This window comes from Procambarus clarkii, chromosome 35 (genome assembly GCF_040958095.1).
Source record: "Procambarus clarkii isolate CNS0578487 chromosome 35, FALCON_Pclarkii_2.0, whole genome shotgun sequence".
NCBI lineage: Eukaryota > Metazoa > Arthropoda > Malacostraca > Decapoda > Cambaridae > Procambarus > Procambarus clarkii.
The window spans coordinates 3,129,316-3,201,404 of NC_091184.1; positions in this window are offsets into that span (position 1 = coordinate 3,129,316).

Genomic DNA, 72,089 nt, shown 5'->3' on the forward strand with positions numbered 1-72,089 from the left:
CTGTTTCATTTTCCTCCGTGGTCTGACATTGTCACATTCTTAATCACGTGTTCATTTTCGTGATATACACACACACACATATATATATATATATATATATATATATATATATATATATATATATATATATATATATATATATATATATATATATATATATAGTATATATATAGTATATATATATATATAGTATAGTATGACGAGTATGACCTCCTACTGAAGACCATGCTGGAAAAAGTTGTTAACCTCTCTCTCAACGAATGCCAGTGGAAACAAGCCACTCTTCCTGTCAGGCTCGGTGGCTTGGGTGTCCGCACCGCCACCCAAATTGCAGTCCCAGCCTTCCTGTCTTCCTCCTCAGCATCAGATGACCTGGTTAAGGAAATTCTACCTGACACCCTGAGTGATGTAGCGGGGATACAGGACCCCCACTACACGGAATGTGACACGAAATGGGGTGCCATGACAGACCCAGCACTCAGACCAGCCATGCCGAAAGCCAAGAAACAATCCAGTTGGGACAGCCCCATTGTAGACAAAGAAGCCACAGCTTTGCTGGAGGCAGCAACAACCCCCAGTGATCGTGCACGCCTCACAGCTGTGCAGGCTCCCCATGCAGGGGACTTCCTTCTGGCAGTCCCTATGTCTGCAACAGGCACACGTCTTGATCCGCAGGAGCTCCGTATTGCAGTCGCTCTCCGCCTTGCTGCCCCTATCCACACTGTTCACAGGTGTATTTGCGGCGAGGCAGATGCTGACGAATATGGATTGCATGGCCTGCACTGTGGAAAATCGGGTGGTTGGCACACTAGACACGACGAAGTCAACGACATCATTAAAAGAAGCCTTGCCTCTGCTCAGTGTCCAGCGGAGAGAGAGCCCCGCAACCTACTGAACCGTGACTCTGTTAGCTTTGCCGGCCGACCAGACGGAATCACACTGCGTCCGTGGAAGGGTGGCAGGCAGTTAGCATGGGACTATACTTGCGTATCCACCCTGGCACCGACATACATCACCCTCTCTGCCGGCACGGCAGGAGCCGCAGCGACACACAGAGAAAAACAAAAGTCAGTCAAGTACAGGCAATTAGATCAAAGGTACAATTTCGTTCCAATAGGGTCTGAGACCCTAGGCCCATGGGGTGAGAGTGCAAGAAGGTTTCTTAAGGATCTTGGTTCCAAGCTCATTGACACCACAAGAGACCCTAGAGCAGCAAGTTTTCTCTTTCAGCGCCTCAGTGTCGCGATCCAGAGGGGAAATGCCCGCTGCATCCTCGGTTCCTGCCCGGCGTCGGAGGAGTTCGAGGAAATCTACAGCCTCTAGGAAGCGAACTTTTTCTTGTGTCCTCTTAATGTTCATTTTTTGTATAAAATCAGATATGTAACTGTATAACCTTGCATAATAAAGTGTACATCGTAATAAAAAAAAAAAGGGGGTGGTAGGAGAAGTGAACACTCTTTCGTATTCAGTGTTAAATGTCAAGTTTTTCCCTGAGTGCTCTGTGTTCCCTTCTCTGAGGCTGTGGGTCCCTATAATTACACCAGTGGTGGTACCCCCCTATATATATATATATATATATATATATATATATATATATATATATATATATATATATATATATATATATATATATATGCCTATACTTGCATAAACCACAAGTGAAGATAAACAATCTTTGGACAACACCCATCAGTGGGACTCGAACCCAGAAAGCACAACTACCTTCCAGTAGCTGGCATAACTAGTATGCTTTAACCCACTACGCCATCAGACCTTACAAAAGAAGTAGATAGTTCGAGATATATATATCTCAAACATCTCTACCTCCCGAAGGCACCAGATGAGTGAGGGGTCAGTCTGCAATTTTCGTCAAGCCACTGTCAATGTGAGAGAACTCGTGTCCAGCTTATAAGCCTATACTTGCATAAACCACAAGTGAAGATAAACAATCTTTGGACAACACCCACCAGTGGGACTCGAACCCAGAAAGCACAACTACCTTCCAGTAGCTGGCATAACTAGTATGCTTTAACCCACTACGCCATCAGACCTTACAAAAGAAGTAGAACACGGGTTAAGCTGGACACGAGTTCTCTCACATTGACAGTGGCTTGACGAAAATTGCAGACTGACCCCTCACTCATCTGGTGCCTTCGGGAGGTAGAGATGTTTGAGATATATATATCTCGAACTATCTACTTCTTTTGTAAGGTCTGATGGCGTAGTGGGTTAAAGCATACTAGTTATGCCAGCTACTGGAAGGTAGTTGTGCTTTCTGGGTTCGAGTCCCACTGGTGGGTGTTGTCCAAAGATTGTATATATATATATATATATATATATATATATATATATATATATATTTTATTTTATTTATTTATTTTTTAAAAATATGTTATATTTATAAATATGTATGTATATTTAAATATTGATATATACCTGTGGGTCCAGGAGGCCATCTGTGTCCCCTCAGATGGTCTCCCTTATCACAGTTTGTGTCTATGGATGTGTGTCTGTGTGTGTGTTTATCCCTGTGAGTGTCCGTGTGAGTGTGTGAGAGTCCGGTTGCGTGTGTGTCCGGTTATGCCTGTGGGTCCACGAGGCCATCTGTGTCCCCTCAGATGGTCTCCCTTATCACAGTCTATGGGTGTGTGTGAGTGTGAGTGCCCCTGTGAGTGTTCGGGTGAGGGTGTGTGTGTGTGTGAGTGTACGGGTTTATGTGAGGTTTGGTTCCAGGAAACATCCTTCCCCTTCCCCTCCCCATATCTCCTTCCTTATTCCCACCGTGGGTTCGAATCCCAGGTGATTAGACCTGCCCTAAGTCCATGGATCCAAGGTATCCATCCGTGGGCCCAACGGATTTCACCCTTTCCCCACTTTCCAAGGGCCAGGTCAATTCTAGCTATCCAGGAAACCTGTCGAAACAGAGGCAGCTACAGGAGGGGACACACAAATATTTGTGCCCTGCAGTTACACACCCGTTCCGACAGGCTCGATCGCAATCTATCCAGATGAGAACACGTTCTCTTCCGACTAGACCACGCTGGAGTCGCTGTATGTCTCAAATTTGGTTCCTTTATTTATAGTTAGTATTTTTGGTGTATTAATTGATTTGTTTTAATTTTTTAATGACTTAGGTAGAGTGATTTAGGGAGTTGGGGGGGAGGCTGGGTTGTGTGTGTAGTGGATTGTACGAGATCGTGGTTTGTTAGTATTTATCTAGTTGTGTTCACCTAGTTGTGCTTGCGGGGGTTGAGCTCTGCTCTTTCGGCCCGCCTCTCAACTGCCAATCAATCAATTATTAATAACTAATAAAAAAAAATTCCACACACACACAGACACACACACACACCCAGGAAGCAGCCCGCAACAGCTGTCTAACGCTCATTTACATATTTACTGCTAAGTAACAGAGGGCATCAGAATGATAGAAACTCTGCTGATTTCCGTTTGTGCCATCACCGGGGGATCGAATGAGCTAGGATTACGAGTCGGGAGCGACGTCCACTCAGCAATAAAGCCCCCTAGTTTGTGTATTGGTGCAAAAGATAATTTGAGAGAGGTTAAGGGAAAGGAATGATGTTTGGTGGCCTTGAAAGCTCTGGAGGGGAGGGGGATTGCCAGTTATGAATTAAAATTGTTATTTTTTTAAGATAGGATATATATGCAAAAGACGTTGCGAGATAAAGTAAGAAAAGTGTTTCTGACTGAAGTTAGGTACTGTGTGATTGACTTGTATGTTAGGAAAAAGAATATTTATTAGAAACTTATATAATCTTTAGAAATGTTTCTTCTTAAATAGTTGCAAATTATTGTGTGAAAAGCTTATGGTTACCGTACCTTAAACAAACACTCGTGAGCACAATTAGTCAACGGGATTCAGAGAGAGTGAGAATGAACAGCGAAATAGTAACAAAAAATGTGACAATGAGGGGAAACTATGTCATTCAAACGTTAACCATATAAATTACAGTAACACTAACTGAGCGTCCACATACATATTCCAATCAATTTATGTTAACCATTTTAGGGTTGGTTAGGTTCGGTTATATATCTACATTAGTTTTAACTCAAATGAAAAGAACTTAACTCATACATAATGAAATGAACAGTTTTATCATTTAATAAGAAAAAAATTAGAGAAAATATATTAATTCAGGAAAACTTGGCTTATTAGGCAAATCGGGCCTTGCATAGTAGGCTGAGAAGTGCGTTCTGGCTACTAGGTACGACATATATATATATATATATATATATATATTTATATATATATATATATATATATATATATATATATATATATATATATATATATATATATATATATATATATATATATATATATATATATATGTCGTACCTAGTAGCCAGAACTCACTTCTCAGCCTACTATGCAAGGCCCGATTTGCCTAATAAGCCAAGTTTTCATGAATTAATGTTTTTTCGTCGACCTAACCTACCTAACCTAACCTAACCTAGCTTTTTTTGGCTACCTAACCTAACCTTACCTATATATATAGGTTAGGTTAGGTTAGGTAGGGTTGGTTAGGTTCGGTCATATATCTACGTTAATTTTAACTCCAATAAAAAAAAATTGACCTCATACATAGTGAAAAGGGTAGCTTTATCATTTCATAAGAAAAAAATTATAGTAAATATATTAATTCAGGAAAACTTGGCTTATTAGGCAAATCGGGCCTTGAATAGTAGGCTGAGAAGTGAGTTCTGGCTACTAGGTACGACATATATATATATATGACAATGTCAGACCACGGAGGAAAATGAAACAGGAATTTCCTTAAGTACTTTCGTATATTAAATACATCTTCAGAAAGAAGATTCCTTCTGAAGATGTATTTAATATACGAAAGTACTCAAGGAAATTCCTGTTTCATTTTCCTCCGTGGTCTGACATTGTCACATTCTTAATCACGTGTTCATTTTCGTGATATACACACACACACATATATATATATATATATATATATATATATATATATATATATATATATATATATATATATATATATATATATATATATATATATATATGCCTATACTTGCATAAACCACAAGTGAAGATAAACAATCTTTGGACAACACCCACCAGTGGGACTCGAACCCAGAAAGCACAACTACCTTCCAGTAGCTGGCATAACTAGTATGCTTTAACCCACTACGCCATCAGACCTTACAAAAGAAGTAGATAGTTCGAGATATATATATCTCAAACATCTCTACCTCCCGAAGGCACCAGATGAGTGAGGGGTCAGTCTGCAATTTTCGTCAAGCCACTGTCAATGTGAGAGAACTCGTGTCCAGCTTATAAGCCTATACTTGCATAAACCACAAGTGAAGATAAACAATCTTTGGACAACACCCACCAGTGGGACTCGAACCCAGAAAGCACAACTACCTTCCAGTAGCTGGCATAACTAGTATGCTTTAACCCACTACGCCATCAGACCTTACAAAAGAAGTAGAACACGGGTTAAGCTGGACACGAGTTCTCTCACATTGACAGTGGCTTGACGAAAATTGCAGACTGACCCCTCACTCATCTGGTGCCTTTGGGAGGTAGAGATGTTTGAGATATATATATCTCGAACTATCTACTTCTTTTGTAAGGTCTGATGGCGTAGTGGGTTAAAGCATACTAGTTATGCCAGCTACTGGAAGGTAGTTGTGCTTTCTGGGTTCGAGTCCCACTGGTGGGTGTTGTCCAAAGATTGTATATATATATATATATATATATATATATATATATATATATATATATATATATTTTATTTTATTTATTTATTTTTTAAAAATATGTTATATTTATAAATATGTATGTATATTTAAATATTGATATATACCTGTGGGTCCAGGAGGCCATCTGTGTCCCCTCAGATGGTCTCCCTTATCACAGTTTGTGTCTATGGATGTGTGTCTGTGTGTGTGTTTATCCCTGTGAGTGTCCGTGTGAGTGTGTGAGAGTCCGGTTGCGTGTGTGTCCGGTTATGCCTGTGGGTCCACGAGGCCATCTGTGTCCCCTCAGATGGTCTCCCTTATCACAGTCTATGGGTGTGTGTGAGTGTGAGTGCCCCTGTGAGTGTTCGGGTGAGGGTGTGTGTGTGTGTGAGTGTACGGGTTTATGTGAGGTTTGGTTCCAGGAAACATCCTTCCCCTTCCCCTCCCCATATCTCCTTCCTTATTCCCACCGTGGGTTCGAATCCCAGGTGATTAGACCTGCCCTAAGTCCATGGATCCAAGGTATCCATCCGTGGGCCCAACGGATTTCACCCTTTCCCCACTTTCCAAGGGCCAGGTCAATTCTAGCTATCCAGGAAACCTGTCGAAACAGAGGCAGCTACAGGAGGGGACACACAAATATTTGTGCCCTGCAGTTACACACCCGTTCCGACAGGCTCGATCGCAATCTATCCAGATGAGAACACGTTCTCTTCCGACTAGACCACGCTGGAGTCGCTGTATGTCTCAAATTTGGTTCCTTTATTTATAGTTAGTATTTTTGGTGTATTAATTGATTTGTTTTAATTTTTTAATGACTTAGGTAGAGTGATTTAGGGAGTTGGGGGGGAGGCTGGGTTGTGTGTGTAGTGGATTGTACGAGATCGTGGTTTGTTAGTATTTATCTAGTTGTGTTCACCTAGTTGTGCTTGCGGGGGTTGAGCTCTGCTCTTTCGGCCCGCCTCTCAACTGCCAATCAATCAATTATTAATAACTAATAAAAAAAAATTCCACACACACACAGACACACACACACACCCAGGAAGCAGCCCGCAACAGCTGTCTAACGCTCATTTACATATTTACTGCTAAGTAACAGAGGGCATCAGAATGATAGAAACTCTGCTGATTTCCGTTTGTGCCATCACCGGGGGATCGAATGAGCTAGGATTACGAGTCGGGAGCGACGTCCACTCAGCAATAAAGCCCCCTAGTTTGTGTATTGGTGCAAAAGATAATTTGAGAGAGGTTAAGGGAAAGGAATGATGTTTGGTGGCCTTGAAAGCTCTGGAGGGGAGGGGGATTGCCAGTTATGAATTAAAATTGTTATTTTTTTAAGATAGGATATATATGCAAAAGACGTTGCGAGATAAAGTAAGAAAAGTGTTTCTGACTGAAGTTAGGTACTGTGTGATTGACTTGTATGTTAGGAAAAAGAATATTTATTAGAAACTTATATAATCTTTAGAAATGTTTCTTCTTAAATAGTTGCAAATTATTGTGTGAAAAGCTTATGGTTACCGTACCTTAAACAAACACTCGTGAGCACAATTAGTCAACGGGATTCAGAGAGAGTGAGAATGAACAGCGAAATAGTAACAAAAAATGTGACAATGAGGGGAAACTATGTCATTCAAACGTTAACCATATAAATTACAGTAACACTAACTGAGCGTCCACATACATATTCCAATCAATTTATGTTAACCATTTTAGGGTTGGTTAGGTTCGGTTATATATCTACATTAGTTTTAACTCAAATGAAAAGAACTTAACTCATACATAATGAAATGAACAGTTTTATCATTTAATAAGAAAAAAATTAGAGAAAATATATTAATTCAGGAAAACTTGGCTTATTAGGCAAATCGGGCCTTGCATAGTAGGCTGAGAAGTGCGTTCTGGCTACTAGGTACGACATATATATATATATATATATATATATATATATATATATATATATATATATATATATATATATATATATATATATATATATATATATATATATATATATATATATATATATATATATATATATGTCGTACCTAGTAGCCAGAACTCACTTCTCAGCCTACTATGCAAGGCCCGATTTGCCTAATAAGCCAAGTTTTCATGAATTAATGTTTTTTCGTCGACCTAACCTACCTAACCTAACCTAACCTAGCTTTTTTTGGCTACCTAACCTAACCTTACCTATATATATAGGTTAGGTTAGGTTAGGTAGGGTTGGTTAGGTTCGGTCATATATCTACGTTAATTTTAACTCCAATAAAAAAAAATTGACCTCATACATAGTGAAAAGGGTAGCTTTATCATTTCATAAGAAAAAAATTATAGTAAATATATTAATTCAGGAAAACTTGGCTTATTAGGCAAATCGGGCCTTGAATAGTAGGCTGAGAAGTGAGTTCTGGCTACTAGGTACGACATATATATATATATGACAATGTCAGACCACGGAGGAAAATGAAACAGGAATTTCCTTAAGTACTTTCGTATATTAAATACATCTTCAGAAAGAAGATTCCTTCTGAAGATGTATTTAATATACGAAAGTACTCAAGGAAATTCCTGTTTCATTTTCCTCCGTGGTCTGACATTGTCACATTCTTAATCACGTGTTCATTTTCGTGATATACACACACACACATATATATATATATATATATATATATATATATATATATATATATATATATATATATATATATATATATATGCCTATACTTGCATAAACCACAAGTGAAGATAAACAATCTTTGGACAACACCCACCAGTGGGACTCGAACCCAGAAAGCACAACTACCTTCCAGTAGCTGGCATAACTAGTATGCTTTAACCCACTACGCCATCAGACCTTACAAAAGAAGTAGATAGTTCGAGATATATATATCTCAAACATCTCTACCTCCCGAAGGCACCAGATGAGTGAGGGGTCAGTCTGCAATTTTCGTCAAGCCACTGTCAATGTGAGAGAACTCGTGTCCAGCTTATAAGCCTATACTTGCATAAACCACAAGTGAAGATAAACAATCTTTGGACAACACCCACCAGTGGGACTCGAACCCAGAAAGCACAACTACCTTCCAGTAGCTGGCATAACTAGTATGCTTTAACCCACTACGCCATCAGACCTTACAAAAGAAGTAGAACACGGGTTAAGCTGGACACGAGTTCTCTCACATTGACAGTGGCTTGACGAAAATTGCAGACTGACCCCTCACTCATCTGGTGCCTTCGGGAGGTAGAGATGTTTGAGATATATATATCTCGAACTATCTACTTCTTTTGTAAGGTCTGATGGCGTAGTGGGTTAAAGCATACTAGTTATGCCAGCTACTGGAAGGTAGTTGTGCTTTCTGGGTTCGAGTCCCACTGGTGGGTGTTGTCCAAAGATTGTATATATATATATATATATATATATATATATATATATATATATATATATTTTATTTTATTTATTTATTTTTTAAAAATATGTTATATTTATAAATATGTATGTATATTTAAATATTGATATATACCTGTGGGTCCAGGAGGCCATCTGTGTCCCCTCAGATGGTCTCCCTTATCACAGTTTGTGTCTATGGATGTGTGTCTGTGTGTGTGTTTATCCCTGTGAGTGTCCGTGTGAGTGTGTGAGAGTCCGGTTGCGTGTGTGTCCGGTTATGCCTGTGGGTCCACGAGGCCATCTGTGTCCCCTCAGATGGTCTCCCTTATCACAGTCTATGGGTGTGTGTGAGTGTGAGTGCCCCTGTGAGTGTTCGGGTGAGGGTGTGTGTGTGTGTGAGTGTACGGGTTTATGTGAGGTTTGGTTCCAGGAAACATCCTTCCCCTTCCCCTCCCCATATCTCCTTCCTTATTCCCACCGTGGGTTCGAATCCCAGGTGATTAGACCTGCCCTAAGTCCATGGATCCAAGGTATCCATCCGTGGGCCCAACGGATTTCACCCTTTCCCCACTTTCCAAGGGCCAGGTCAATTCTAGCTATCCAGGAAACCTGTCGAAACAGAGGCAGCTACAGGAGGGGACACACAAATATTTGTGCCCTGCAGTTACACACCCGTTCCGACAGGCTCGATCGCAATCTATCCAGATGAGAACACGTTCTCTTCCGACTAGACCACGCTGGAGTCGCTGTATGTCTCAAATTTGGTTCCTTTATTTATAGTTAGTATTTTTGGTGTATTAATTGATTTGTTTTAATTTTTTAATGACTTAGGTAGAGTGATTTAGGGAGTTGGGGGGGAGGCTGGGTTGTGTGTGTAGTGGATTGTACGAGATCGTGGTTTGTTAGTATTTATCTAGTTGTGTTCACCTAGTTGTGCTTGCGGGGGTTGAGCTCTGCTCTTTCGGCCCGCCTCTCAACTGCCAATCAATCAATTATTAATAACTAATAAAAAAAAATTCCACACACACACAGACACACACACACACCCAGGAAGCAGCCCGCAACAGCTGTCTAACGCTCATTTACATATTTACTGCTAAGTAACAGAGGGCATCAGAATGATAGAAACTCTGCTGATTTCCGTTTGTGCCATCACCGGGGGATCGAATGAGCTAGGATTACGAGTCGGGAGCGACGTCCACTCAGCAATAAAGCCCCCTAGTTTGTGTATTGGTGCAAAAGATAATTTGAGAGAGGTTAAGGGAAAGGAATGATGTTTGGTGGCCTTGAAAGCTCTGGAGGGGAGGGGGATTGCCAGTTATGAATTAAAATTGTTATTTTTTTAAGATAGGATATATATGCAAAAGACGTTGCGAGATAAAGTAAGAAAAGTGTTTCTGACTGAAGTTAGGTACTGTGTGATTGACTTGTATGTTAGGAAAAAGAATATTTATTAGAAACTTATATAATCTTTAGAAATGTTTCTTCTTAAATAGTTGCAAATTATTGTGTGAAAAGCTTATGGTTACCGTACCTTAAACAAACACTCGTGAGCACAATTAGTCAACGGGATTCAGAGAGAGTGAGAATGAACAGCGAAATAGTAACAAAAAATGTGACAATGAGGGGAAACTATGTCATTCAAACGTTAACCATATAAATTACAGTAACACTAACTGAGCGTCCACATACATATTCCAATCAATTTATGTTAACCATTTTAGGGTTGGTTAGGTTCGGTTATATATCTACATTAGTTTTAACTCAAATGAAAAGAACTTAACTCATACATAATGAAATGAACAGTTTTATCATTTAATAAGAAAAAAATTAGAGAAAATATATTAATTCAGGAAAACTTGGCTTATTAGGCAAATCGGGCCTTGCATAGTAGGCTGAGAAGTGCGTTCTGGCTACTAGGTACGACATATATATATATATATATATATATATATATATATATATATATATATATATATATATATATATATATATATATATATATATATATATATATATATATATGTCGTACCTAGTAGCCAGAACTCACTTCTCAGCCTACTATGCAAGGCCCGATTTGCCTAATAAGCCAAGTTTTCATGAATTAATGTTTTTTCGTCGACCTAACCTACCTAACCTAACCTAACCTAGCTTTTTTTGGCTACCTAACCTAACCTTACCTATATATATAGGTTAGGTTAGGTTAGGTAGGGTTGGTTAGGTTCGGTCATATATCTACGTTAATTTTAACTCCAATAAAAAAAAATTGACCTCATACATAGTGAAAAGGGTAGCTTTATCATTTCATAAGAAAAAAATTATAGTAAATATATTAATTCAGGAAAACTTGGCTTATTAGGCAAATCGGGCCTTGAATAGTAGGCTGAGAAGTGAGTTCTGGCTACTAGGTACGACATATATATATATATGACAATGTCAGACCACGGAGGAAAATGAAACAGGAATTTCCTTAAGTACTTTCGTATATTAAATACATCTTCAGAAAGAAGATTCCTTCTGAAGATGTATTTAATATACGAAAGTACTCAAGGAAATTCCTGTTTCATTTTCCTCCGTGGTCTGACATTGTCACATTCTTAATCACGTGTTCATTTTCGTGATATACACACACACACATATATATATATATATATATATATATATATATATATATATATATATATATATATATATATATATATATATATATGCCTATACTTGCATAAACCACAAGTGAAGATAAACAATCTTTGGACAACACCCACCAGTGGGACTCGAACCCAGAAAGCACAACTACCTTCCAGTAGCTGGCATAACTAGTATGCTTTAACCCACTACGCCATCAGACCTTACAAAAGAAGTAGATAGTTCGAGATATATATATCTCAAACATCTCTACCTCCCGAAGGCACCAGATGAGTGAGGGGTCAGTCTGCAATTTTCGTCAAGCCACTGTCAATGTGAGAGAACTCGTGTCCAGCTTATAAGCCTATACTTGCATAAACCACAAGTGAAGATAAACAATCTTTGGACAACACCCACCAGTGGGACTCGAACCCAGAAAGCACAACTACCTTCCAGTAGCTGGCATAACTAGTATGCTTTAACCCACTACGCCATCAGACCTTACAAAAGAAGTAGAACACGGGTTAAGCTGGACACGAGTTCTCTCACATTGACAGTGGCTTGACGAAAATTGCAGACTGACCCCTCACTCATCTGGTGCCTTCGGGAGGTAGAGATGTTTGAGATATATATATCTCGAACTATCTACTTCTTTTGTAAGGTCTGATGGCGTAGTGGGTTAAAGCATACTAGTTATGCCAGCTACTGGAAGGTAGTTGTGCTTTCTGGGTTCGAGTCCCACTGGTGGGTGTTGTCCAAAGATTGTATATATATATATATATATATATATATATATATATATATATATATATATTTTATTTTATTTATTTATTTTTTAAAAATATGTTATATTTATAAATATGTATGTATATTTAAATATTGATATATACCTGTGGGTCCAGGAGGCCATCTGTGTCCCCTCAGATGGTCTCCCTTATCACAGTTTGTGTCTATGGATGTGTGTCTGTGTGTGTGTTTATCCCTGTGAGTGTCCGTGTGAGTGTGTGAGAGTCCGGTTGCGTGTGTGTCCGGTTATGCCTGTGGGTCCACGAGGCCATCTGTGTCCCCTCAGATGGTCTCCCTTATCACAGTCTATGGGTGTGTGTGAGTGTGAGTGCCCCTGTGAGTGTTCGGGTGAGGGTGTGTGTGTGTGTGAGTGTACGGGTTTATGTGAGGTTTGGTTCCAGGAAACATCCTTCCCCTTCCCCTCCCCATATCTCCTTCCTTATTCCCACCGTGGGTTCGAATCCCAGGTGATTAGACCTGCCCTAAGTCCATGGATCCAAGGTATCCATCCGTGGGCCCAACGGATTTCACCCTTTCCCCACTTTCCAAGGGCCAGGTCAATTCTAGCTATCCAGGAAACCTGTCGAAACAGAGGCAGCTACAGGAGGGGACACACAAATATTTGTGCCCTGCAGTTACACACCCGTTCCGACAGGCTCGATCGCAATCTATCCAGATGAGAACACGTTCTCTTCCGACTAGACCACGCTGGAGTCGCTGTATGTCTCAAATTTGGTTCCTTTATTTATAGTTAGTATTTTTGGTGTATTAATTGATTTGTTTTAATTTTTTAATGACTTAGGTAGAGTGATTTAGGGAGTTGGGGGGGAGGCTGGGTTGTGTGTGTAGTGGATTGTACGAGATCGTGGTTTGTTAGTATTTATCTAGTTGTGTTCACCTAGTTGTGCTTGCGGGGGTTGAGCTCTGCTCTTTCGGCCCGCCTCTCAACTGCCAATCAATCAATTATTAATAACTAATAAAAAAAAATTCCACACACACACAGACACACACACACACCCAGGAAGCAGCCCGCAACAGCTGTCTAACGCTCATTTACATATTTACTGCTAAGTAACAGAGGGCATCAGAATGATAGAAACTCTGCTGATTTCCGTTTGTGCCATCACCGGGGGATCGAATGAGCTAGGATTACGAGTCGGGAGCGACGTCCACTCAGCAATAAAGCCCCCTAGTTTGTGTATTGGTGCAAAAGATAATTTGAGAGAGGTTAAGGGAAAGGAATGATGTTTGGTGGCCTTGAAAGCTCTGGAGGGGAGGGGGATTGCCAGTTATGAATTAAAATTGTTATTTTTTTAAGATAGGATATATATGCAAAAGACGTTGCGAGATAAAGTAAGAAAAGTGTTTCTGACTGAAGTTAGGTACTGTGTGATTGACTTGTATGTTAGGAAAAAGAATATTTATTAGAAACTTATATAATCTTTAGAAATGTTTCTTCTTAAATAGTTGCAAATTATTGTGTGAAAAGCTTATGGTTACCGTACCTTAAACAAACACTCGTGAGCACAATTAGTCAACGGGATTCAGAGAGAGTGAGAATGAACAGCGAAATAGTAACAAAAAATGTGACAATGAGGGGAAACTATGTCATTCAAACGTTAACCATATAAATTACAGTAACACTAACTGAGCGTCCACATACATATTCCAATCAATTTATGTTAACCATTTTAGGGTTGGTTAGGTTCGGTTATATATCTACATTAGTTTTAACTCAAATGAAAAGAACTTAACTCATACATAATGAAATGAACAGTTTTATCATTTAATAAGAAAAAAATTAGAGAAAATATATTAATTCAGGAAAACTTGGCTTATTAGGCAAATCGGGCCTTGCATAGTAGGCTGAGAAGTGCGTTCTGGCTACTAGGTACGACATATATATATATATATATATATATATATATATATATATATATATATATATATATATATATATATATATATATATATATATATATATATATATATATATATATATATATATATATATATATATATATATATATATATATGTCGTACCTAGTAGCCAGAACTCACTTCTCAGCCTACTATGCAAGGCCCGATTTGCCTAATAAGCCAAGTTTTCATGAATTAATGTTTTTTCGTCGACCTAACCTACCTAACCTAACCTAACCTAGCTTTTTTTGGCTACCTAACCTAACCTTACCTATATATATAGGTTAGGTTAGGTTAGGTAGGGTTGGTTAGGTTCGGTCATATATCTACGTTAATTTTAACTCCAATAAAAAAAAATTGACCTCATACATAGTGAAAAGGGTAGCTTTATCATTTCATAAGAAAAAAATTATAGTAAATATATTAATTCAGGAAAACTTGGCTTATTAGGCAAATCGGGCCTTGAATAGTAGGCTGAGAAGTGAGTTCTGGCTACTAGGTACGACATATATATATATATGACAATGTCAGACCACGGAGGAAAATGAAACAGGAATTTCCTTAAGTACTTTCGTATATTAAATACATCTTCAGAAAGAAGATTCCTTCTGAAGATGTATTTAATATACGAAAGTACTCAAGGAAATTCCTGTTTCATTTTCCTCCGTGGTCTGACATTGTCACATTCTTAATCACGTGTTCATTTTCGTGATATACACACACACACATATATATATATATATATATATATATATATATATATATATATATATATATATATATATATATATATATATATATATATATATATATATATATATATGCCTATACTTGCATAAACCACAAGTGAAGATAAACAATCTTTGGACAACACCCACCAGTGGGACTCGAACCCAGAAAGCACAACTACCTTCCAGTAGCTGGCATAACTAGTATGCTTTAACCCACTACGCCATCAGACCTTACAAAAGAAGTAGATAGTTCGAGATATATATATCTCAAACATCTCTACCTCCCGAAGGCACCAGATGAGTGAGGGGTCAGTCTGCAATTTTCGTCAAGCCACTGTCAATGTGAGAGAACTCGTGTCCAGCTTATAAGCCTATACTTGCATAAACCACAAGTGAAGATAAACAATCTTTGGACAACACCCACCAGTGGGACTCGAACCCAGAAAGCACAACTACCTTCCAGTAGCTGGCATAACTAGTATGCTTTAACCCACTACGCCATCAGACCTTACAAAAGAAGTAGAACACGGGTTAAGCTGGACACGAGTTCTCTCACATTGACAGTGGCTTGACGAAAATTGCAGACTGACCCCTCACTCATCTGGTGCCTTCGGGAGGTAGAGATGTTTGAGATATATATATCTCGAACTATCTACTTCTTTTGTAAGGTCTGATGGCGTAGTGGGTTAAAGCATACTAGTTATGCCAGCTACTGGAAGGTAGTTGTGCTTTCTGGGTTCGAGTCCCACTGGTGGGTGTTGTCCAAAGATTGTATATATATATATATATATATATATATATATATATATATATATATATATATATATATATATATATTTTATTTTATTTATTTATTTTTTAAAAATATGTTATATTTATAAATATGTATGTATATTTAAATATTGATATATACCTGTGGGTCCAGGAGGCCATCTGTGTCCCCTCAGATGGTCTCCCTTATCACAGTTTGTGTCTATGGATGTGTGTCTGTGTGTGTGTTTATCCCTGTGAGTGTCCGTGTGAGTGTGTGAGAGTCCGGTTGCGTGTGTGTCCGGTTATGCCTGTGGGTCCACGAGGCCATCTGTGTCCCCTCAGATGGTCTCCCTTATCACAGTCTATGGGTGTGTGTGAGTGTGAGTGCCCCTGTGAGTGTTCGGGTGAGGGTGTGTGTGTGTGTGAGTGTACGGGTTTATGTGAGGTTTGGTTCCAGGAAACATCCTTCCCCTTCCCCTCCCCATATCTCCTTCCTTATTCCCACCGTGGGTTCGAATCCCAGGTGATTAGACCTGCCCTAAGTCCATGGATCCAAGGTATCCATCCGTGGGCCCAACGGATTTCACCCTTTCCCCACTTTCCAAGGGCCAGGTCAATTCTAGCTATCCAGGAAACCTGTCGAAACAGAGGCAGCTACAGGAGGGGACACACAAATATTTGTGCCCTGCAGTTACACACCCGTTCCGACAGGCTCGATCGCAATCTATCCAGATGAGAACACGTTCTCTTCCGACTAGACCACGCTGGAGTCGCTGTATGTCTCAAATTTGGTTCCTTTATTTATAGTTAGTATTTTTGGTGTATTAATTGATTTGTTTTAATTTTTTAATGACTTAGGTAGAGTGATTTAGGGAGTTGGGGGGGAGGCTGGGTTGTGTGTGTAGTGGATTGTACGAGATCGTGGTTTGTTAGTATTTATCTAGTTGTGTTCACCTAGTTGTGCTTGCGGGGGTTGAGCTCTGCTCTTTCGGCCCGCCTCTCAACTGCCAATCAATCAATTATTAATAACTAATAAAAAAAAATTCCACACACACACAGACACACACACACACCCAGGAAGCAGCCCGCAACAGCTGTCTAACGCTCATTTACATATTTACTGCTAAGTAACAGAGGGCATCAGAATGATAGAAACTCTGCTGATTTCCGTTTGTGCCATCACCGGGGGATCGAATGAGCTAGGATTACGAGTCGTGAGCGACGTCCACTCAGCAATAAAGCCCCCTAGTTTGTGTATTGGTGCAAAAGATAATTTGAGAGAGGTTAAGGGAAAGGAATGATGTTTGGTGGCCTTGAAAGCTCTGGAGGGGAGGGGGATTGCCAGTTATGAATTAAAATTGTTATTTTTTTAAGATAGGATATATATGCAAAAGACGTTGCGAGATAAAGTAAGAAAAGTGTTTCTGACTGAAGTTAGGTACTGTGTGATTGACTTGTATGTTAGGAAAAAGAATATTTATTAGAAACTTATATAATCTTTAGAAATGTTTCTTCTTAAATAGTTGCAAATTATTGTGTGAAAAGCTTATGGTTACCGTACCTTAAACAAACACTCGTGAGCACAATTAGTCAACGGGATTCAGAGAGAGTGAGAATGAACAGCGAAATAGTAACAAAAAATGTGACAATGAGGGGAAACTATGTCATTCAAACGTTAACCATATAAATTACAGTAACACTAACTGAGCGTCCACATACATATTCCAATCAATTTATGTTAACCATTTTAGGGTTGGTTAGGTTCGGTTATATATCTACATTAGTTTTAACTCAAATGAAAAGAACTTAACTCATACATAATGAAATGAACAGTTTTATCATTTAATAAGAAAAAAATTAGAGAAAATATATTAATTCAGGAAAACTTGGCTTATTAGGCAAATCGGGCCTTGCATAGTAGGCTGAGAAGTGAGTTCTGGCTACTAGGTACGACATATATATATATATATATATATATATATATATATATATATATATATATATATATATATATATATATATATATATATAAATCAAGGCCCGATTTGCCTAATAAGCCAAGTTTTCATGAATTAATGTTTTTTCGTCGACCTAACCTACCTAACCTAACCTAACCTAGCTTTTTTTGGCTACCTAACCTAACCTTACCTATATATATAGGTTAGGTTAGGTTAGGTAGGGTTGGTTAGGTTCGGTCATATATCTACGTTAATTTTAACTCCAATAAAAAAAAATTGACCTCATACATAGTGAAAAGGGTAGCTTTATCATTTCATAAGAAAAAAATTATAGTAAATATATTAATTCAGGAAAACTTGGCTTATTAGGCAAATCGGGCCTTGAATAGTAGGCTGAGAAGTGAGTTCTGGCTACTAGGTACGACATATATATATATATGACAATGTCAGACCACGGAGGAAAATGAAACAGGAATTTCCTTAAGTACTTTCGTATATTAAATACATCTTCAGAAAGAAGATTCCTTCTGAAGATGTATTTAATATACGAAAGTACTCAAGGAAATTCCTGTTTCATTTTCCTCCGTGGTCTGACATTGTCACATTCTTAATCACGTGTTCATTTTCGTGATATACACACACACACATATATATATATATATATATATATATATATATATATATATATATATATATATATATATATATATATATGCCTATACTTGCATAAACCACAAGTGAAGATAAACAATCTTTGGACAACACCCACCAGTGGGACTCGAACCCAGAAAGCACAACTACCTTCCAGTAGCTGGCATAACTAGTATGCTTTAACCCACTACGCCATCAGACCTTACAAAAGAAGTAGATAGTTCGAGATATATATATCTCAAACATCTCTACCTCCCGAAGGCACCAGATGAGTGAGGGGTCAGTCTGCAATTTTCGTCAAGCCACTGTCAATGTGAGAGAACTCGTGTCCAGCTTATAAGCCTATACTTGCATAAACCACAAGTGAAGATAAACAATCTTTGGACAACACCCACCAGTGGGACTCGAACCCAGAAAGCACAACTACCTTCCAGTAGCTGGCATAACTAGTATGCTTTAACCCACTACGCCATCAGACCTTACAAAAGAAGTAGAACACGGGTTAAGCTGGACACGAGTTCTCTCACATTGACAGTGGCTTGACGAAAATTGCAGACTGACCCCTCACTCATCTGGTGCCTTCGGGAGGTAGAGATGTTTGAGATATATATATCTCGAACTATCTACTTCTTTTGTAAGGTCTGATGGCGTAGTGGGTTAAAGCATACTAGTTATGCCAGCTACTGGAAGGTAGTTGTGCTTTCTGGGTTCGAGTCCCACTGGTGGGTGTTGTCCAAAGATTGTATATATATATATATATATATATATATATATATATATATATATATATATATTTTATTTTATTTATTTATTTTTTAAAAATATGTTATATTTATAAATATGTATGTATATTTAAATATTGATATATACCTGTGGGTCCAGGAGGCCATCTGTGTCCCCTCAGATGGTCTCCCTTATCACAGTTTGTGTCTATGGATGTGTGTCTGTGTGTGTGTTTATCCCTGTGAGTGTCCGTGTGAGTGTGTGAGAGTCCGGTTGCGTGTGTGTCCGGTTATGCCTGTGGGTCCACGAGGCCATCTGTGTCCCCTCAGATGGTCTCCCTTATCACAGTCTATGGGTGTGTGTGAGTGTGAGTGCCCCTGTGAGTGTTCGGGTGAGGGTGTGTGTGTGTGTGAGTGTACGGGTTTATGTGAGGTTTGGTTCCAGGAAACATCCTTCCCCTTCCCCTCCCCATATCTCCTTCCTTATTCCCACCGTGGGTTCGAATCCCAGGTGATTAGACCTGCCCTAAGTCCATGGATCCAAGGTATCCATCCGTGGGCCCAACGGATTTCACCCTTTCCCCACTTTCCAAGGGCCAGGTCAATTCTAGCTATCCAGGAAACCTGTCGAAACAGAGGCAGCTACAGGAGGGGACACACAAATATTTGTGCCCTGCAGTTACACACCCGTTCCGACAGGCTCGATCGCAATCTATCCAGATGAGAACACGTTCTCTTCCGACTAGACCACGCTGGAGTCGCTGTATGTCTCAAATTTGGTTCCTTTATTTATAGTTAGTATTTTTGGTGTATTAATTGATTTGTTTTAATTTTTTAATGACTTAGGTAGAGTGATTTAGGGAGTTGGGGGGGAGGCTGGGTTGTGTGTGTAGTGGATTGTACGAGATCGTGGTTTGTTAGTATTTATCTAGTTGTGTTCACCTAGTTGTGCTTGCGGGGGTTGAGCTCTGCTCTTTCGGCCCGCCTCTCAACTGCCAATCAATCAATTATTAATAACTAATAAAAAAAAATTCCACACACACACAGACACACACACACACCCAGGAAGCAGCCCGCAACAGCTGTCTAACGCTCATTTACATATTTACTGCTAAGTAACAGAGGGCATCAGAATGATAGAAACTCTGCTGATTTCCGTTTGTGCCATCACCGGGGGATCGAATGAGCTAGGATTACGAGTCGTGAGCGACGTCCACTCAGCAATAAAGCCCCCTAGTTTGTGTATTGGTGCAAAAGATAATTTGAGAGAGGTTAAGGGAAAGGAATGATGTTTGGTGGCCTTGAAAGCTCTGGAGGGGAGGGGGATTGCCAGTTATGAATTAAAATTGTTATTTTTTTAAGATAGGATATATATGCAAAAGACGTTGCGAGATAAAGTAAGAAAAGTGTTTCTGACTGAAGTTAGGTACTGTGTGATTGACTTGTATGTTAGGAAAAAGAATATTTATTAGAAACTTATATAATCTTTAGAAATGTTTCTTCTTAAATAGTTGCAAATTATTGTGTGAAAAGCTTATGGTTACCGTACCTTAAACAAACACTCGTGAGCACAATTAGTCAACGGGATTCAGAGAGAGTGAGAATGAACAGCGAAATAGTAACAAAAAATGTGACAATGAGGGGAAACTATGTCATTCAAACGTTAACCATATAAATTACAGTAACACTAACTGAGCGTCCACATACATATTCCAATCAATTTATGTTAACCATTTTAGGGTTGGTTAGGTTCGGTTATATATCTACATTAGTTTTAACTCAAATGAAAAGAACTTAACTCATACATAATGAAATGAACAGTTTTATCATTTAATAAGAAAAAAATTAGAGAAAATATATTAATTCAGGAAAACTTGGCTTATTAGGCAAATCGGGCCTTGCATAGTAGGCTGAGAAGTGAGTTCTGGCTACTAGGTACGACATATATATATATATATATATATATATATATATATATATATATATATATATATATATATATATATATATAAATCAAGGCCCGATTTGCCTAATAAGCCAAGTTTTCATGAATTAATGTTTTTTCGTCGACCTAACCTACCTAACCTAACCTAACCTAGCTTTTTTTGGCTACCTAACCTAACCTTACCTATATATATAGGTTAGGTTAGGTTAGGTAGGGTTGGTTAGGTTCGGTCATATATCTACGTTAATTTTAACTCCAATAAAAAAAAATTGACCTCATACATAGTGAAAAGGGTAGCTTTATCATTTCATAAGAAAAAAATTATAGTAAATATATTAATTCAGGAAAACTTGGCTTATTAGGCAAATCGGGCCTTGAATAGTAGGCTGAGAAGTGAGTTCTGGCTACTAGGTACGACATATATATATATATGACAATGTCAGACCACGGAGGAAAATGAAACAGGAATTTCCTTAAGTACTTTCGTATATTAAATACATCTTCAGAAAGAAGATTCCTTCTGAAGATGTATTTAATATACGAAAGTACTCAAGGAAATTCCTGTTTCATTTTCCTCCGTGGTCTGACATTGTCACATTCTTAATCACGTGTTCATTTTCGTGATATACACACACACACATATATATATATATATATATATATATATATATATATATATATATATATATATATATATATATATATATATATATATATATATATATATATATGCCTATACTTGCATAAACCACAAGTGAAGATAAACAATCTTTGGACAACACCCACCAGTGGGACTCGAACCCAGAAAGCACAACTACCTTCCAGTAGCTGGCATAACTAGTATGCTTTAACCCACTACGCCATCAGACCTTACAAAAGAAGTAGATAGTTCGAGATATATATATCTCAAACATCTCTACCTCCCGAAGGCACCAGATGAGTGAGGGGTCAGTCTGCAATTTTCGTCAAGCCACTGTCAATGTGAGAGAACTCGTGTCCAGCTTATAAGCCTATACTTGCATAAACCACAAGTGAAGATAAACAATCTTTGGACAACACCCACCAGTGGGACTCGAACCCAGAAAGCACAACTACCTTCCAGTAGCTGGCATAACTAGTATGCTTTAACCCACTACGCCATCAGACCTTACAAAAGAAGTAGAACACGGGTTAAGCTGGACACGAGTTCTCTCACATTGACAGTGGCTTGACGAAAATTGCAGACTGACCCCTCACTCATCTGGTGCCTTCGGGAGGTAGAGATGTTTGAGATATATATATCTCGAACTATCTACTTCTTTTGTAAGGTCTGATGGCGTAGTGGGTTAAAGCATACTAGTTATGCCAGCTACTGGAAGGTAGTTGTGCTTTCTGGGTTCGAGTCCCACTGGTGGGTGTTGTCCAAAGATTGTATATATATATATATATATATATATATATATATATATATATATATTTTATTTTATTTATTTATTTTTTAAAAATATGTTATATTTATAAATATGTATGTATATTTAAATATTGATATATACCTGTGGGTCCAGGAGGCCATCTGTGTCCCCTCAGATGGTCTCCCTTATCACAGTTTGTGTCTATGGATGTGTGTCTGTGTGTGTGTTTATCCCTGTGAGTGTCCGTGTGAGTGTGTGAGAGTCCGGTTGCGTGTGTGTCCGGTTATGCCTGTGGGTCCACGAGGCCATCTGTGTCCCCTCAGATGGTCTCCCTTATCACAGTCTATGGGTGTGTGTGAGTGTGAGTGCCCCTGTGAGTGTTCGGGTGAGGGTGTGTGTGTGTGTGAGTGTACGGGTTTATGTGAGGTTTGGTTCCAGGAAACATCCTTCCCCTTCCCCTCCCCATATCTCCTTCCTTATTCCCACCGTGGGTTCGAATCCCAGGTGATTAGACCTGCCCTAAGTCCATGGATCCAAGGTATCCATCCGTGGGCCCAACGGATTTCACCCTTTCCCCACTTTCCAAGGGCCAGGTCAATTCTAGCTATCCAGGAAACCTGTCGAAACAGAGGCAGCTACAGGAGGGGACACACAAATATTTGTGCCCTGCAGTTACACACCCGTTCCGACAGGCTCGATCGCAATCTATCCAGATGAGAACACGTTCTCTTCCGACTAGACCACGCTGGAGTCGCTGTATGTCTCAAATTTGGTTCCTTTATTTATAGTTAGTATTTTTGGTGTATTAATTGATTTGTTTTAATTTTTTAATGACTTAGGTAGAGTGATTTAGGGAGTTGGGGGGGAGGCTGGGTTGTGTGTGTAGTGGATTGTACGAGATCGTGGTTTGTTAGTATTTATCTAGTTGTGTTCACCTAGTTGTGCTTGCGGGGGTTGAGCTCTGCTCTTTCGGCCCGCCTCTCAACTGCCAATCAATCAATTATTAATAACTAATAAAAAAAAATTCCACACACACACAGACACACACACACACCCAGGAAGCAGCCCGCAACAGCTGTCTAACGCTCATTTACATATTTACTGCTAAGTAACAGAGGGCATCAGAATGATAGAAACTCTGCTGATTTCCGTTTGTGCCATCACCGGGGGATCGAATGAGCTAGGATTACGAGTCGGGAGCGACGTCCACTCAGCAATAAAGCCCCCTAGTTTGTGTATTGGTGCAAAAGATAATTTGAGAGAGGTTAAGGGAAAGGAATGATGTTTGGTGGCCTTGAAAGCTCTGGAGGGGAGGGGGATTGCCAGTTATGAATTAAAATTGTTATTTTTTTAAGATAGGATATATATGCAAAAGACGTTGCGAGATAAAGTAAGAAAAGTGTTTCTGACTGAAGTTAGGTACTGTGTGATTGACTTGTATGTTAGGAAAAAGAATATTTATTAGAAACTTATATAATCTTTAGAAATGTTTCTTCTTAAATAGTTGCAAATTATTGTGTGAAAAGCTTATGGTTACCGTACCTTAAACAAACACTCGTGAGCACAATTAGTCAACGGGATTCAGAGAGAGTGAGAATGAACAGCGAAATAGTAACAAAAAATGTGACAATGAGGGGAAACTATGTCATTCAAACGTTAACCATATAAATTACAGTAACACTAACTGAGCGTCCACATACATATTCCAATCAATTTATGTTAACCATTTTAGGGTTGGTTAGGTTCGGTTATATATCTACATTAGTTTTAACTCAAATGAAAAGAACTTAACTCATACATAATGAAATGAACAGTTTTATCATTTAATAAGAAAAAAATTAGAGAAAATATATTAATTCAGGAAAACTTGGCTTATTAGGCAAATCGGGCCTTGCATAGTAGGCTGAGAAGTGAGTTCTGGCTACTAGGTACGACATATATATATATATATATATATATATATATATATATATATATATATATATATATATATATAAATCAAGGCCCGATTTGCCTAATAAGCCAAGTTTTCATGAATTAATGTTTTTTCGTCGACCTAACCTACCTAACCTAACCTAACCTAGCTTTTTTTGGCTACCTAACCTAACCTTACCTATATATATAGGTTAGGTTAGGTTAGGTAGGGTTGGTTAGGTTCGGTCATATATCTACGTTAATTTTAACTCCAATAAAAAAAAATTGACCTCATACATAGTGAAAAGGGTAGCTTTATCATTTCATAAGAAAAAAATTATAGTAAATATATTAATTCAGGAAAACTTGGCTTATTAGGCAAATCGGGCCTTGAATAGTAGGCTGAGAAGTGAGTTCTGGCTACTAGGTACGACATATATATATATATGACAATGTCAGACCACGGAGGAAAATGAAACAGGAATTTCCTTAAGTACTTTCGTATATTAAATACATCTTCAGAAAGAAGATTCCTTCTGAAGATGTATTTAATATACGAAAGTACTCAAGGAAATTCCTGTTTCATTTTCCTCCGTGGTCTGACATTGTCACATTCTTAATCACGTGTTCATTTTCGTGATATACACACACACACACATATATATATATATATATATATATATATATATATATATATATATATATATATATATATATATATATATGCCTATACTTGCATAAACCACAAGTGAAGATAAACAATCTTTGGACAACACCCACCAGTGGGACTCGAACCCAGAAAGCACAACTACCTTCCAGTAGCTGGCATAACTAGTATGCTTTAACCCACTACGCCATCAGACCTTACAAAAGAAGTAGATAGTTCGAGATATATATATCTCAAACATCTCTACCTCCCGAAGGCACCAGATGAGTGAGGGGTCAGTCTGCAATTTTCGTCAAGCCACTGTCAATGTGAGAGAACTCGTGTCCAGCTTATAAGCCTATACTTGCATAAACCACAAGTGAAGATAAACAATCTTTGGACAACACCCACCAGTGGGACTCGAACCCAGAAAGCACAACTACCTTCCAGTAGCTGGCATAACTAGTATGCTTTAACCCACTACGCCATCAGACCTTACAAAAGAAGTAGAACACGGGTTAAGCTGGACACGAGTTCTCTCACATTGACAGTGGCTTGACGAAAATTGCAGACTGACCCCTCACTCATCTGGTGCCTTCGGGAGGTAGAGATGTTTGAGATATATATATCTCGAACTATCTACTTCTTTTGTAAGGTCTGATGGCGTAGTGGGTTAAAGCATACTAGTTATGCCAGCTACTGGAAGGTAGTTGTGCTTTCTGGGTTCGAGTCCCACTGGTGGGTGTTGTCCAAAGATTGTATATATATATATATATATATATATATATATATATATATATATATATTTTATTTTATTTATTTATTTTTTAAAAATATGTTATATTTATAAATATGTATGTATATTTAAATATTGATATATACCTGTGGGTCCAGGAGGCCATCTGTGTCCCCTCAGATGGTCTCCCTTATCACAGTTTGTGTCTATGGATGTGTGTCTGTGTGTGTGTTTATCCCTGTGAGTGTCCGTGTGAGTGTGTGAGAGTCCGGTTGCGTGTGTGTCCGGTTATGCCTGTGGGTCCACGAGGCCATCTGTGTCCCCTCAGATGGTCTCCCTTATCACAGTCTATGGGTGTGTGTGAGTGTGAGTGCCCCTGTGAGTGTTCGGGTGAGGGTGTGTGTGTGTGTGAGTGTACGGGTTTATGTGAGGTTTGGTTCCAGGAAACATCCTTCCCCTTCCCCTCCCCATATCTCCTTCCTTATTCCCACCGTGGGTTCGAATCCCAGGTGATTAGACCTGCCCTAAGTCCATGGATCCAAGGTATCCATCCGTGGGCCCAACGGATTTCACCCTTTCCCCACTTTCCAAGGGCCAGGTCAATTCTAGCTATCCAGGAAACCTGTCGAAACAGAGGCAGCTACAGGAGGGGACACACAAATATTTGTGCCCTGCAGTTACACACCCGTTCCGACAGGCTCGATCGCAATCTATCCAGATGAGAACACGTTCTCTTCCGACTAGACCACGCTGGAGTCGCTGTATGTCTCAAATTTGGTTCCTTTATTTATAGTTAGTATTTTTGGTGTATTAATTGATTTGTTTTAATTTTTTAATGACTTAGGTAGAGTGATTTAGGGAGTTGGGGGGGAGGCTGGGTTGTGTGTGTAGTGGATTGTACGAGATCGTGGTTTGTTAGTATTTATCTAGTTGTGTTCACCTAGTTGTGCTTGCGGGGGTTGAGCTCTGCTCTTTCGGCCCGCCTCTCAACTGCCAATCAATCAATTATTAATAACTAATAAAAAAAAATTCCACACACACACAGACACACACACACACCCAGGAAGCAGCCCGCAACAGCTGTCTAACGCTCATTTACATATTTACTGCTAAGTAACAGAGGGCATCAGAATGATAGAAACTCTGCTGATTTCCGTTTGTGCCATCACCGGGGGATCGAATGAGCTAGGATTACGAGTCGGGAGCGACGTCCACTCAGCAATAAAGCCCCCTAGTTTGTGTATTGGTGCAAAAGATAATTTGAGAGAGGTTAAGGGAAAGGAATGATGTTTGGTGGCCTTGAAAGCTCTGGAGGGGAGGGGGATTGCCAGTTATGAATTAAAATTGTTATTTTTTTAAGATAGGATATATATGCAAAAGACGTTGCGAGATAAAGTAAGAAAAGTGTTTCTGACTGAAGTTAGGTACTGTGTGATTGACTTGTATGTTAGGAAAAAGAATATTTATTAGAAACTTATATAATCTTTAGAAATGTTTCTTCTTAAATAGTTGCAAATTATTGTGTGAAAAGCTTATGGTTACCGTACCTTAAACAAACACTCGTGAGCACAATTAGTCAACGGGATTCAGAGAGAGTGAGAATGAACAGCGAAATAGTAACAAAAAATGTGACAATGAGGGGAAACTATGTCATTCAAACGTTAACCATATAAATTACAGTAACACTAACTGAGCGTCCACATACATATTCCAATCAATTTATGTTAACCATTTTAGGGTTGGTTAGGTTCGGTTATATATCTACATTAGTTTTAACTCAAATGAAAAGAACTTAACTCATACATAATGAAATGAACAGTTTTATCATTTAATAAGAAAAAAATTAGAGAAAATATATTAATTCAGGAAAACTTGGCTTATTAGGCAAATCGGGCCTTGCATAGTAGGCTGAGAAGTGCGTTCTGGCTACTAGGTACGACATATATATATATATATATATATATATATATATATATATATATATATATATATATATATATATATATATATATATATATATATATATATATATGTCGTACCTAGTAGCCAGAACTCACTTCTCAGCCTACTATGCAAGGCCCGATTTGCCTAATAAGCCAAGTTTTCATGAATTAATGTTTTTTCGTCGACCTAACCTACCTAACCTAACCTAACCTAGCTTTTTTTGGCTACCTAACCTAACCTTACCTATATATATAGGTTAGGTTAGGTTAGGTAGGGTTGGTTAGGTTCGGTCATATATCTACGTTAATTTTAACTGCAATAAAAAAAAATTGACCTCATACATAGTGAAAAGGGTAGCTTTATCATTTCATAAGAAAAAAATTATAGTAAATATATTAATTCAGGAAAACTTGGCTTATTAGGCAAATCGGGCCTTGAATAGTAGGCTGAGAAGTGAGTTCTGGCTACTAGGTACGACATATATATATATATGACAATGTCAGACCACGGAGGAAAATGAAACAGGAATTTCCTTAAGTACTTTCGTATATTAAATACATCTTCAGAAAGAAGATTCCTTCTGAAGATGTATTTAATATACGAAAGTACTCAAGGAAATTCCTGTTTCATTTTCCTCCGTGGTCTGACATTGTCACATTCTTAATCACGTGTTCATTTTCGTGATATACACACACACACATATATATATATATATATATATATATATATATATATATATATATATATATATATATATATATATATATATATATATATATATATATATATATTTTATTTTATTTATTTATTTTTTAAAAATATGTTATATTTATAAATATGTATGTATATTTAAATATTGATATATACCTGTGGGTCCAGGAGGCCATCTGTGTCCCCTCAGATGGTCTCCCTTATCACAGTTTGTGTCTATGGATGTGTGTCTGTGTGTGTGTTTATCCCTGTGAGTGTCCGTGTGAGTGTGTGAGAGTCCGGTTGCGTGTGTGTCCGGTTATGCCTGTGGGTCCACGAGGCCATCTGTGTCCCCTCAGATGGTCTCCCTTATCACAGTCTATGGGTGTGTGTGAGTGTGAGTGCCCCTGTGAGTGTTCGGGTGAGGGTGTGTGTGTGTGTGAGTGTACGGGTTTATGTGAGGTTTGGTTCCAGGAAACATCCTTCCCCTTCCCTCCCCATATCTCCTTCCTTATTCCCACCGTGGGTTCGAATCCCAGGTGATTAGACCTGCCCTAAGTCCATGGATCCAAGGTATCCATCCGTGGGCCCAACGGATTTCACCCTTTCCCCACTTTCCAAGGGCCAGGTCAATTCTAGCTATCCAGGAAACCTGTCGAAACAGAGGCAGCTACAGGAGGGGACACACAAATATTTGTGCCCTGCAGTTACACACCCGTTCCGACAGGCTCGATCGCAATCTATCCAGATGAGAACACGTTCTCTTCCGACTAGACCACGCTGGAGTCGCTGTATGTCTCAAATTTGGTTCCTTTATTTATAGTTAGTATTTTTGGTGTATTAATTGATTTGTTTTAATTTTTTAATGACTTAGGTAGAGTGATTTAGGGAGTTGGGGGGGAGGCTGGGTTGTGTGTGTAGTGGATTGTACGAGATCGTGGTTTGTTAGTATTTATCTAGTTGTGTTCACCTAGTTGTGCTTGCGGGGGTTGAGCTCTGCTCTTTCGGCCCGCCTCTCAACTGCCAATCAATCAATTATTAATAACTAATAAAAAAAAATTCCACACACACACAGACACACACACACACCCAGGAAGCAGCCCGCAACAGCTGTCTAACGCTCATTTACATATTTACTGCTAAGTAACAGAGGGCATCAGAATGATAGAAACTCTGCTGATTTCCGTTTGTGCCATCACCGGGGGATCGAATGAGCTAGGATTACGAGTCGGGAGCGACGTCCACTCAGCAATAAAGCCCCCTAGTTTGTGTATTGGTGCAAAAGATAATTTGAGAGAGGTTAAGGGAAAGGAATGATGTTTGGTGGCCTTGAAAGCTCTGGAGGGGAGGGGGATTGCCAGTTATGAATTAAAATTGTTATTTTTTTAAGATAGGATATATATGCAAAAGACGTTGCGAGATAAAGTAAGAAAAGTGTTTCTGACTGAAGTTAGGTACTGTGTGATTGACTTGTATGTTAGGAAAAAGAATATTTATTAGAAACTTATATAATCTTTAGAAATGTTTCTTCTTAAATAGTTGCAAATTATTGTGTGAAAAGCTTATGGTTACCGTACCTTAAACAAACACTCGTGAGCACAATTAGTCAACGGGATTCAGAGAGAGTGAGAATGAACAGCGAAATAGTAACAAAAAATGTGACAATGAGGGGAAACTATGTCATTCAAACGTTAACCATATAAATTACAGTAACACTAACTGAGCGTCCACATACATATTCCAATCAATTTATGTTAACCATTTTAGGGTTGGTTAGGTTCGGTTATATATCTACATTAGTTTTAACTCAAATGAAAAGAACTTAACTCATACATAATGAAATGAACAGTTTTATCATTTAATAAGAAAAAAATTAGAGAAAATATATTAATTCAGGAAAACTTGGCTTATTAGGCAAATCGGGCCTTGCATAGTAGGCTGAGAAGTGCGTTCTGGCTACTAGGTACGACATATATATATATATATATATATATATATATATATATATATATATATATATATATATATATATATATATATATATATATATATATATATATATATATATATATGTCGTACCTAGTAGCCAGAACTCACTTCTCAGCCTACTATGCAAGGCCCGATTTGCCTAATAAGCCAAGTTTTCATGAATTAATGTTTTTTCGTCGACCTAACCTACCTAACCTAACCTAACCTAGCTTTTTTTGGCTACCTAACCTAACCTTACCTATATATATAGGTTAGGTTAGGTTAGGTAGGGTTGGTTAGGTTCGGTCATATATCTACGTTAATTTTAACTCCAATAAAAAAAAATTGACCTCATACATAGTGAAAAGGGTAGCTTTATCATTTCATAAGAAAAAAATTATAGTAAATATATTAATTCAGGAAAACTTGGCTTATTAGGCAAATCGGGCCTTGAATAGTAGGCTGAGAAGTGAGTTCTGGCTACTAGGTACGACATATATATATATATGACAATGTCAGACCACGGAGGAAAATGAAACAGGAATTTCCTTAAGTACTTTCGTATATTAAATACATCTTCAGAAAGAAGATTCCTTCTGAAGATGTATTTAATATACGAAAGTACTCAAGGAAATTCCTGTTTCATTTTCCTCCGTGGTCTGACATTGTCACATTCTTAATCACGTGTTCATTTTCGTGATATACACACACACACATATATATATATATATATATATATATATATATATATATATATATATATATATATATATATATATATATATATATATTTTATTTTATTTATTTATTTTTTAAAAATATGTTATATTTATAAATATGTATGTATATTTAAATATTGATATATACCTGTGGGTCCAGGAGGCCATCTGTGTCCCCTCAGATGGTCTCCCTTATCACAGTTTGTGTCTATGGATGTGTGTCTGTGTGTGTGTTTATCCCTGTGAGTGTCCGTGTGAGTGTGTGAGAGTCCGGTTGCGTGTGTGTCCGGTTATGCCTGTGGGTCCACGAGGCCATCTGTGTCCCCTCAGATGGTCTCCCTTATCACAGTCTATGGGTGTGTGTGAGTGTGAGTGCCCCTGTGAGTGTTCGGGTGAGGGTGTGTGTGTGTGTGAGTGTACGGGTTTATGTGAGGTTTGGTTCCAGGAAACATCCTTCCCCTTCCCCTCCCCATATCTCCTTCCTTATTCCCACCGTGGGTTCGAATCCCAGGTGATTAGACCTGCCCTAAGTCCATGGATCCAAGGTATCCATCCGTGGGCCCAACGGATTTCACCCTTTCCCCACTTTCCAAGGGCCAGGTCAATTCTAGCTATCCAGGAAACCTGTCGAAACAGAGGCAGCTACAGGAGGGGACACACAAATATTTGTGCCCTGCAGTTACACACCCGTTCCGACAGGCTCGATCGCAATCTATCCAGATGAGAACACGTTCTCTTCCGACTAGACCACGCTGGAGTCGCTGTATGTCTCAAATTTGGTTCCTTTATTTATAGTTAGTATTTTTGGTGTATTAATTGATTTGTTTTAATTTTTTAATGACTTAGGTAGAGTGATTTAGGGAGTTGGGGGGGAGGCTGGGTTGTGTGTGTAGTGGATTGTACGAGATCGTGGTTTGTTAGTATTTATCTAGTTGTGTTCACCTAGTTGTGCTTGCGGGGGTTGAGCTCTGCTCTTTCGGCCCGCCTCTCAACTGCCAATCAATCAATTATTAATAACTAATAAAAAAAAATTCCACACACACACAGACACACACACACACCCAGGAAGCAGCCCGCAACAGCTGTCTAACGCTCATTTACATATTTACTGCTAAGTAACAGAGGGCATCAGAATGATAGAAACTCTGCTGATTTCCGTTTGTGCCATCACCGGGGATCGAATGAGCTAGGATTACGAGTCGGGAGCGACGTCCACTCAGCAATAAAGCCCCCTAGTTTGTGTATTGGTGCAAAAGATAATTTGAGAGAGGTTAAGGGAAAGGAATGATGTTTGGTGGCCTTGAAAGCTCTGGAGGGGAGGGGGATTGCCAGTTATGAATTAAAATTGTTATTTTTTTAAGATAGGATATATATGCAAAAGACGTTGCGAGATAAAGTAAGAAAAGTGTTTCTGACTGAAGTTAGGTACTGTGTGATTGACTTGTATGTTAGGAAAAAGAATATTTATTAGAAACTTATATAATCTTTAGAAATGTTTCTTCTTAAATAGTTGCAAATTATTGTGTGAAAAGCTTATGGTTACCGTACCTTAAACAAACACTCGTGAGCACAATTAGTCAACGGGATTCAGAGAGAGTGAGAATGAACAGCGAAATAGTAACAAAAAATGTGACAATGAGGGGAAACTATGTCATTCAAACGTTAACCATATAAATTACAGTAACACTAACTGAGCGTCCACATACATATTCCAATCAATTTATGTTAACCATTTTAGGGTTGGTTAGGTTCGGTTATATATCTACATTAGTTTTAACTCAAATGAAAAGAACTTAACTCATACATAATGAAATGAACAGTTTTATCATTTAATAAGAAAAAAATTAGAGAAAATATATTAATTCAGGAAAACTTGGCTTATTAGGCAAATCGGGCCTTGCATAGTAGGCTGAGAAGTGCGTTCTGGCTACTAGGTACGACATATATATATATATATATATATATATATATATATATATATATATATATATATATATATATATATATATATATATATATATATATATATATATATATATATATATATATATATATATGTCGTACCTAGTAGCCAGAACTCACTTCTCAGCCTACTATGCAAGGCCCGATTTGCCTAATAAGCCAAGTTTTCATGAATTAATGTTTTTTCGTCGACCTAACCTACCTAACCTAACCTAACCTAGCTTTTTTTGGCTACCTAACCTAACCTTACCTATATATATAGGTTAGGTTAGGTTAGGTAGGGTTGGTTAGGTTCGGTCATATATCTACGTTAATTTTAACTCCAATAAAAAAAAATTGACCTCATACATAGTGAAAAGGGTAGCTTTATCATTTCATAAGAAAAAAATTATAGTAAATATATTAATTCAGGAAAACTTGGCTTATTAGGCAAATCGGGCCTTGAATAGTAGGCTGAGAAGTGAGTTCTGGCTACTAGGTACGACATATATATATATATATGACAATGTCAGACCACGGAGGAAAATGAAACAGGAATTTCCTTAAGTACTTTCGTATATTAAATACATCTTCAGAAAGAAGATTCCTTCTGAAGATGTATTTAATATACGAAAGTACTCAAGGAAATTCCTGTTTCATTTTCCTCCGTGGTCTGACATTGTCACATTCTTAATCACGTGTTCATTTTCGTGATATACACACACACACATATATATATATATATATATATAATATATATATATATATATATATATATATATATATATATATATATATATATATATATATATATATATATGCCTATACTTGCATAAACCACAAGTGAAGATAAACAATCTTTGGACAACACCCACCAGTGGGACTCGAACCCAGAAAGCACAACTACCTTCCAGTAGCTGGCATAACTAGTATGCTTTAACCCACTACGCCATCAGACCTTACAAAAGAAGTAGATAGTTCGAGATATATATATCTCAAACATCTCTACCTCCCGAAGGCACCAGATGAGTGAGGGGTCAGTCTGCAATTTTCGTCAAGCCACTGTCAATGTGAGAGAACTCGTGTCCAGCTTATAAGCCTATACTTGCATAAACCACAAGTGAAGATAAACAATCTTTGGACAACACCCACCAGTGGGACTCGAACCCAGAAAGCACAACTACCTTCCAGTAGCTGGCATAACTAGTATGCTTTAACCCACTACGCCATCAGACCTTACAAAAGAAGTAGAACACGGGTTAAGCTGGACACGAGTTCTCTCACATTGACAGTGGCTTGACGAAAATTGCAGACTGACCCCTCACTCATCTGGTGCCTTCGGGAGGTAGAGATGTTTGAGATATATATATCTCGAACTATCTACTTCTTTTGTAAGGTCTGATGGCGTAGTGGTTAAAGCATACTAGTTATGCCAGCTACTGGAAGGTAGTTGTGCTTTCTGGGTTCGAGTCCCACTGGTGGGTGTTGTCCAAAGATTGTATATATATATATATATATATATATATATATATATATATATATATTTTATTTTATTTATTTATTTTTAAAAATATGTTATATTTATAAATATGTATGTATATTTAAATATTGATATATACCTGTGGGTCCAGGAGGCCATCTGTGTCCCCTCAGATGGTCTCCCTTATCACAGTTTGTGTCTATGGATGTGTGTCTGTGTGTGTGTTTATCCCTGTGAGTGTCCGTGTGAGTGTGTGAGAGTCCGGTTGCGTGTGTGTCCGGTTATGCCTGTGGGTCCACGAGGCCATCTGTGTCCCCTCAGATGGTCTCCCTTATCACAGTCTATGGGTGTGTGTGAGTGTGAGTGCCCCTGTGAGTGTTCGGGTGAGGGTGTGTGTGTGTGTGAGTGTACGGGTTTATGTGAGGTTTGGTTCCAGGAAACATCCTTCCCCTTCCCCTCCCCATATCTCCTTCCTTATTCCCACCGTGGGTTCGAATCCCAGGTGATTAGACCTGCCCTAAGTCCATGGATCCAAGGTATCCATCCGTGGGCCCAACGGATTTCACCCTTTCCCCACTTTCCAAGGGCCAGGTCAATTCTAGCTATCCAGGAAACCTGTCGAAACAGAGGCAGCTACAGGAGGGGACACACAAATATTTGTGCCCTGCAGTTACACACCCGTTCCGACAGGCTCGATCGCAATCTATCCAGATGAGAACACGTTCTCTTCCGACTAGACCACGCTGGAGTCGCTGTATGTCTCAAATTTGGTTCCTTTATTTATAGTTAGTATTTTTGGTGTATTAATTGATTTGTTTTAATTTTTTAATGACTTAGGTAGAGTGATTTAGGGAGTTGGGGGGGAGGCTGGGTTGTGTGTGTAGTGATTGTACGAGATCGTGGTTTGTTAGTATTTATCTAGTTGTGTTCACCTAGTTGTGCTTGCGGGGGTTGAGCTCTGCTCTTTCGGCCCGCCTCTCAACTGCCAATCAATCAATTATTAATAACTAATAAAAAAAAATTCCCACACACACACAGACACACACACACACCCAGGAAGCAGCCCGCAACAGCTGTCTAACGCTCATTTACATATTTACTGCTAAGTAACAGAGGGCATCAGAATGATAGAAACTCTGCTGATTTCCGTTTGTGCCATCACCGGGGGATCGAATGAGCTAGGATTACGAGTCGTGAGCGACGTCCACTCAGCAATAAAGCCCCCTAGTTTGTGTATTGGTGCAAAAGATAATTTGAGAGAGGTTAAGGGAAAGGAATGATGTTTGGTGGCCTTGAAAGCTCTGGAGGGGAGGGGGATTGCCAGTTATGAATTAAAATTGTTATTTTTTTAAGATAGGATATATATGCAAAAGACGTTGCGAGATAAAGTAAGAAAAGTGTTTCTGACTGAAGTTAGGTACTGTGTGATTGACTTGTATGTTAGGAAAAAGAATATTTATTAGAAACTTATATAATCTTTAGAATGTTTCTTCTTAAATAGTTGCAAATTATTGTGTGAAAAGCTTATGGTTACCGTACCTTAAACAAACACTCGTGAGCACAATTAGTCAACGGGATTCAGAGAGAGTGAGAATGAACAGCGAAATAGTAACAAAAATGTGACAATGAGGGGAAACTATTTCATTCAAACGTTAACCATATAAATTACAGTAACACTAACTGAGCGTCCACATACATATTCCAATCAATTTATGTTAACCATTTTAGGGTTGGTTAGGTTCGGTTATATATCTACATTAGTTTTAACTCAAATGAAAAGAACTTAACTCATACATAATGAAATGAACAGTTTTATCATTTAATAAGAAAAAAATTAGAGAAAATATATTAATTTCAGGAAAACTTGGCTTATTAGGCAAATCGGGCCTTGCATAGTAGGCTGAGAAGTGCGTTCTGGCTACTAGGTACGACATATATATATATATATATATATATATATATATATATATATATATATGTCGTACCTAATAGCCAGAACGCACTTCTCAGCCTACTATTCAAGGCCCGATTTGCCTAATATGCCAAGTTTTCATGAATTAATGTTTTTTCGTCTACCTAACCTACCTAACCTAACCTAACCTAGCTTTTTTTGGCTACCTAACCTAACCTTACCTATAAATAATAGGTTAGGTTAGGTTAGGTAGGGTTGGTTAGGTTCGGTCATATATCTACGTTAATTTTAACTCCAATAAAAAAAAATTGACCTCATACATAGAGAAAAGGGTTGCTTTATCATTTCATAAGAAATAAATTATAGTAAATATAATAATTCAGGAAAACTTGGCTTATTAGGCAAATCGGGCCTTGCATAGTAGGCTGAGAAGTGCGTTTCTGGCTACTAGGTACGACATATATATATATATATATATATATATATATATATATATATATATATATATATATATATGTCGTACCTAGTAGCCAGAACTCACTTCTCAGCCTACTATGCAAGGCCCGATTTGCCTAATAAGCCAAGTTTTCATGAATTAATGTTTTTTCGTCGACCTAACCTACCTAACCTAACCTAACCTAGCTTTTTTTGGCTACCTAACCTAACCTTACCTATATATATAGGTTAGGTTAGGTTAGGTAGGGTTGGTTAGGTTCGGTCATATATCTACGTTAATTTTAACTCCAATAAAAAAAAATTGACCTCATACATAGTGAAAAGGGTAGCTTTATCATTTCATAAGAAAAAAATTATAGTAAATATATTAATTCAGGAAAAACTTGGCTTATTAGGCAAATCGGGCCTTGAATAGTAGGCTGAGAAGTGAGTTCTGGCTACTAGGTACGACATATATATATATATATGACAATGTCAGACCACGGAGGAAAATGAAACAGGAATTTCCTTAAGTACTTTCGTATATTAAATACATCTTCAGAAAGAAGATTCCTTCTGAAGATGTATTTAATATACGAAAGTACTCAAGGAAATTCCTGTTCATTTTCCTCCGTGGTCTGACATTGTCACATTCTTAATCACGTGTTCATTTTCGTGATATACACACACACACATATATATATATATAATATATATATATATATATATATATATATATATATATATATATATATATATATATAATATATATATATATATATGCCTATACTTGCATAAACCACAAGTGAAGATAAACAATCTTTGGACAACACCCACCAGTGGGACTCGAACCCAGAAAGCACAACTACCTTCCAGTAGCTGGCATAACTAGTATGCTTTAACCCACTACGCCATCAGACCTTACAAAAGAAGTAGATAGTTCGAGATATATATATCTCAAACATCTCTACCTCCCGAAGGCACCAGATGAGTGAGGGGTCAGTCTGCAATTTTCGTCAAGCCACTGTCAATGTGAGAGAACTCGTGTCCAGCTTATAAGCCTATACTTGCATAAACCACAAGTGAAGATAAACAATCTTTGGACAACACCCACCAGTGGGACTCGAACCCAGAAAGCACAACTACCTTCCAGTAGCTGGCATAACTAGTATGCTTTTAACCCACTACGCCATCAGACCTTACAAAAGAAGTAGAACACGGGTTAAGCTGGACACGAGTTCTCTCACATTGACAGTGGCTTGACGAAAATTGCAGACTGACCCCTCACTCATCTGGTGCCTTCGGGAGGTAGAGATGTTGAGATATATATATCTCGAACTATCTACTTCTTTTGTAAGGTCTGATGGCGTAGTGGGTTAAAGCATACTAGTTATGCCAGCTACTGGAAGGTAGTTGTGCTTTCTGGGTTCGAGTCCCACTGGTGGGTGTTGTCCAAGATTGTATATATATATATATATATATATATATATATATATATATTTTATTTTATTTATTTATTTTTTAAAAATATGTTATATTTATAAATATGTATGTATATTTAATATTGATATATACCTGTGGGTCCAGGAGGCCATCTGTGTCCCCTCAGATGGTCTCCCTTATCACAGTTTGTGTCTATGGATGTGTGTCTGTGTGTGTGTTTATCCCTGTGAGTGTCCGTGTGAGTGTGTGAGAGTCCGGTTGCGTGTGTGTCCGGTATGCCTGTGGGTCCACGAGGCCATCTGTGTCCCCTCAGATGGTCTCCCTTATCACAGTCTATGGGTGTGTGTGAGTGTGAGTGCCCCTGTGAGTGTTCGGGTGAGGGTGTGTGTGTGTGTGAGTGTACGGGTTTATGTGAGGTTTGGTTCCAGGAAACATCCTTCCCCTTCCCCTCCCCATATCTCCTTCCTTATTCCCACCGTGGGTTCGAAGCCCAGGTGATTAGACCTGCCCTAAGTCCATGGATCCAAGGTATCCATCCGTGGGCCCAACGGATTTCACCCTTTCCCCACTTTCCAAGGGCCAGGTCAATTCTAGCTATCCAGGAAACCTGTCGAAACAGAGGCAGCTACAGGAGGGGACACACAAATATTTGTGCCCTGCAGTTACACACCCGTTCCGACAGGCTCGATCGCAATCTATCCAGATGAGAACACGTTCTCTTCCGACTAGACCACGCTGGAGTCGCTGTATGTCTCAAATTTGGTTCCTTTATTTATAGTTAGTATTTTTGGTGTATTAATTGATTTGTTTTAATTTTTAATGACTTAGGTAGAGTGATTTAGGGAGTTGGGGGGGAGGCTGGGTTGTGTGTGTAGTGGATTGTACGAGATCGTGGTTTGTTAGTATTATCTAGTTGTGTTCACCTAGTTGTGCTTGCGGGGTTGAGCTCTGCTCTTTCGGCCCGCCTCTCAACTGCCAATCAATCAATTATTAATAACTAATAAAAAAAAATTCCACACACACACAGACACACACACACACCCAGGAAGCAGCCCGCAACAGCTGTCTAACGCTCATTTACATATTTACTGCTAAGTAACAGAGGGCATCAGAATGATAGAAACTCTGCTGATTTCCGTTTTGTGCCATCACCGGGGGATCGAATGAGCTAGGATTACGAGTCGTGAGCGACGTCCACTCAGCAATAAAGCCCCCTAGTTTGTGTATTGGTGCAAAAGATAATTTGAGAGAGGTTAAGGGAAAGGAATGATGTTTGGTGGCCTTGAAAGCTCTGGAGGGGAGGGGGATTGCCAGTTATGAATTAAAATTGTTATTTTTTTAAGATAGGATATATATGCAAAGACGTTGCGAGATAAAGTAAGAAAAGTGTTTTCTGACTGAAGTTAGGTACTGTGTGATTGACTTGTATGTTAGGAAAAAGAATATTTATTAGAAACTTATATAATCTTTAGAAATGTTTCTTTTCTTAAATAGTTGCAAATTATTGTGTGAAAAGCTTATGGTTACCGTACCTTAAACAAACACTCGTGAGCACAATTAGTCAACGGGATTCAGAGAGAGTGAGAATGAACAGCGAAATAGTAACAAAAATGTGACAATGAGGGGAAACTATGTCATTCAAACGGTAACCATATAAATTACAGTAACACTAACTGAGCGTCCACATACATATTCCAATCAATTTATGTTAACCATTTTAGGGTTGGTTAGGTTCGGTTATATATCTACATTAGTTTTAACTCAAATGAAAAGAACTTAACTCATACATAATGAAATGAACAGTTTTATCATTTAATAAGAAAAAAATTAGAGAAAATATATTAATTCAGGAAACTTGGCTTATTAGGCAAATCGGGCCTTGCATAGTAGGCTGAGAAGTGCGTTCTGGCTACTAGGTACGACATATATATATATATATATATATATATATATATATATATATATATATATATATATATATATAATATATATAATATATATATCTATATATATATATATATATATATATATATGTCGTACCTAGTAGCCAGAACTCACTTCTCAGCCTACTATGCAAGGCCCGATTTGCCTAATAAGCCAAGTTTTCATGAATTATGTTTTTTCGTCGACCTAACCTACCTAACCTAACCTAACCTAGCTTTTTTTTGGCTACCTAACCTAACCTTACCTATATATATAGGTTAGGTTAGGTTAGGTAGGGTTGGTTAGGTTCGGTCATATATCTACGTTAATTTTAACTCCAATAAAAAAAATTGACCTCATACATAGTGAAAAGGGTAGCTTTATCATTTCATAAAGAAAAAATTATAGTAAATATATTAATTCAGGAAAACTTGGCTTATTAGGCAAATCGGGCCTTGAATAGTAGGCTGAGAAGTGAGTTCTGGCTACTAGGTACGACATATATATATATATGACAATGTCAGACCACGGAGGAAAATGAAACAGGAATTTCCTTAAGTACTTTCGTATATTAAATACATCTTCAGAAAGAAGATTTCCTTCTGAAGATGTATTTAATATACGAAAGTACTCAAGGAAATTCCTGTTTCATTTTCCTCCGTGGTCTGACATTGTCACATTCTTAATCACGTGTTCATTTCGTGATATACACACACACACATATATATATATATATATATAATATATATATATATATATAGTATATATATATATATATATATATATATATATGCCTATACTTGCATAAACCACAAGTGAAGATAACAATCTTTGGACAACACCCACCAGTGGACTCGAACCAGAAAGCACAACTACCTTCCAGTAGCTGGCATAACTAGTATGCTTTAACCCACTACGCCATCAGACCTTACAAAAGAAGTAGATAGTTCGAGATATATATATCTCAAACATCTCTACCTCCCGAAGGCACCAGATGAGTGAGGGGTCAGTCTGCAATTTTCGTCAAGCCACTGTCAATGTGAGAGAACTCGTGTCCAGCTTATAAGCCTATACTTGCATAAACCACAAGTGAAGATAAACAATCTTTGGACAACACCCACCAGTGGGACTCGAACCCAGAAGCACAACTACCTTCCAGTAGCTGGCATAACTAGTATGCTTTAACCCACTACGCCATCAGACCTTACAAAAGAAGTAGAACACGGGTAAGCTGGACACGAGTTCTCTCACATTGACAGTGGCTTGACGAAAATTGCAGACTGACCCCTCACTCATCTGGTGCCTTCGGGAGGTAGAGATGTTTGAGATATATATATCTCGAACTATCTACTTCTTTTGTAAGGTCTGATGGCGTAGTGGGTTAAAGCATACTAGTTATGCCAGCTACTGGAAGGTAGTTGTGCTTTCTGGGTTCGAGTCCCACTGGTGGGTGTTGTCCAAGATTGTATATATATATATATATATATATATATATATATATATATATATATATATATATTTATTTTATTTATTTATTTTTTAAAAAATATGTTATATTTATAAATATGTATGTATATTTAAATATTGATATATACCTGTGGGTCCAGGAGGCCATCTGTGTCCCCTCAGATGGTCTCCCTTATCACAGTTTGTGTCTATGGATGTGTGTCTGTGTGTGTGTTTATCCCTGTGAGTGTCCGTGTGAGTGTGTGAGAGTCCGGTTGCGTGTGTGTCCGGTTATGCCTGTGGGTCCACGAGGCCATCTGTGTCCCCTCAGATGGTCTCCCTTATCACAGTCTATGGGTGTGTGTGAGTGTGAGTGCCCCTGTGAGTGTTCGGGTGAGGGTGTGTGTGTGTGTGAGTGTACGGGTTTATGTGAGGTTTGGTTCCAGGAAACATCCTTCCCCTTCCCCTCCCCATATCTCCTTCCTTATTCCCACCGTGGGTTCGAATCCCAGGTGATTAGACCTGCCCTAAGTCCATGGATCCAAGGTATCCATCCGTGGGCCCAACGGATTTCACCCTTTCCCCACTTTCCAAGGGCCAGGTCAATTCTAGCTATCCAGGAAACCTGTCGAAACAGAGGCAGCTACAGGAGGGGACACACAAATATTTGTGCCTGCAGTTACACACCCGTTCCGACAGGCTCGATCGCAATCTATCCAGATGAGAACACGTTCTCTTCCGACTAGACCACGCTGGAGTCGCTGTATGTCTCAAATTTGGTTCCTTTATTTATAGTTAGTATTTTTGGTGTATTAATTGATTTGTTTTAATTTTTTAATGACTTAGGTAGAGTGATTTAGGGAGTTGGGGGGGAGGCTGGGTTGTGTGTGTAGTGGATTGTACGAGATCGTGGTTTGTTAGTATTTATCTAGTTGTGTTCACCTAGTTGTGCTTGCGGGGGTTGAGCTCTGCTCTTTCGGCCCGCCTCTCAACTGCCAATCAATCAATTATTAATAACTAATAAAAAAAAATTCCACACACACACAGACACACACACACACCCAGGAAGCAGCCCGCAACAGCTGTCTAACGCTCATTTACATATTTACTGCTAAGTAACAGAGGGCATCAGAATGATAGAAACTCTGCTGATTTCCGTTTGTGCCATCACCGGGGGATCGAATGAGCTAGGATTACGAGTCGTGAGCGACGTCCACTCAGCAATAAAGCCCCTAGTTTGTGTATTGGTGCAAAAGATAATTTGAGAGAGGTTAAGGGAAAGGAATGATGTTGGTGGCCTTGAAAGCTCTGGAGGGGAGGGGGATTGCCAGTTATGAATTAAAATTGTTATTTTTTTAAGATAGGATATATATGCAAAAGACGTTGCGAGATAAAGTAAGAAAAGTGTTTCTGACTGAAGTTAGGTACTGTGTGATTGACTTGTATGTTAGGAAAAAGAATATTTATTAGAAACTTATATAATCTTTAGAAATGTTTCTTCTTAAATAGTTGCAAATTATTGTGTGAAAAGCTTATGGTTACCGTACCTTAAACAAACACTCGTGAGCACATTAGTCAACGGGATTCAGAGAGAGTGAGAATGAACAGCGAAATAGTAACAAAAAATGTGACAATGAGGGGAAACTATGTCATTCAAACGTTAACCATATAAATTACAGTAACACTAACTGAGCGTCCACATACATATTCCAATCAATTTATGTTAACCATTTTAGGGTTGGTTAGGTTTCGGTTATATATCTACATTAGTTTTAACTCAAATGAAAAGAACTTAACTCATACATAATGAAATGAACAGTTTTATCATTTAATAAGAAAAAAATTAGAGAAATATATTAATTCAGGAAAACTTGGCTTATTAGGCAAATCGGGCCTTGCATAGTAGGCTGAGAAGTGCGTTCTGGCTACTAGGTACGACATATATATATATATATATATATATATATTATATATATATATATATATATATATATATATATATATATATATATATATATATATATATATATATATATATATAGACATATGTCGTACCTAGTAGCCAGAACTCACTTCTCAGCCTACTATGCAAGGCCCGATTTGCCTAATAAGCCAAGTTTTCATGAATTAATGTTTTTTCGTCGACCTAACCTACCTAACCTAACCTAACCTAGCTTTTTTTGGCTACCTAACCTAACCTTACCTATATATATAGGTTAGGTTAGGTTAGGTAGGGTTGGTTAGGTTCGGTCATATATCTACGTTAATTTTAACTGCAATAAAAAAAATTGACCTCATACATAGTGAAAAGGGTAGCTTTATCATTTCATAAGAAAAAAATTATAGTAAATATATTAATTCAGGAAAACTTGGCTTATTAGGCAAATCGGGCCTTGAATAGTAGGCTGAGAAGTGAGTTCTGGCTACTAGGTACGACATATATATATATATGACAATGTCAGACCACGGAGGAAAATGAAACAGGAATTTCCTTAAGTACTTTCGTATATTAAATACATCTTCAGAAAGAAGATTCCTTCTGAAGATGTATTTAATATACGAAAGTACTCAAGGAAATTCCTGTTTCATTTTCCTCCGTGGTCTGACATTGTCACATTCTTAATCACGTGTTCATTTTCGTGATATACACACACACACATATATATATATATATATATATATATATATATATATATATATATATATATATATATATATATATATATATATATATATATATATATATATTTTATTTTATTTATTTATTTTTTAAAAATATGTTATATTTATAAATATGTATGTATATTTAAATATTGATATATACCTGTGGGTCCAGGAGGCCATCTGTGTCCCCTCAGATGGTCTCCCTTATCACAGTTTGTGTCTATGGATGTGTGTCTGTGTGTGTGTTTATCCCTGTGAGTGTCCGTGTGAGTGTGTGAGAGTCCGGTTGCGTGTGTGTCCGGTTATGCCTGTGGGTCCACGAGGCCATCTGTGTCCCCTCAGATGGTCTCCCTTATCACAGTCTATGGGTGTGTGTGAGTGTGAGTGCCCCTGTGAGTGTTCGGGTGAGGGTGTGTGTGTGTGTGAGTGTACGGGTTTATGTGAGGTTTGGTTCCAGGAAACATCCTTCCCCTTCCCCTCCCCATATCTCCTTCCTTATTCCCACCGTGGGTTCGAATCCCAGGTGATTAGACCTGCCCTAAGTCCATGGATCCAAGGTATCCATCCGTGGGCCCAACGGATTTCACCCTTTCCCCACTTTCCAAGGGCCAGGTCAATTCTAGCTATCCAGGAAACCTGTCGAAACAGAGGCAGCTACAGGAGGGGACACACAAATATTTGTGCCCTGCAGTTACACACCCGTTCCGACAGGCTCGATCGCAATCTATCCAGATGAGAACACGTTCTCTTCCGACTAGACCACGCTGGAGTCGCTGTATGTCTCAAATTTGGTTCCTTTATTTATAGTTAGTATTTTTGGGTGTATTAATTGATTTGTTTTAATTTTTAATGACTTAGGTAGAGTGATTTAGGGAGTTGGGGGGGAGGCTGGGTTGTGTGTGTAGTGGATTGTACGAGATCGTGGTTTGTTAGTATTTATCTAGTTGTGTTCACCTAGTTGTGCTTGCGGGGGTTGAGCTCTGCTCTTTCGGCCCGCCTCTCAACTGCCAATCAATCAATTATTAATAACTAATAAAAAAAAATTCCACACACACACAGACACACACACACACCCAGGAAGCAGCCCGCAACAGCTGTCTAACGCTCATTTACATATTTACTGCTAAGTAACAGAGGGCATCAGAATGATAGAAACTCTGCTGATTTCCGTTTGTGCCATCACCGGGGGATCGAATGAGCTAGGATTACGAGTCGGGAGCGACGTCCACTCAGCAATAAAGCCCCCTAGTTTGTGTATTGGTGCAAAAGATAATTTGAGAGAGGTTAAGGGAAAGGAATGATGTTTGGTGGCCTTGAAAGCTCTGGAGGGGAGGGGGATTGCCAGTTATGAATTAAAATTGTTATTTTTTTAAGATAGGATATATATGCAAAAGACGTTGCGAGATAAAGTAAGAAAAGTGTTTCTGACTGAAGTTAGGTACTGTGTGATTGACTTGTATGTTAGGAAAAAGAATATTTATTAGAAACTTATATAATCTTTAGAAATGTTTCTTCTTAAATAGTTGCAAATTATTGTGTGAAAAGCTTATGGTTACCGTACCTTAAACAAACACTCGTGAGCACAATTAGTCAACGGGATTCAGAGAGAGTGAGAATGAACAGCGAAATAGTAACAAAAAATGTGACAATGAGGGGAAACTATGTCATTCAAACGTTAACCATATAAATTACAGTAACACTAACTGAGCGTCCACATACATATTCCAATCAATTTATGTTAACCATTTTAGGGTTGGTTAGGTTCGGTTATATATCTACATTAGTTTTAACTCAAATGAAAAGAACTTAACTCATACATAATGAAATGAACAGTTTTATCATTTAATAAGAAAAAAATTAGAGAAAATATATTAATTCAGGAAAACTTGGCTTATTAGGCAAATCGGGCCTTGCATAGTAGGCTGAGAAGTGCGTTCTGGCTACTAGGTACGACATATATATATATATATATATATATATATATATATATATATATATATATATATATATATATATATATATATATATATATATATATATATATATATATATATATATGTCGTACCTAGTAGCCAGAACTCACTTCTCAGCCTACTATGCAAGGCCCGATTTGCCTAATAAGCCAAGTTTTCATGAATTAATGTTTTTCGTCGACCTAACCTACCTAACCTAACCTAACCTAGCTTTTTTTGGCTACCTAACCTAACCTTACCTATATATATAGGTTAGGTTAGGTTAGGTAGGGTTGGTTAGGTTCGGTCATATATCTACGTTAATTTTAACTCCAATAAAAAAAAATTGACCTCATACATAGTGAAAAGGGTAGCTTTATCATTTCATAAGAAAAAAATTATAGTAAATATATTAATTCAGGAAAACTTGGCTTATTAGGCAAATCGGGCCTTGAATAGTAGGCTGAGAAGTGAGTTCTGGCTACTAGGTACGACATATATATATATATGACAATGTCAGACCACGGAGGAAAATGAAACAGGAATTTCCTTAAGTACTTTCGTATATTAAATACATCTTCAGAAAGAAGATTCCTTCTGAAGATGTATTTAATATACGAAAGTACTCAAGGAAATTCCTGTTTCATTTTCCTCCGTGGTCTGACATTGTCACATTCTTAATCACGTGTTCATTTTCGTGATATACACACACACACATATATATATATATATATATATATATATATATATATATATATATATATATATATATATATATATATATATATATATATTTTATTTTATTTATTTATTTTTAAAAATATGTTATATTTATAAATATGTATGTATATTTTAAATATTGATATATACCTGTGGGTCCAGGAGGCCATCTGTGTCCCCTCAGATGGTCTCCCTTATCACAGTTTGTGTCTATGGATGTGTGTCTGTGTGTGTGTTTATCCCTGTGAGTGTCCGTGTGAGTGTGTGAGAGTCCGGTTGCGTGTGTGTCCGGTTATGCCTGTGGGTCCACGAGGCCATCTGTGTCCCCTCAGATGGTCTCCCTTATCACAGTCTATGGGTGTGTGTGAGTGTGAGTGCCCCTGTGAGTGTTCGGGTGAGGGTGTGTGTGTGTGTGAGTGTACGGGTTTATGTGAGGTTTGGTTCCAGGAAACATCCTTCCCCTTCCCCTCCCCATATCTCCTTCCTTATTCCCACCGTGGGTTCGAATCCCAGGTGATTAGACCTGCCCTAAGTCCATGGATCCAAGGTATCCATCCGTGGGCCCAACGGATTTCACCCTTTCCCCACTTTCCAAGGGCCAGGTCAATTCTAGCTATCCAGGAAACCTGTCGAAACAGAGGCAGCTACAGGAGGGGACACACAAATATTTGTGCCCTGCAGTTACACACCCGTTCCGACAGGCTCGATCGCAATCTATCCAGATGAGAACACGTTCTCTTCCGACTAGACCACGCTGGAGTCGCTGTATGTCTCAAATTTGGTTCCTTTATTTATAGTTAGTATTTTTGGTGTATTAATTGATTTGTTTTAATTTTTTAATGACTTAGGTAGAGTGATTTAGGGAGTTGGGGGGGAGGCTGGGTTGTGTGTGTAGTGGATTGTACGAGATCGTGGTTTGTTAGTATTTATCTAGTTGTGTTCACCTAGTTGTGCTTGCGGGGGTTGAGCTCTGCTCTTTCGGCCCGCCTCTCAACTGCCAATCAATCAATTATTAATAACTAATAAAAAAAAATTCCACACACACACAGACACACACACACACCCAGGAAGCAGCCCGCAACAGCTGTCTAACGCTCATTTACATATTTACTGCTAAGTAACAGAGGGCATCAGAATGATAGAAACTCTGCTGATTTCCGTTTGTGCCATCACCGGGGGATCGAATGAGCTAGGATTACGAGTCGGGAGCGACGTCCACTCAGCAATAAAGCCCCCTAGTTTGTGTATTGGTGCAAAAGATAATTTGAGAGAGGTTAAGGGAAAGGAATGATGTTTGGTGGCCTTGAAAGCTCTGGAGGGGAGGGGGATTGCCAGTTATGAATTAAAATTGTTATTTTTTTAAGATAGGATATATATGCAAAAGACGTTGCGAGATAAAGTAAGAAAAGTGTTTCTGACTGAAGTTAGGTACTGTGTGATTGACTTGTATGTTAGGAAAAAGAATATTTATTAGAAACTTATATAATCTTTAGAAATGTTTCTTCTTAAATAGTTGCAAATTATTGTGTGAAAAGCTTATGGTTACCGTACCTTAAACAAACACTCGTGAGCACAATTAGTCAACGGGATTCAGAGAGAGTGAGAATGAACAGCGAAATAGTAACAAAAAATGTGACAATGAGGGGAAACTATGTCATTCAAACGTTAACCATATAAATTACAGTAACACTAACTGAGCGTCCACATACATATTCCAATCAATTTATGTTAACCATTTTAGGGTTGGTTAGGTTCGGTTATATATCTACATTAGTTTTAACTCAAATGAAAAGAACTTAACTCATACATAATGAAATGAACAGTTTTATCATTTAATAAGAAAAAAATTAGAGAAAATATATTAATTCAGGAAAACTTGGCTTATTAGGCAAATCGGGCCTTGCATAGTAGGCTGAGAAGTGCGTTCTGGCTACTAGGTACGACATATATATATATATATATATATATATATATATATATATATATATATATATATATATATATATATATATATATATATATATATATATATATATATATATATATATATATATATATATATGTCGTACCTAGTAGCCAGAACTCACTTCTCAGCCTACTATGCAAGGCCCGATTTGCCTAATAAGCCAAGTTTTCATGAATTAATGTTTTTTCGTCGACCTAACCTACCTAACCTAACCTAACCTAGCTTTTTTTGGCTACCTAACCTAACCTTACCTATATATATAGGTTAGGTTAGGTTAGGTAGGGTTGGTTAGGTTCGGTCATATATCTACGTTAATTTTAACTCCAATAAAAAAAATTGACCTCATACATAGTGAAAAGGGTAGCTTTATCATTTCATAAGAAAAAAAATTATAGTAAATATATTAATTCAGGAAAACTTGGCTTATTAGGCAAATCGGGCCTTGAATAGTAGGCTGAGAAGTGAGTTCTGGCTACTAGGTACGACATATATATATATATATGACAATGTCAGACCACGGAGGAAAATGAAACAGGAATTTCCTTAAGTACTTTCGTATATTAAATACATCTTCAGAAAGAAGATTCCTTCTGAAGATGTATTTAATATACGAAAGTACTCAAGGAAATTCCTGTTTCATTTTCCTCCGTGGTCTGACATTGTCACATTCTTAATCACGTGTTCATTTTCGTGATATACACACACACACATATATATATATATATATATATATATATATATATATATATATATATTATATATATATATATATATATATATATATATATATATATATATATGCCTATACTTGCATAAACCACAAGTGAAGATAAACAATCTTTGGACAACACCCACCAGTGGGACTCGAACCCAGAAAGCACAACTACCTTCCAGTAGCTGGCATAACTAGTATGCTTTAACCCACTACGCCATCAGACCTTACAAAAGAAGTAGATAGTTCGAGATATATATATCTCAAACATCTCTACCTCCCGAAGGCACCAGATGAGTGAGGGGTCAGTCTGCAATTTTCGTCAAGCCACTGTCAATGTGAGAGAACTCGTGTCCAGCTTATAAGCCTATACTTGCATAAACCACAAGTGAAGATAAACAATCTTTGGACAACACCCACCAGTGGGACTCGAACCCAGAAAGCACAACTACCTTCCAGTAGCTGGCATAACTAGTATGCTTTAACCCACTACGCCATCAGACCTTACAAAAGAAGTAGAACACGGGTTAAGCTGGACACGAGTTCTCTCACATTGACAGTGGCTTGACGAAAATTGCAGACTGACCCCTCACTCATCTGGTGCCTTCGGGAGGTAGAGATGTTTGAGATATATATATCTCGAACTATCTACTTCTTTTGTAAGGTCTGATGGCGTAGTGGGTTAAAGCATACTAGTTATGCCAGCTACTGGAAGGTAGTTGTGCTTTCTGGGTTCGAGTCCCACTGGTGGGTGTTGTCCAAAGATTGTATATATATATATATATATATATATATATATATATATATATATTTTATTTTATTTATTTATTTTTAAAAATATGTTATATTTATAAATATGTATGTATATTTAAATATTGATATATACCTGTGGGTCCAGGAGGCCATCTGTGTCCCCTCAGATGGTCTCCCTTATCACAGTTTGTGTCTATGGATGTGTGTCTGTGTGTGTGTTTATCCCTGTGAGTGTCCGTGTGAGTGTGTGAGAGTCCGGTTGCGTGTGTGTCCGGTTATGCCTGTGGGTCCACGAGGCCATCTGTGTCCCCTCAGATGGTCTCCCTTATCACAGTCTATGGGTGTGTGTGAGTGTGAGTGCCCCTGTGAGTGTTCGGGTGAGGGTGTGTGTGTGTGTGAGTGTACGGGTTTATGTGAGGTTTGGTTCCAGGAAACATCCTTCCCCTTCCCCTCCCCATATCTCCTTCCTTATTCCCACCGTGGGTTCGAATCCCAGGTGATTAGACCTGCCCTAAGTCCATGGATCCAAGGTATCCATCCGTGGGCCCAACGGATTTCACCCTTTCCCCACTTTCCAAGGGCCAGGTCAATTCTAGCTATCCAGGAAACCTGTCGAAACAGAGGCAGCTACAGGAGGGGACACACAAATATTTGTGCCCTGCAGTTACACACCCGTTCCGACAGGCTCGATCGCAATCTATCCAGATGAGAACACGTTCTCTTCCGACTAGACCACGCTGGAGTCGCTGTATGTCTCAAATTTGGTTCCTTTATTTATAGTTAGTATTTTTGGTGTATTAATTGATTTGTTTTAATTTTTTAATGACTTAGGTAGAGTGATTTAGGGAGTTGGGGGGGAGGCTGGGTTGTGTGTGTAGTGGATTGTACGAGATCGTGGTTTGTTAGTATTTATCTAGTTGTGTTCACCTAGTTGTGCTTGCGGGGGTTGAGCTCTGCTCTTTCGGCCCGCCTCTCAACTGCCAATCAATCAATTATTAATAACTAATAAAAAAAAATTCCACACACACACAGACACACACACACACCCAGGAAGCAGCCCGCAACAGCTGTCTAACGCTCATTTACATATTTACTGCTAAGTAACAGAGGGCATCAGAATGATAGAAACTCTGCTGATTTCCGTTTGTGCCATCACCGGGGGATCGAATGAGCTAGGATTACGAGTCGTGAGCGACGTCCACTCAGCAATAAAGCCCCCTAGTTTGTGTATTGGTGCAAAAGATAATTTGAGAGAGGTTAAGGGAAAGGAATGATGTTTGGTGGCCTTGAAAGCTCTGGAGGGGAGGGGGATTGCCAGTTATGAATTAAAATTGTTATTTTTTTAAGATAGGATATATATGCAAAAGACGTTGCGAGATAAAGTAAGAAAAGTGTTTCTGACTGAAGTTAGGTACTGTGTGATTGACTTGTATGTTAGGAAAAAGAATATTTATTAGAAACTTATATAATCTTTAGAAATGTTTCTTCTTAAATAGTTGCAAATTATTGTGTGAAAAGCTTATGGTTACCGTACCTTAAACAAACACTCGTGAGCACAATTAGTCAACGGGATTCAGAGAGAGTGAGAATGAACAGCGAAATAGTAACAAAAAATGTGACAATGAGGGGAAACTATGTCATTCAAACGTTAACCATATAAATTACAGTAACACTAACTGAGCGTCCACATACATATTCCAATCAATTTATGTTAACCATTTTAGGGTTGGTTAGGTTCGGTTATATATCTACATTAGTTTTAACTCAAATGAAAAGAACTTAACTCATACATAATGAAATGAACAGTTTTATCATTTAATAAGAAAAAAATTAGAGAAAATATATTAATTCAGGAAAACTTGGCTTATTAGGCAAATCGGGCCTTGCATAGTAGGCTGAGAAGTGCGTTCTGGCTACTAGGTACGACATATATATATATATATATATATATATATATATATATATATATATATATATGTCGTACCTAATAGCCAGAACGCACTTCTCAGCCTACTATTCAAGGCCCGATTTGCCTAATATGCCAAGTTTTCATGAATTAATGTTTTTTCGTCTACCTAACCTACCTAACCTAACCTAACCTAGCTTTTTTTGGCTACCTAACCTAACCTTACCTATAAATAATAGGTTAGGTTAGGTTAGGTAGGGTTGGTTAGGTTCGGTCATATATCTACGTTAATTTTAACTCCAATAAAAAAAAATTGACCTCATACATAGAGAAAAGGGTTGCTTTATCATTTCATAAGAAATAAATTATAGTAAATATAATAATTCAGGAAAACTTGGCTTATTAGGCAAATCGGGCCTTGCATAGTAGGCTGAGAAGTGCGTTCTGGCTACTAGGTACGACATATATATATATATATATATATATATATATATATATATATATATATATATATATATGTCGTACCTAGTAGCCAGAACTCACTTCTCAGCCTACTATGCAAGGCCCGATTTGCCTAATAAGCCAAGTTTTCATGAATTAATGTTTTTTCGTCGACCTAACCTACCTAACCTAACCTAACCTAGCTTTTTTTGGCTACCTAACCTAACCTTACCTATATATATAGGTTAGGTTAGGTTAGGTAGGGTTGGTTAGGTTCGGTCATATATCTACGTTAATTTTAACTCCAATAAAAAAAAATTGACCTCATACATAGTGAAAAGGGTAGCTTTATCATTTCATAAGAAAAAAATTATAGTAAATATATTAATTCAGGAAAACTTGGCTTATTAGGCAAATCGGGCCTTGAATAGTAGGCTGAGAAGTGAGTTCTGGCTACTAGGTACGACATATATATATATATATGACAATGTCAGACCACGGAGGAAAATGAAACAGGAATTTCCTTAAGTACTTTCGTATATTAAATACATCTTCAGAAAGAAGATTCCTTCTGAAGATGTATTTAATATACGAAAGTACTCAAGGAAATTCCTGTTTCATTTTCCTCCGTGGTCTGACATTGTCACATTCTTAATCACGTGTTCATTTTCGTGATATACACACACACACATATATATATATATATATATATATATATATATATATATATATATATATATATATATATATATATATATATATATATATATATATATATGCCTATACTTGCATAAACCACAAGTGAAGATAAACAATCTTTGGACAACACCCACCAGTGGGACTCGAACCCAGAAAGCACAACTACCTTCCAGTAGCTGGCATAACTAGTATGCTTTAACCCACTACGCCATCAGACCTTACAAAAGAAGTAGATAGTTCGAGATATATATATCTCAAACATCTCTACCTCCCGAAGGCACCAGATGAGTGAGGGGTCAGTCTGCAATTTTCGTCAAGCCACTGTCAATGTGAGAGAACTCGTGTCCAGCTTATAAGCCTATACTTGCATAAACCACAAGTGAAGATAAACAATCTTTGGACAACACCCACCAGTGGGACTCGAACCCAGAAAGCACAACTACCTTCCAGTAGCTGGCATAACTAGTATGCTTTAACCCACTACGCCATCAGACCTTACAAAAGAAGTAGAACACGGGTTAAGCTGGACACGAGTTCTCTCACATTGACAGTGGCTTGACGAAAATTGCAGACTGACCCCTCACTCATCTGGTGCCTTCGGGAGGTAGAGATGTTTGAGATATATATATCTCGAACTATCTACTTCTTTTGTAAGGTCTGATGGCGTAGTGGGTTAAAGCATACTAGTTATGCCAGCTACTGGAAGGTAGTTGTGCTTTCTGGGTTCGAGTCCCACTGGTGGGTGTTGTCCAAAGATTGTATATATATATATATATATATATATATATATATATATATATTTTATTTTATTTATTTATTTTTTAAAAATATGTTATATTTATAAATATGTATGTATATTTAAATATTGATATATACCTGTGGGTCCAGGAGGCCATCTGTGTCCCCTCAGATGGTCTCCCTTATCACAGTTTGTGTCTATGGATGTGTGTCTGTGTGTGTGTTTATCCCTGTGAGTGTCCGTGTGAGTGTGTGAGAGTCCGGTTGCGTGTGTGTCCGGTTATGCCTGTGGGTCCACGAGGCCATCTGTGTCCCCTCAGATGGTCTCCCTTATCACAGTCTATGGGTGTGTGTGAGTGTGAGTGCCCCTGTGAGTGTTCGGGTGAGGGTGTGTGTGTGTGTGAGTGTACGGGTTTATGTGAGGTTTGGTTCCAGGAAACATCCTTCCCCTTCCCCTCCCCATATCTCCTTCCTTATTCCCACCGTGGGTTCGAATCCCAGGTGATTAGACCTGCCCTAAGTCCATGGATCCAAGGTATCCATCCGTGGGCCCAACGGATTTCACCCTTTCCCCACTTTCCAAGGGCCAGGTCAATTCTAGCTATCCAGGAAACCTGTCGAAACAGAGGCAGCTACAGGAGGGGACACACAAATATTTGTGCCCTGCAGTTACACACCCGTTCCGACAGGCTCGATCGCAATCTATCCAGATGAGAACACGTTCTCTTCCGACTAGACCACGCTGGAGTCGCTGTATGTCTCAAATTTGGTTCCTTTATTTATAGTTAGTATTTTTGGTGTATTAATTGATTTGTTTTAATTTTTTAATGACTTAGGTAGAGTGATTTAGGGAGTTGGGGGGGAGGCTGGGTTGTGTGTGTAGTGGATTGTACGAGATCGTGGTTTGTTAGTATTTATCTAGTTGTGTTCACCTAGTTGTGCTTGCGGGGGTTGAGCTCTGCTCTTTCGGCCCGCCTCTCAACTGCCAATCAATCAATTATTAATAACTAATAAAAAAAAATTCCACACACACACAGACACACACACACACCCAGGAAGCAGCCCGCAACAGCTGTCTAACGCTCATTTACATATTTACTGCTAAGTAACAGAGGGCATCAGAATGATAGAAACTCTGCTGATTTCCGTTTGTGCCATCACCGGGGGATCGAATGAGCTAGGATTACGAGTCGTGAGCGACGTCCACTCAGCAATAAAGCCCCCTAGTTTGTGTATTGGTGCAAAAGATAATTTGAGAGAGGTTAAGGGAAAGGAATGATGTTTGGTGGCCTTGAAAGCTCTGGAGGGGAGGGGGATTGCCAGTTATGAATTAAAATTGTTATTTTTTTAAGATAGGATATATATGCAAAAGACGTTGCGAGATAAAGTAAGAAAAGTGTTTCTGACTGAAGTTAGGTACTGTGTGATTGACTTGTATGTTAGGAAAAAGAATATTTATTAGAAACTTATATAATCTTTAGAAATGTTTCTTCTTAAATAGTTGCAAATTATTGTGTGAAAAGCTTATGGTTACCGTACCTTAAACAAACACTCGTGAGCACAATTAGTCAACGGGATTCAGAGAGAGTGAGAATGAACAGCGAAATAGTAACAAAAAATGTGACAATGAGGGGAAACTATGTCATTCAAACGTTAACCATATAAATTACAGTAACACTAACTGAGCGTCCACATACATATTCCAATCAATTTATGTTAACCATTTTAGGGTTGGTTAGGTTCGGTTATATATCTACATTAGTTTTAACTCAAATGAAAAGAACTTAACTCATACATAATGAAATGAACAGTTTTATCATTTAATAAGAAAAAAATTAGAGAAAATATATTAATTCAGGAAAACTTGGCTTATTAGGCAAATCGGGCCTTGCATAGTAGGCTGAGAAGTGCGTTCTGGCTACTAGGTACGACATATATATATATATATATATATATATATATATATATATATATATATATATATATATATATATATATATATATATATATATATATATATATATATATATATATATATATATATATATGTCGTACCTAGTAGCCAGAACTCACTTCTCAGCCTACTATGCAAGGCCCGATTTGCCTAATAAGCCAAGTTTTCATGAATTAATGTTTTTTCGTCGACCTAACCTACCTAACCTAACCTAACCTAGCTTTTTTTGGCTACCTAACCTAACCTTACCTATATATATAGGTTAGGTTAGGTTAGGTAGGGTTGGTTAGGTTCGGTCATATATCTACGTTAATTTTAACTCCAATAAAAAAAAATTGACCTCATACATAGTGAAAAGGGTAGCTTTATCATTTCATAAGAAAAAAATTATAGTAAATATATTAATTCAGGAAAACTTGGCTTATTAGGCAAATCGGGCCTTGAATAGTAGGCTGAGAAGTGAGTTCTGGCTACTAGGTACGACATATATATATATATGACAATGTCAGACCACGGAGGAAAATGAAACAGGAATTTCCTTAAGTACTTTCGTATATTAAATACATCTTCAGAAAGAAGATTCCTTCTGAAGATGTATTTAATATACGAAAGTACTCAAGGAAATTCCTGTTTCATTTTCCTCCGTGGTCTGACATTGTCACATTCTTAATCACGTGTTCATTTTCGTGATATACACACACACACATATATATATATATATATATATATATATATATATATATATATATATATATATATATATATATATATATATATATGCCTATACTTGCATAAACCACAAGTGAAGATAAACAATCTTTGGACAACACCCACCAGTGGGACTCGAACCCAGAAAGCACAACTACCTTCCAGTAGCTGGCATAACTAGTATGCTTTAACCCACTACGCCATCAGACCTTACAAAAGAAGTAGATAGTTCGAGATATATATATCTCAAACATCTCTACCTCCCGAAGGCACCAGATGAGTGAGGGGTCAGTCTGCAATTTTCGTCAAGCCACTGTCAATGTGAGAGAACTCGTGTCCAGCTTATAAGCCTATACTTGCATAAACCACAAGTGAAGATAAACAATCTTTGGACAACACCCACCAGTGGGACTCGAACCCAGAAAGCACAACTACCTTCCAGTAGCTGGCATAACTAGTATGCTTTAACCCACTACGCCATCAGACCTTACAGGGTTATAAGCTGGACACGAGTTCTCTCACATTGACAGTGGCTTGACGAAAATTGCAGACTGACCCCTCACTCATCTGGTGCCTTCGGGAGGTAGAGATGTTTGAGATATATATATCTCGAACTATCTACTTCTTTTGTAAGGTCTGATGGCGTAGTGGGTTAAAGCATACTAGTTATGCCAGCTACTGGAAGGTAGTTGTGCTTTCTGGGTTCGAGTCCCACTGGTGGGTGTTGTCCAAAGATTGTATATATATATATATATATATATATATATATATATATATATATATATATATATATTTTATTTTATTTATTTATTTTTTAAAAATATGTTATATTTATAAATATGTATGTATATTTAAATATTGATATATACCTGTGGGTCCAGGAGGCCATCTGTGTCCCCTCAGATGGTCTCCCTTATCACAGTTTGTGTCTATGGATGTGTGTCTGTGTGTGTGTTTATCCCTGTGAGTGTCCGTGTGAGTGTGTGAGAGTCCGGTTGCGTGTGTGTCCGGTTATGCCTGTGGGTCCACGAGGCCATCTGTGTCCCCTCAGATGGTCTCCCTTATCACAGTCTATGGGTGTGTGTGAGTGTGAGTGCCCCTGTGAGTGTTCGGGTGAGGGTGTGTGTGTGTGTGAGTGTACGGGTTTATGTGAGGTTTGGTTCCAGGAAACATCCTTCCCCTTCCCCTCCCCATATCTCCTTCCTTATTCCCACCGTGGGTTCGAATCCCAGGTGATTAGACCTGCCCTAAGTCCATGGATCCAAGGTATCCATCCGTGGGCCCAACGGATTTCACCCTTTCCCCACTTTCCAAGGGCCAGGTCAATTCTAGCTATCCAGGAAACCTGTCGAAACAGAGGCAGCTACAGGAGGGGACACACAAATATTTGTGCCCTGCAGTTACACACCCGTTCCGACAGGCTCGATCGCAATCTATCCAGATGAGAACACGTTCTCTTCCGACTAGACCACGCTGGAGTCGCTGTATGTCTCAAATTTGGTTCCTTTATTTATAGTTAGTATTTTTGGTGTATTAATTGATTTGTTTTAATTTTTTAATGACTTAGGTAGAGTGATTTAGGGAGTTGGGGGGGAGGCTGGGTTGTGTGTGTAGTGGATTGTACGAGATCGTGGTTTGTTAGTATTTATCTAGTTGTGTTCACCTAGTTGTGCTTGCGGGGGTTGAGCTCTGCTCTTTCGGCCCGCCTCTCAACTGCCAATCAATCAATTATTAATAACTAATAAAAAAAAATTCCACACACACACAGACACACACACACACCCAGGAAGCAGCCCGCAACAGCTGTCTAACGCTCATTTACATATTTACTGCTAAGTAACAGAGGGCATCAGAATGATAGAAACTCTGCTGATTTCCGTTTGTGCCATCACCGGGGGATCGAATGAGCTAGGATTACGAGTCGTGAGCGACGTCCACTCAGCAATAAAGCCCCCTAGTTTGTGTATTGGTGCAAAAGATAATTTGAGAGAGGTTAAGGGAAAGGAATGATGTTTGGTGGCCTTGAAAGCTCTGGAGGGGAGGGGGATTGCCAGTTATGAATTAAAATTGTTATTTTTTTAAGATAGGATATATATGCAAAAGACGTTGCGAGATAAAGTAAGAAAAGTGTTTCTGACTGAAGTTAGGTACTGTGTGATTGACTTGTATGTTAGGAAAAAGAATATTTATTAGAAACTTATATAATCTTTAGAAATGTTTCTTCTTAAATAGTTGCAAATTATTGTGTGAAAAGCTTATGGTTACCGTACCTTAAACAAACACTCGTGAGCACAATTAGTCAACGGGATTCAGAGAGAGTGAGAATGAACAGCGAAATAGTAACAAAAAATGTGACAATGAGGGGAAACTATGTCATTCAAACGTTAACCATATAAATTACAGTAACACTAACTGAGCGTCCACATACATATTCCAATCAATTTATGTTAACCATTTTAGGGTTGGTTAGGTTCGGTTATATATCTACATTAGTTTTAACTCAAATGAAAAGAACTTAACTCATACATAATGAAATGAACAGTTTTATCATTTAATAAGAAAAAAATTAGAGAAAATATATTAATTCAGGAAAACTTGGCTTATTAGGCAAATCGGGCCTTGCATAGTAGGCTGAGAAGTGCGTTCTGGCTACTAGGTACGACATATATATATATATATATATATATATATATATATATATATATATATATATATATATATATATATATATATATATATATATATATATATATATATATATATATATAGACATATGTCGTACCTAGTAGCCAGAACTCACTTCTCAGCCTACTATGCAAGGCCCGATTTGCCTAATAAGCCAAGTTTTCATGAATTAATGTTTTTTCGTCGACCTAACCTACCTAACCTAACCTAACCTAGCTTTTTTTGGCTACCTAACCTAACCTTACCTATATATATAGGTTAGGTTAGGTTAGGTAGGGTTGGTTAGGTTCGGTCATATATCTACGTTAATTTTAACTCCAATAAAAAAAAATTGACCTCATACATAGTGAAAAGGGTAGCTTTATCATTTCATAAGAAAAAAATTATAGTAAATATATTAATTCAGGAAAACTTGGCTTATTAGGCAAATCGGGCCTTGAATAGTAGGCTGAGAAGTGAGTTCTGGCTACTAGGTACGACATATATATATATATGACAATGTCAGACCACGGAGGAAAATGAAACAGGAATTTCCTTAAGTACTTTCGTATATTAAATACATCTTCAGAAAGAAGATTCCTTCTGAAGATGTATTTAATATACGAAAGTACTCAAGGAAATTCCTGTTTCATTTTCCTCCGTGGTCTGACATTGTCACATTCTTAATCACGTGTTCATTTTCGTGATATACACACACACACATATATATATATATATATATATATATATATATATATATATATATATATATATATATATATATATATATATATATATATATATATATATATATATTTTATTTTATTTATTTATTTTTTAAAAATATGTTATATTTATAAATATGTATGTATATTTAAATATTGATATATACCTGTGGGTCCAGGAGGCCATCTGTGTCCCCTCAGATGGTCTCCCTTATCACAGTTTGTGTCTATGGATGTGTGTCTGTGTGTGTGTTTATCCCTGTGAGTGTCCGTGTGAGTGTGTGAGAGTCCGGTTGCGTGTGTGTCCGGTTATGCCTGTGGGTCCACGAGGCCATCTGTGTCCCCTCAGATGGTCTCCCTTATCACAGTCTATGGGTGTGTGTGAGTGTGAGTGCCCCTGTGAGTGTTCGGGTGAGGGTGTGTGTGTGTGTGAGTGTACGGGTTTATGTGAGGTTTGGTTCCAGGAAACATCCTTCCCCTTCCCCTCCCCATATCTCCTTCCTTATTCCCACCGTGGGTTCGAATCCCAGGTGATTAGACCTGCCCTAAGTCCATGGATCCAAGGTATCCATCCGTGGGCCCAACGGATTTCACCCTTTCCCCACTTTCCAAGGGCCAGGTCAATTCTAGCTATCCAGGAAACCTGTCGAAACAGAGGCAGCTACAGGAGGGGACACACAAATATTTGTGCCCTGCAGTTACACACCCGTTCCGACAGGCTCGATCGCAATCTATCCAGATGAGAACACGTTCTCTTCCGACTAGACCACGCTGGAGTCGCTGTATGTCTCAAATTTGGTTCCTTTATTTATAGTTAGTATTTTTGGTGTATTAATTGATTTGTTTTAATTTTTTAATGACTTAGGTAGAGTGATTTAGGGAGTTGGGGGGGAGGCTGGGTTGTGTGTGTAGTGGATTGTACGAGATCGTGGTTTGTTAGTATTTATCTAGTTGTGTTCACCTAGTTGTGCTTGCGAGGGTTGAGCTCTGCTCTTTCGGCCCGCCTCTCAACTGCCAATCAATCAATTATTAATAACTAATAAAAAAAAATTCCACACACACACAGACACACACACACACCCAGGAAGCAGCCCGCAACAGCTGTCTAACGCTCATTTACATATTTACTGCTAAGTAACAGAGGGCATCAGAATGATAGAAACTCTGCTGATTTCCGTTTGTGCCATCACCGGGGGATCGAATGAGCTAGGATTACGAGTCGGGAGCGACGTCCACTCAGCAATAAAGCCCCCTAGTTTGTGTATTGGTGCAAAAGATAATTTGAGAGAGGTTAAGGGAAAGGAATGATGTTTGGTGGCCTTGAAAGCTCTGGAGGGGAGGGGGATTGCCAGTTATGAATTAAAATTGTTATTTTTTTAAGATAGGATATATATGCAAAAGACGTTGCGAGATAAAGTAAGAAAAGTGTTTCTGACTGAAGTTAGGTACTGTGTGATTGACTTGTATGTTAGGAAAAAGAATATTTATTAGAAACTTATATAATCTTTAGAAATGTTTCTTCTTAAATAGTTGCAAATTATTGTGTGAAAAGCTTATGGTTACCGTACCTTAAACAAACACTCGTGAGCACAATTAGTCAACGGGATTCAGAGAGAGTGAGAATGAACAGCGAAATAGTAACAAAAAATGTGACAATGAGGGGAAACTATGTCATTCAAACGTTAACCATATAAATTACAGTAACACTAACTGAGCGTCCACATACATATTCCAATCAATTTATGTTAACCATTTTAGGGTTGGTTAGGTTCGGTTATATATCTACATTAGTTTTAACTCAAATGAAAAGAACTTAACTCATACATAATGAAATGAACAGTTTTATCATTTAATAAGAAAAAAATTAGAGAAAATATATTAATTCAGGAAAACTTGGCTTATTAGGCAAATCGGGCCTTGCATAGTAGGCTGAGAAGTGCGTTCTGGCTACTAGGTACGACATATATATATATATATATATATATATATATATATATATATATATATATATATATATATATATATATATATATATATATATATATATATATATATATATATATATATATATATATATATATATATATATATATATATATATATATATGTCGTACCTAGTAGCCAGAACTCACTTCTCAGCCTACTATGCAAGGCCCGATTTGCCTAATAAGCCAAGTTTTCATGAATTAATGTTTTTTCGTCGACCTAACCTACCTAACCTAACCTAACCTAGCTTTTTTTGGCTACCTAACCTAACCTTACCTATATATATAGGTTAGGTTAGGTTAGGTAGGGTTGGTTAGGTTCGGTCATATATCTACGTTAATTTTAACTCCAATAAAAAAAAATTGACCTCATACATAGTGAAAAGGGTAGCTTTATCATTTCATAAGAAAAAAATTATAGTAAATATATTAATTCAGGAAAACTTGGCTTATTAGGCAAATCGGGCCTTGAATAGTAGGCTGAGAAGTGAGTTCTGGCTACTAGGTACGACATATATATATATATGACAATGTCAGACCACGGAGGAAAATGAAACAGGAATTTCCTTAAGTACTTTCGTATATTAAATACATCTTCAGAAAGAAGATTCCTTCTGAAGATGTATTTAATATACGAAAGTACTCAAGGAAATTCCTGTTTCATTTTCCTCCGTGGTCTGACATTGTCACATTCTTAATCACGTGTTCATTTTCGTGATATACACACACACACACATATATATATATATATATATATATATATATATATATATATATATATATATATATATATATATATATATATATATATATATATATATTTTATTTTATTTATTTATTTTTTAAAAATATGTTATATTTATAAATATGTATGTATATTTAAATATTGATATATACCTGTGGGTCCAGGAGGCCATCTGTGTCCCCTCAGATGGTCTCCCTTATCACAGTTTGTGTCTATGGATGTGTGTCTGTGTGTGTGTTTATCCCTGTGAGTGTCCGTGTGAGTGTGTGAGAGTCCGGTTGCGTGTGTGTCCGGTTATGCCTGTGGGTCCACGAGGCCATCTGTGTCCCCTCAGATGGTCTCCCTTATCACAGTCTATGGGTGTGTGTGAGTGTGAGTGCCCCTGTGAGTGTTCGGGTGAGGGTGTGTGTGTGTGTGAGTGTACGGGTTTATGTGAGGTTTGGTTCCAGGAAACATCCTTCCCCTTCCCCTCCCCATATCTCCTTCCTTATTCCCACCGTGGGTTCGAATCCCAGGTGATTAGACCTGCCCTAAGTCCATGGATCCAAGGTATCCATCCGTGGGCCCAACGGATTTCACCCTTTCCCCACTTTCCAAGGGCCAGGTCAATTCTAGCTATCCAGGAAACCTGTCGAAACAGAGGCAGCTACAGGAGGGGACACACAAATATTTGTGCCCTGCAGTTACACACCCGTTCCGACAGGCTCGATCGCAATCTATCCAGATGAGAACACGTTCTCTTCCGACTAGACCACGCTGGAGTCGCTGTATGTCTCAAATTTGGTTCCTTTATTTATAGTTAGTATTTTTGGTGTATTAATTGATTTGTTTTAATTTTTTAATGACTTAGGTAGAGTGATTTAGGGAGTTGGGGGGGAGGCTGGGTTGTGTGTGTAGTGGATTGTACGAGATCGTGGTTTGTTAGTATTTATCTAGTTGTGTTCACCTAGTTGTGCTTGCGAGGGTTGAGCTCTGCTCTTTCGGCCCGCCTCTCAACTGCCAATCAATCAATTATTAATAACTAATAAAAAAAAATTCCACACACACACAGACACACACACACACCCAGGAAGCAGCCCGCAACAGCTGTCTAACGCTCATTTACATATTTACTGCTAAGTAACAGAGGGCATCAGAATGATAGAAACTCTGCTGATTTCCGTTTGTGCCATCACCGGGGGATCGAATGAGCTAGGATTACGAGTCGGGAGCGACGTCCACTCAGCAATAAAGCCCCCTAGTTTGTGTATTGGTGCAAAAGATAATTTGAGAGAGGTTAAGGGAAAGGAATGATGTTTGGTGGCCTTGAAAGCTCTGGAGGGGAGGGGGATTGCCAGTTATGAATTAAAATTGTTATTTTTTTAAGATAGGATATATATGCAAAAGACGTTGCGAGATAAAGTAAGAAAAGTGTTTCTGACTGAAGTTAGGTACTGTGTGATTGACTTGTATGTTAGGAAAAAGAATATTTATTAGAAACTTATATAATCTTTAGAAATGTTTCTTCTTAAATAGTTGCAAATTATTGTGTGAAAAGCTTATGGTTACCGTACCTTAAACAAACACTCGTGAGCACAATTAGTCAACGGGATTCAGAGAGAGTGAGAATGAACAGCGAAATAGTAACAAAAAATGTGACAATGAGGGGAAACTATGTCATTCAAACGTTAACCATATAAATTACAGTAACACTAACTGAGCGTCCACATACATATTCCAATCAATTTATGTTAACCATTTTAGGGTTGGTTAGGTTCGGTTATATATCTACATTAGTTTTAACTCAAATGAAAAGAACTTAACTCATACATAATGAAATGAACAGTTTTATCATTTAATAAGAAAAAAATTAGAGAAAATATATTAATTCAGGAAAACTTGGCTTATTAGGCAAATCGGGCCTTGCATAGTAGGCTGAGAAGTGAGTTCTGGCTACTAGGTACGACATATATATATATATATATATATATATATATATATATATATATATATATATATATATATATATATATATATATATATATATATATATATATATATATATATATATATATATATATATATATATGTCGTACCTAGTAGCCAGAACGCACTTCTCAGCCTACTATGCAAGGCCCGATTTGCCTAATAAGCCAAGTTTTCATGAATTAATGTTTTTTCGTCGACCTAACCTACCTAACCTAACCTAACCTAGCTTTTTTTGGCTACCTAACCTAACCTTACCTATATATATAGGTTAGGTTAGGTTAGGTAGGGTTGGTTAGGTTCGGTCATATATCTACGTTAATTTTAACTCCAATAAAAAAAAATTGACCTCATACATAGTGAAAAGGGTAGCTTTATCATTTCATAAGAAAAAAATTATAGTAAATATATTAATTCAGGAAAACTTGGCTTATTAGGCAAATCGGGCCTTGAATAGTAGGCTGAGAAGTGAGTTCTGGCTACTAGGTACGACATATATATATATATGACAATGTCAGACCACGGAGGAAAATGAAACAGGAATTTCCTTAAGTACTTTCGTATATTAAATACATCTTCAGAAAGAAGATTCCTTCTGAAGATGTATTTAATATACGAAAGTACTCAAGGAAATTCCTGTTTCATTTTCCTCCGTGGTCTGACATTGTCACATTCTTAATCACGTGTTCATTTTCGTGATATACACACACACACATATATATATATATATATATATATATATATATATATATATATATATATATATATATATATATTTATATATATATATATATATATATATATATATATATATTTTATTTTATTTATTTATTTTTTAAAAATATGTTATATTTATAAATATGTATGTATATTTAAATATTGATATATACCTGTGGGTCCAGGAGGCCATCTGTGTCCCCTCAGATGGTCTCCCTTATCACAGTTTGTGTCTATGGATGTGTGTCTGTGTGTGTGTTTATCCCTGTGAGTGTCCGTGTGAGTGTGTGAGAGTCCGGTTGCGTGTGTGTCCGGTTATGCCTGTGGGTCCACGAGGCCATCTGTGTCCCCTCAGATGGTCTCCCTTATCACAGTCTATGGGTGTGTGTGAGTGTGAGTGCCCCTGTGAGTGTTCGGGTGAGGGTGTGTGTGTGTGTGAGTGTACGGGTTTATGTGAGGTTTGGTTCCAGGAAACATCCTTCCCCTTCCCCTCCCCATATCTCCTTCCTTATTCCCACCGTGGGTTCGAATCCCAGGTGATTAGACCTGCCCTAAGTCCATGGATCCAAGGTATCCATCCGTGGGCCCAACGGATTTCACCCTTTCCCCACTTTCCAAGGGCCAGGTCAATTCTAGCTATCCAGGAAACCTGTCGAAACAGAGGCAGCTACAGGAGGGGACACACAAATATTTGTGCCCTGCAGTTACACACCCGTTCCGACAGGCTCGATCGCAATCTATCCAGATGAGAACACGTTCTCTTCCGACTAGACCACGCTGGAGTCGCTGTATGTCTCAAATTTGGTTCCTTTATTTATAGTTAGTATTTTTGGTGTATTAATTGATTTGTTTTAATTTTTTAATGACTTAGGTAGAGTGATTTAGGGAGTTGGGGGGGAGGCTGGGTTGTGTGTGTAGTGGATTGTACGAGATCGTGGTTTGTTAGTATTTATCTAGTTGTGTTCACCTAGTTGTGCTTGCGAGGGTTGAGCTCTGCTCTTTCGGCCCGCCTCTCAACTGCCAATCAATCAATTATTAATAACTAATAAAAAAAAATTCCACACACACACAGACACACACACACACCCAGGAAGCAGCCCGCAACAGCTGTCTAACGCTCATTTACATATTTACTGCTAAGTAACAGAGGGCATCAGAATGATAGAAACTCTGCTGATTTCCGTTTGTGCCATCACCGGGGGATCGAATGAGCTAGGATTACGAGTCGGGAGCGACGTCCACTCAGCAATAAAGCCCCCTAGTTTGTGTATTGGTGCAAAAGATAATTTGAGAGAGGTTAAGGGAAAGGAATGATGTTTGGTGGCCTTGAAAGCTCTGGAGGGGAGGGGGATTGCCAGTTATGAATTAAAATTGTTATTTTTTTAAGATAGGATATATATGCAAAAGACGTTGCGAGATAAAGTAAGAAAAGTGTTTCTGACTGAAGTTAGGTACTGTGTGATTGACTTGTATGTTAGGAAAAAGAATATTTATTAGAAACTTATATAATCTTTAGAAATGTTTCTTCTTAAATAGTTGCAAATTATTGTGTGAAAAGCTTATGGTTACCGTACCTTAAACAAACACTCGTGAGCACAATTAGTCAACGGGATTCAGAGAGAGTGAGAATGAACAGCGAAATAGTAACAAAAAATGTGACAATGAGGGGAAACTATGTCATTCAAACGTTAACCATATAAATTACAGTAACACTAACTGAGCGTCCACATACATATTCCAATCAATTTATGTTAACCATTTTAGGGTTGGTTAGGTTCGGTTATATATCTACATTAGTTTTAACTCAAATGAAAAGAACTTAACTCATACATAATGAAATGAACAGTTTTATCATTTAATAAGAAAAAAATTAGAGAAAATATATTAATTCAGGAAAACTTGGCTTATTAGGCAAATCGGGCCTTGCATAGTAGGCTGAGAAGTGCGTTCTGGCTACTAGGTACGACATATATATATATATATATATATATATATATATATATATATATATATATATATATATATATATATATATATATATATATATATATATATATATATATATATATATATGTCGTACCTAGTAGCCAGAACTCACTTCTCAGCCTACTATGCAAGGCCCGATTTGCCTAATAAGCCAAGTTTTCATGAATTAATGTTTTTTCGTCGACCTAACCTACCTAACCTAACCTAACCTAGCTTTTTTTGGCTACCTAACCTAACCTTACCTATATATATAGGTTAGGTTAGGTTAGGTAGGGTTGGTTAGGTTCGGTCATATATCTACGTTAATTTTAACTCCAATAAAAAAAAATTGACCTCATACATAGTGAAAAGGGTAGCTTTATCATTTCATAAGAAAAAAATTATAGTAAATATATTAATTCAGGAAAACTTGGCTTATTAGGCAAATCGGGCCTTGAATAGTAGGCTGAGAAGTGAGTTCTGGCTACTAGGTACGACATATATATATATATGACAATGTCAGACCACGGAGGAAAATGAAACAGGAATTTCCTTAAGTACTTTCGTATATTAAATACATCTTCAGAAAGAAGATTCCTTCTGAAGATGTATTTAATATACGAAAGTACTCAAGGAAATTCCTGTTTCATTTTCCTCCGTGGTCTGACATTGTCACATTCTTAATCACGTGTTCATTTTCGTGATATACACACACACACATATATATATATATATATATATATATATATATATATATATATATATATATATATATATATATATATATATATATATATATATATATATATATATATATATATATATATTTTATTTTATTTATTTATTTTTTAAAAATATGTTATATTTATAAATATGTATGTATATTTAAATATTGATATATACCTGTGGGTCCAGGAGGCCATCTGTGTCCCCTCAGATGGTCTCCCTTATCACAGTTTGTGTCTATGGATGTGTGTCTGTGTGTGTGTTTATCCCTGTGAGTGTCCGTGTGAGTGTGTGAGAGTCCGGTTGCGTGTGTGTCCGGTTATGCCTGTGGGTCCACGAGGCCATCTGTGTCCCCTCAGATGGTCTCCCTTATCACAGTCTATGGGTGTGTGTGAGTGTGAGTGCCCCTGTGAGTGTTCGGGTGAGGGTGTGTGTGTGTGTGAGTGTACGGGTTTATGTGAGGTTTGGTTCCAGGAAACATCCTTCCCCTTCCCCTCCCCATATCTCCTTCCTTATTCCCACCGTGGGTTCGAATCCCAGGTGATTAGACCTGCCCTAAGTCCATGGATCCAAGGTATCCATCCGTGGGCCCAACGGATTTCACCCTTTCCCCACTTTCCAAGGGCCAGGTCAATTCTAGCTATCCAGGAAACCTGTCGAAACAGAGGCAGCTACAGGAGGGGACACACAAATATTTGTGCCCTGCAGTTACACACCCGTTCCGACAGGCTCGATCGCAATCTATCCAGATGAGAACACGTTCTCTTCCGACTAGACCACGCTGGAGTCGCTGTATGTCTCAAATTTGGTTCCTTTATTTATAGTTAGTATTTTTGGTGTATTAATTGATTTGTTTTAATTTTTTAATGACTTAGGTAGAGTGATTTAGGGAGTTGGGGGGGAGGCTGGGTTGTGTGTGTAGTGGATTGTACGAGATCGTGGTTTGTTAGTATTTATCTAGTTGTGTTCACCTAGTTGTGCTTGCGAGGGTTGAGCTCTGCTCTTTCGGCCCGCCTCTCAACTGCCAATCAATCAATTATTAATAACTAATAAAAAAAAATTCCACACACACACAGACACACACACACACCCAGGAAGCAGCCCGCAACAGCTGTCTAACGCTCATTTACATATTTACTGCTAAGTAACAGAGGGCATCAGAATGATAGAAACTCTGCTGATTTCCGTTTGTGCCATCACCGGGGGATCGAATGAGCTAGGATTACGAGTCGGGAGCGACGTCCACTCAGCAATAAAGCCCCCTAGTTTGTGTATTGGTGCAAAAGATAATTTGAGAGAGGTTAAGGGAAAGGAATGATGTTTGGTGGCCTTGAAAGCTCTGGAGGGGAGGGGGATTGCCAGTTATGAATTAAAATTGTTATTTTTTTAAGATAGGATATATATGCAAAAGACGTTGCGAGATAAAGTAAGAAAAGTGTTTCTGACTGAAGTTAGGTACTGTGTGATTGACTTGTATGTTAGGAAAAAGAATATTTATTAGAAACTTATATAATCTTTAGAAATGTTTCTTCTTAAATAGTTGCAAATTATTGTGTGAAAAGCTTATGGTTACCGTACCTTAAACAAACACTCGTGAGCACAATTAGTCAACGGGATTCAGAGAGAGTGAGAATGAACAGCGAAATAGTAACAAAAAATGTGACAATGAGGGGAAACTATGTCATTCAAACGTTAACCATATAAATTACAGTAACACTAACTGAGCGTCCACATACATATTCCAATCAATTTATGTTAACCATTTTAGGGTTGGTTAGGTTCGGTTATATATCTACATTAGTTTTAACTCAAATGAAAAGAACTTAACTCATACATAATGAAATGAACAGTTTTATCATTTAATAAGAAAAAAATTAGAGAAAATATATTAATTCAGGAAAACTTGGCTTATTAGGCAAATCGGGCCTTGCATAGTAGGCTGAGAAGTGCGTTCTGGCTACTAGGTACGACATATATATATATATATATATATATATATATATATATATATATATATATATATATATATATATATATATATATATATATATATATATATATATATATGTCGTACCTAGTAGCCAGAACTCACTTCTCAGCCTACTATGCAAGGCCCGATTTGCCTAATAAGCCAAGTTTTCATGAATTAATGTTTTTTCGTCGACCTAACCTACCTAACCTAACCTAACCTAGCTTTTTTTGGCTACCTAACCTAACCTTACCTATATATATAGGTTAGGTTAGGTTAGGTAGGGTTGGTTAGGTTCGGTCATATATCTACGTTAATTTTAACTCCAATAAAAAAAAATTGACCTCATACATAGTGAAAAGGGTAGCTTTATCATTTCATAAGAAAAAAATTATAGTAAATATATTAATTCAGGAAAACTTGGCTTATTAGGCAAATCGGGCCTTGAATAGTAGGCTGAGAAGTGAGTTCTGGCTACTAGGTACGACATATATATATATATGACAATGTCAGACCACGGAGGAAAATGAAACAGGAATTTCCTTAAGTACTTTCGTATATTAAATACATCTTCAGAAAGAAGATTCCTTCTGAAGATGTATTTAATATACGAAAGTACTCAAGGAAATTCCTGTTTCATTTTCCTCCGTGGTCTGACATTGTCACATTCTTAATCACGTGTTCATTTTCGTGATATACACACACACACATATATATATATATATATATATATATATATATATATATATATATATATATATATATATATATATATATATATATTTTATTTTATTTATTTATTTTTTAAAAATATGTTATATTTATAAATATGTATGTATATTTAAATATTGATATATACCTGTGGGTCCAGGAGGCCATCTGTGTCCCCTCAGATGGTCTCCCTTATCACAGTTTGTGTCTATGGATGTGTGTCTGTGTGTGTGTTTATCCCTGTGAGTGTCCGTGTGAGTGTGTGAGAGTCCGGTTGCGTGTGTGTCCGGTTATGCCTGTGGGTCCACGAGGCCATCTGTGTCCCCTCAGATGGTCTCCCTTATCACAGTCTATGGGTGTGTGTGAGTGTGAGTGCCCCTGTGAGTGTTCGGGTGAGGGTGTGTGTGTGTGTGAGTGTACGGGTTTATGTGAGGTTTGGTTCCAGGAAACATCCTTCCCCTTCCCCTCCCCATATCTCCTTCCTTATTCCCACCGTGGGTTCGAATCCCAGGTGATTAGACCTGCCCTAAGTCCATGGATCCAAGGTATCCATCCGTGGGCCCAACGGATTTCACCCTTTCCCCACTTTCCAAGGGCCAGGTCAATTCTAGCTATCCAGGAAACCTGTCGAAACAGAGGCAGCTACAGGAGGGGACACACAAATATTTGTGCCCTGCAGTTACACACCCGTTCCGACAGGCTCGATCGCAATCTATCCAGATGAGAACACGTTCTCTTCCGACTAGACCACGCTGGAGTCGCTGTATGTCTCAAATTTGGTTCCTTTATTTATAGTTAGTATTTTTGGTGTATTAATTGATTTGTTTTAATTTTTTAATGACTTAGGTAGAGTGATTTAGGGAGTTGGGGGGGAGGCTGGGTTGTGTGTGTAGTGGAT